General features: G+C 41.6%; 1 protein-coding gene across 1 annotated transcript; it reads left to right on the top strand.

Annotated features, from left to right (window-relative positions):
- The first annotated feature begins 8,129 nt into the window (after nt 1-8,129).
- Nucleotides 8,130-37,970, top strand: wnt4 (wingless-type MMTV integration site family, member 4). Its single transcript, XM_043675618.1, has 5 exons — nt 8,130-9,015; nt 11,834-12,069; nt 25,500-25,631; nt 28,598-28,740; nt 33,763-37,970. Exons 1-5 carry the CDS (start codon nt 8,939-8,941, stop codon nt 34,228-34,230), a joined length of 1,056 nt encoding a protein of 351 aa, XP_043531553.1. The 5' UTR covers nt 8,130-8,938; the 3' UTR covers nt 34,231-37,970.
- Nucleotides 37,971-54,441: the final 16,471 nt, after the last annotated feature.

The following is a 54,441-nucleotide window of genomic DNA, read 5'->3' on the forward strand; positions in this document are numbered from 1 at the left end:
CATGTTTCCACTGATGGGTGAGTGCCGAACCAGAGGACACAGCTTAAAAATATGGGGTAGACCATTTAGGACAGAGATGAGGAGAAACTTCTTCACCCAGAGAGTGGTGGCTGTGTGGAATGCTCTGCCACAGGGGACAGTGGAGGCCCACTCTCTGGATTCATTTAAGAAGGAGTTGGATAGAGCTCTCAAAGATAGTGGAATCAAAGGTTATGGAGATAAGGCAGGAACAGGATACTGATTAGGAATGATCAGCCATGACCATATTGAATGGTGGTGCAGGCTCGAAGGGCTGAATGGCCTACTCCTGCACCTATTGTCTATTGTCTATTGTCTAAAAACATATGGGACAATCATTGCACTTCATCTAGTGAATGGATTGAGTAAAAAAAATCATAATAGCTAGAACAATGCTGAAATGATCAGCAAAGATAAGATTCAAGAGTGTGTTGCTGGAAAAGCACAGCAGGTCAGGCAGCGCCTGAGGAGCAGGAGAATCCACAAATCGAGCAAAAGCCATTCATCAAGAATTTTTCACCTAGCAAAGTTTAGATGGCAAGGCAGTACCACAACAATAGCCTTCAGCAGCAAACTCCCTGTCCTCAGAAGGAAACCATTAGCTCCAGTTTCTTAAGGTGGCAACTGCTTCACAATACCAGCTGCCTCTTCTTTAGCAGCGCTCATTTCAAGAGATGGGCCATGAACAGTGAAGGAAGGAGATTTAACATTTAACATGGACTGAAGCTATGTCTGAATCTGACCTCTATATAGCAAATTTTCACATTCTTGTCTTATAGAATGGAATCATCAAATGCTTGTAATAATGAAGGCAGCCATTCAAACTCATTGTATGATATGTATTCTTGAGTCTTGCGTTGCAATGATAGTGTCCTTACCTCTGAGCCAAAGGACCTGGCTCAAGTCTTACCTGCCTGAAGTAGTTCATGTCTGAACAAGTTCATTAAAATAACTGTGATGTGTTGTTAGATCTCGACCACTCGTTGTGGAAAAGGATTGTGCCTCGTGTTTCATTTGCTAATTATTTTATTTCAGTATCCCACTTGTTCTTAAGACATCTGTCAGTGGGAACAGTTTCTCCTTATCTGTTTGTTCAGGCCCCTCAGGATTTTGAACACACCTCTCAGCCTTCAACAAAAAGCCTCAATACATTTTGTCAGGGAAGGGATTCAACATTACAACACCACAGCCCAGGTACGTCACCGTGAATCCACCTGGGAAATAACAATAAGCATGAAGAAAATCCCAATCAGGAAGCCAAGAATAAGTTAAAAATTACTTGCCAGCATTGATTTCTCCTGTTTCTTAGACATCCTGTTTGAAGTCATTTGTCAAAGGTTTATATTTATATGTGAATTTAGTTGGCGCAGACATTTTGAGTTTTGTTCAAATGAAAATATGTCAAGCTCTAACATGAATTTGGCAAGTTGTTGGGTCTTGTCTCTAGAGTTTAAGGTGAGCTACTGAAATATGGAATGAGGTTTCTTGCACCAGGGATGAAGGTGAGCAAGAAGATCCGACAAATAAGTTTTTGAAGTACTACAGAGTTCAGAAAATGGATATCATTATTGAAAGACTATTTATAATCAATACAGAATCTGCATACTCACACTTTCGGATTTAATGCCTTTTACTCAAATATTCTCAAAAGGTTTCAAGTAATTCGCCACTACTTCAAATGTGAAAGGTTATTGTGCCACTCAGCTTTCCTAATTTGCTTTCAAAGCTCTAACTATTCTATCGTTTATGCTATTGAAATTTCCTTAATCTTCTGTTCCTCTTGAAAATGGGTATTGAAATCTAATCAATAGCTTCTACATGATTGGCTGCCTTATTTGTAACTTCGCTGCAATCTGTGTCCTCCACCATCAACTAAAAATAATCTTCAACACTTTCTAAACTCATACAATTTTTCCCAGTTAAATATTAATCTGGCAAAATACAGGGATTCTCTTAATCCTTCCATCACATCTCTGTGAAGGTGATGATGCTTGCTATGTATGATTCCAAAAGTGCCAAATGACTTACTGACCTTATTGAGTTAAAAATCACACAACACCAGGTTTAATTGGAAGCACTAGCTTTCGGAGCACTGCTCCTTCATCAGGTGGTTGTGGAGTACACGATTTGTACTCCACAGCCACCTGATGAAGGAGCAGTGCTCCGAAAGCTAGTGCTTCCAATTTAATCTGTTGGACTATAACCTGGTCATGTGTGATTTTTAACTTTGTACACCCCAGTCCAACACCGGCATCTCCAAATAATGACTGTATTGAAGAGGCATTTTTTTATAGGTAGGCCGAGACAGTAAATGACAGTGCCTATCCTTTTGATATGTTAGGTCCCAAGAAAACAATTAAGACTGGGTGCATGCAGAAGCCACAAATTTCTTGATATTGCAAGTATCCTCTGATTTGACCTGACAGGAGCTAGCGACATAGGAGTCAATTCCTCTTGATCGACCTAAAACCCCAAGCCTTCAAGGGGCACTTACCCCATACATGTCAGATTCTGCAGTTCATGAATTGGACCTAAAAGCCATTTCAGAGTTCATCAAACCAGAGTGGAAGCAAATCACTTTTGATCCTGAAGGATTGCCTAAGGAGACGTTGTTGAATACCACAGTGGTTTTCATTGACATGAGGGGCGACGCAACAAGGTTTGATCTTGTCCTATCCAACGCCTCCAGTCGTCAGCAGCAGGAATTTTAGTCAATTTTTACCTATTTGACATGGAGCATAGGGTTAATTGAGGCAGCTCTTATTCTTGCACTGACCTCCTAAACAATTTACAAATTCTTTGGTCCTTGTGACTCAGTCACTCAATATATTAGCCATACAACAGAGCTATCTGGCATTCCAGGTTTGAGGTGTTTTGATGTTATGAATATCCTTGCATCCAATAAGATTCCACTGTAATATTTTCAAACACTATCTTCCAGGAGTACAAATATCCTTTTCCTATAATGGACTTACACGTCATTAAATATGAAACCTTCCTATTTGGAATAATCATCAATGCTGAATTCCCTAGAAAAGCAGAGTTAAATAGAACTTTGTGAAATGGAGCTAATCTACTTTATTGTTAATTTGACTGTTTAAAATATTTTCCCTCTTTACCACGTTGTGCTTGGCAAGTGGCCCAGTGCTTAGTAGTAAATCAGTCGCTTTTCAGTGTCTGTGGATTTGATTAATAGGGGTGCCAAGCCCATGCTTTATAAAGTGATAACAGGAGCCCTGCACTTCCTCAGATTGAGGAGTGGGAAAGGACAGCACAAAAGATTAAGACAAATGAAACTTGGAAAGTGGTTTCTCATAAAGAGCCAACCAGTTTCTCCTAGGAAATGTGTCATGTCTTACTAAACCCAAAAGGTCATAACTTGTCTATACTCCAACCTTGAGCCCAGGACAAAACAAGGTAAAGGTAGCCATGAGATATGTAACATTATCATTTGTACAAGTACTCAGATTTTTTTTAAAAGTCAGGCTTCTTGCTCTATAACATCTATCTCTATTGATTTCCAAGGCATCTCAAATAAGAAAAAAAAGGCTGTGTATTAGCTTGCAAACCATGCCACATTGCATCATCACCCCTCTGTTTTAATGAAAAGAATAATTTATTTTTGGTAGATTAATGTCTCCATTAGAACAGTGTGTAAAAACTAGCGCACTACATGGTATGTTGACATCATGCAAGCAAGCAAAGGAATATTTTACGAAGTCATTCCATAATAACAGATGAGGCAATGCCTGTGCTTAATTCCTTGACAACATTATGGCATTGATATTTCCCACCTTTTCTTTGCCTATTTTGTTTTCTTTGCTAGCTTGTTGAGGGTAAGAGTAGCATCATAAGGGTTAGCAAACAACAAATGACAAATTCTGTTCACAAAGTAGAACTTCAAATGCTGTAAAAGTTAAAGAGAAAATTCTGCAAATGCACAGCAGATTAATTAATGTATAAAGGAATATCTCTAATGCCTTGAAATAACCTTTCAACATTTAAACCAGTGATTAAGACAGAGATAAAATTATCAAATATGCTATTTACAAAGCATTGCAATCAGTTCTGCTACGTATGACAAAGAATAGCAAGAAAATTCAATTTTAAATAACCATGTCCTCATTGCAAACTGCTTCCCGAATATGGCTCAATGTCAGCAATGTCATTAGACCAATATCAAAAATATGACAGTAAGTTTAATTTTCTGCATGCTGTTTATTTTTAGCTTAATGATTAATGCATATGTATGGAATTCCTGTCTGCGCTATTTTAATGCAGTTCTAAACCTATTGAAAATAAACAGGCTTAAGTTGTTGTTAAAGTAGCTAAACATGTAACAGCAGGATATATTCACCCCCACTACATCTCACCCCATTGGCTTTTCCATATTAAAGCAGCTTAAAAGTTTCATCTCCCATTCTTGTGACCTTTCTTTATCTTGAGTATTTTTACTATTTTTGAAGTTGCATCACCTTTTTCATTGTCATAAATTCTCCCACATTACTTCCCATTGCTCCTACAACTTACAATGCTCTTTGCCCAGAATTCATCTGACAACTCAAGACTCATCTCACTGTAAAGTTAGTTGTGATGATCCTTTTTCATTGTTGAAAAATGTTACTGCAGAAAATAGGACATATTCTAACTTCAGGCACTGCAAGCTCAAGTAATGCATGATAGGTTGGAGCAAAATATTTCTTTGACTGTCTCATTATTACCTTCTGACACCTCGCATTATCATCCAGTTCATCAATTAATTGCTTTCCATCTTTTCACAGACTGTCTCTTTTATTCTATCCTCCACTTCCCAACTTCCCCTTTCTCCATACTTGATTAAAAGCTGTTACATCCCTATCTTTTTTTGGGTTCTGCCAAAAGGTCATCTACCTTAAATATTAACTTTGTTTCTCTTTCTACAGTTGCTATCTGACCTACTGAGTATTTCCAGCATGTTATGCTTTTACTTTAGATATTACGTGATATTATAACTGTGATTTGATGTCAAATTGGTAATACTTTTGTGAAGCTCCCTGGATGTGTTACAGTATTTTCTGTTGTAGCACAGTTAGTTGCAGAGTAAAATTCCCACCATACTCAATCCGGACAAAAGAAGTGTGTGTTGTAGCACTGTTGTGTGAAATGTTGCTTTTCCCAAACTAGCCATCCTGTTACGTCTCTCAGTGAGTTTTCCAAAAACATTGTTAAATGTGGACCACAATATGGGATTGAGTCTTTGACTCAGTGGTACTATTCTGAGTCAAAAAGGGGTTGGTTTAAACCACACTCCAGAAACTGCAAGCAGCAGTTCTGAATACCTGGTTGACATACAACATGGGTACTTGTATCTGAGAGATGCAGCTGTCCCAGACCCAATAGTAAAATGTCTTGGTTAATAAGCAAGAGAATGTCTAAAACTGTAAAAGAAACATAAGGAAGGCAACAACAAATCTCTTCAGCTATTCCTCCCTAGTAAGTAGTTCAAGAAGATTATGTGTGAGACTTGATTAAGACCTACCTTAAGACATTAGATCAATGGAGAGACTGGGATATGAAATAATCCTTACACAAGCTCTTTTCACATTGCTTCTTAAAGGCCAACGGACAAAAGCAACAACCTTTAACTGGCTTATCAATTTGGGCTTGATTTGAATATGGGCCCAGTTTGTTGTTTTTGATTCATATATTAAATAGCTCCAGTTTTCAAAAGGTCCAAACACTATTCCATTGAATAATCTGCTCCTTGAGGTCACATTCCTTCTATTTATTCTCAGGTATCAGTGCTTGAATCCAGTCCAATATAGCCTGATAGCGTCAGTTCAATATTTCCAAAGTACCAATTAACACGACAGTAATACTACATCCAACAAAGTGTTTTCAACTTGAAACCATCAAATGTTCATAAAAAAAAGGAGGCACACCTACATTTAAGGCCAAACAGGAACTGTCTCTTAACAGAGTTCAATCATTCACTTTCAGATGATTTACAGACAGAGCTCAGTTCCAGCCATAGACTGCTCTGTGAAACAATCATTGCAGAATTAAAGCTTCCAGGTCTAGGTATAGTGGTACGATTTTGTCAAAAATCTTCAGCAGTTTATTTCAAGTAAGAGAATGGAATATTTGCCCAATTTGGCCATCATTAACTTCCATGAGCCTATTCAGGTCAGATTTAGGGCGTGTTAGATTTACAGTAAAACTATCTCCATTGCAGGAATCTAATGCACCTTAAATGCAATTTCAGGAGAGCATCCTCTATTGAATCAGTGTGATATTACCATGGCAACTATCCTTATATCATTAACTTAATGAAAATGTATGTTGAAGGATGGGTACCGTACACGTAAACGTTAAAAAGAACTTAATTAGTATAGCACCTTACACATCCTCAAGACGTGCGAAAGCATTACATTTCTTTCATGCGAAGTTCTTAAACATTGTTAATGAATGGAGATTTGGCCAGCTCCGTGTCTGGCTTGGATTGGAACACAATGTCAGAGGTGAAACGACGGTCCTCTAGTGGAGTTCCTTTAATAGTTTAAATGTCAAAAACCAAGCGCAAATGGCTCTGGCACACTGATTGTGATGACATGGCATCGCCATGTAATTTATTTGTCACCCACAATGTTTACAAACAATGAAAAGCGAGTTGTCTTGCAAATGGGAAAAGCTCTTCCTTTCTCTCAGTCCACCCGCCCCCAGGAACTGTCTTTTCAAAGCTTCGTGGATCTGCTGCCTTTGTATTCTGTTATGATCGATCCTTTTATGTCAGAGATGAGAACATTTTTTATTGACCCCAGTCTGGACCAAAAACATACAGAAAGTGCGAGAGAAACTCAACAGGTCTGGCAGCATCGGTGGAGAGAGAAACGAGTTAACTCTTCCAGTCCAGTGAGCCTTTTTCAGAGTATGTGACCTAAGTCTCTGTGCAAAGGATCACTTATCCACTGTAAGGCATCCTGATGGATCACAGTGATCTATGATTCCTTCCTCAGTCTATTCTCAGCATTATTATCAACACTAACCTTGGGAGAAGATTCCTCCACCATTTGTAATTAAATCACAGATCTGATTGGAAAGAGCATGATTTTGTCCAGGCATGGGTTGCACCTGACCATTCCGTCTGCTTGTCTTTAAAGGGTTAAAAAGAACAACTTCCATAAATGAAGCTAACATTTACAATCTGCTGTCCCTCTAAATCCGAACTGGGGATATACTTTCGATTTGAAAAGTTGTGGGGTTTTTTTGCTTGTTTCAGGTACTGGTTATGCCAATATTGGAATGCTGCGTTCTATTCAGGTCTCCCTCCTATGGGAAGGATGTTGTGAAACTTGAAGGGGTTCAGAAAGGATTTACAAGAATGTTGCCAGGGTTGGAGAGTTTGAGCTACAGGGAAAGGCTGAATAGGCTGAGGCTATTTTCTCTGGAACGTTGGAGGCTGAGGGGTGACTTTACAGGAGTTGATAAATTATCAGGGGCATGGATAGGGTGAATAGACAAGATTTTTTCCCTGGTGTAGGGGAGTCCAAAACTAGAGGACATAGGTTTAAGGTGAGAGGGGATACATTTAAAAGGGACCTAAGGGGCAACTTCTTCACACAGAGGATGATACATGTATGGAATGAGCTGCCAGAGGAAGTGGTGGAGGCCGGTACAATTACAACATTAAAAAGGCATCTGGATGGGTATATGAATAGGAAAGGTTTAGAGGGATATGGGCCAAGTGCTGGCAAATGGGACCAAATTGGATTAGGGTATCCGGTCGGCATGGACGAGTTGGGCCGCAAGGTCTGTTTCCGTGCTGTGCATCTCCATGACTAACTGTGACAAATGACCTGAGTGTCCCCAAGAATTGGGAGACTGGCCTCCTCGCTGCTATATGGCCCATTCTGCCAAGGGCGAGAGCGTGGTGTGAGAACAGCTTAGGACTTGGCTTCGGATGCGCTTGTACACACCAGCCTGCCCAACACTGAACTTTCTAACCCTGCCCATGAAGTGCGTGGCTTAATTGGTTGATGTACCCGAGAGATGCTGGTAGAGAGACTGGCAGGGCGAAAAAAAAAACTAAATACACGAGGAGGGCACGTCGTTTTGATCAGAATGAAAAAGGGAAGGACTTGCTGGCAATTGGGGTGAGACATTTGGTGGCTGACGCTCTCTTTTGCTTCTCTCCCTCTGCCGGTTGTTTGTGGAGCTTTCCTGTCCAACTCGAGTGTATTCACTTTCAGATGGTGCTCCTGTCAGTATATCAGTGACTCATCAGCGCCTCTCTGTACACCACACACAACGGCGAATGGAAACTGCGTTTTGGGCTTGATTGACACGGCGGCCGGTCCAACCCTGAGCTACCTTCCCCCCACCCCCCCTCCGGAGGGTGGTTGGAGGGGGGAAATCTCTGCCTGATCGGGGATCCGAGCTAGGGGCTCGCCTCGGCTCCTCGCATTCTCCTGCTCACCCAGCCTCGGCGCAACATCCCACGAAGACAAGCCTCCGACACCGCACCGGGACTCGCAGAGCTTGTGCAACCCCAAGGAGACCTCGCCTGCACCCGGCTAACGCTCCGCCGAACCTCCGCTAAACTCACATCACATCCTTTCGACCGCGAAAGGCTTGTACTATTTCACCAGAAATCACTTATAACCACATTCTAACAGCACTTAAAGACTGTCCGTATATATTTACATAAATATATATTGGCGACATCCACCATCTATAACTTATTTTCTAATTGAGTGGAACTTCCTCTGGACGAAGACTGCTTTAACCTGTAACAGATCGCTTGGAAAACTAAAGAAAAAAAGACTTGTTGCACTTTATGTGATTTTTTTTGTGAGGGAAAAATTCTGAAACGCTAATTTCTCTAAAAAGAAAACATCATCTGCAATTAAGGAGATTCTAGGTTGCTGAAGTTGCCTTCGTGATGACTCCGGTCTCCTTCCTGCGTTCGCTTCTCGTCCTGATATTGGCTCTGTTTTCGGCGACCGCTAGTAACTGGCTGTAAGTGTCGATAATTATGACTTATTATAGTTGTAACATTATTGCAAAGAAGAGGGAACGTTCTAATTCTCTCCTCTGAGGGTGAGCTGGTGCCACAGGCTGAATGCATGAGGTGAGGGGTGCGTTCAAGTTTAATTCTCTTCCCCCAAAGAGGTCACTTTTTTTTTCCATGTTTTTTTTAAAAGTTAAGACTTTCAGATGCAATCGGATCAGCATTTTCTAACCCCGGATTCTCGTCCTATCCTGTCATTCAGCGTTGAAAGATTCCCCAATTAAACAGTGTCATCTTCTATTATCATTAAATACATTTGGCAATTTTAACTGACCTTTTGTTTTGTAATGTTATTGATAAGTATAAATGTAACTAATCACGGTTTTTTTCTTAAAATCTTGCATCACCGTGGGCGAAGGGTAGCAACTTTATTTATTTATCTCAATTTATTATTTTTGATTAGTTAGGTGGGGTGGTCCAAGAGGGTGAGGCTAAGAGAAGTGTCGACTTGTGCAGACCTGCTCCAGACTACAGTAGATACGTGCTTTCAATTAATCCTCATTTTTCATTCATACTGTGAGCGAAGGTACCGGCACATGACAGGCGTGTTGTTTAAACTGTGGGCTGCTTTATTCAGGTGGTTTTATTTTGTAAGAAAGAGACGAGTCAAAATATGTTGATTAAATTGAGGGTTAAAAGCTTGACGGTATCTGGACTGTAGCCTCTCCCTGTATTGTGATGATGTTCAGTCTGGAATGTCAGTCATTGTCCAATTATTGACTGCTCGTCATTTAAAATAAAGGTTTATAAGCAGACCACGTACAGTATAACAGAGGTAAGGAAAGGATTCTGAATTGTTTGCAAAGTAAAAAAAAATGCAGGCAAAATTACCGTGCATTGAAATTGTTAGCATGTGGAGAATTTTAATATAAATATATATACACACTCTGAAGTGGAAGACTTGTTCTATACAATTAACATTTCATGCGATCGGACAGAATTACGACAATTATTCCATCATTATCTGTTGCTGAAAAATGTATATCTTCAGTTCCAAAACCCATGAGCGAGAAAATCTGAGAACTAGTGAAACAGAGATTGGAGTGTGAGAGAAGTGGACTCCTCAATTTCCCATGTCTGATTAAAGAAAGTATTTGTTTTCCAAACGACGCTGGGCAAATCGGAGAAGGGGGAGCTGCTTAGGGGAGCTGAAGGTCAACTTTGCACAACAAGTCTCGTACACTGTCACAGGGCTGTGAACCGCCGAAACATCAGATACCTCGCCAATCTGATTGTACTTAGTGGAAACACCCTAACCTAACTGAGAGTAGGCAGGACAGTTTACAATTGATCAAATTATTCGAGGGGTGTACGTGTGAGAGGGAGAGAGAGAGGGGGGAGGGTTGTAAGGTTAAATTAAGGTACACCAAATACAGAACGGAAAATCCGAACCCCCTTAACCCTTTAATTCTGAAAAGTACGTGAATATTTGTTGCTCGGGTAAGGAAATGCGTTAATTTCCAATAACATTTTTTTAGAATTTGAGGAACCTGTGAAACACTGAGTGCTGTAGTTTACAGGAATCTGCATTGTTACTATGACCAGAAGTCTGTTGTCTGATCGAGCAGGCTTCACGCTGGTATATGGAGAGAGAACTCATTAACCGCAGGGCAAGTGGTGGGTGTCCCTAATTCATCACAGGTCATTTTTTTTTCTAAAGTGGAATTTAGAGAGATAATTCTCCATAAACTACAAATGCACAGGAAGTATATGATTTGTTTACAACTGTTTTTTGTTTAATGGATTCAAATTTTCGGGCTGAAGATCTGTCTTGTGAAGAATAAGTTAAGAATTTGGTTTGAAGTGTAAGTAGTTAACAAGAGCAGCTAAAATGTTGAGGCTTATTTATTAATAGACATCAATGCGAGGGAGGAACCCGTTCGGAAACAAATAACATTTCATCTTTTGGAGTTGTGCGAAATGTACAATATGTGACCAACAGGATTCACAAAATCCATGTTCTCATAACTTTTTTTTTCAGAAAATATTTTGCCCCCAACGTAAAAAGCATAATTGTTCCTACACCCCTCCCCCAAACACACGTACAATTTTGTATGCATCCGTTTTAAATACACTGAAGGGAATGCTGTAAACTGCTCAATACTGAATTCAAACGCTCCTCTTAACAAATATTTGCATCAAATATTACCGATTAATTCATAAAATATTACAAATATAATTAAAGAATGATGTTTTTTTTAAAAAGCCAGATCTTTCAGTCTAACTAGTTGCCGAATCTGTTTAATGTGCCTTCCTCCCCCGGGCTTCTTCCTCGAGCAATTGTCATGAGTTTTATCTCCAGCTCGCTCTGATTATTTAACTCCAATTTTACTGGAGTAAGGAGCGAATTTGGAAAATTGGGGTTTGCAAACAACTTTCGTCTCACGTGCTTATTTTTTTTTAAAAAATCGAATCTCCATCTCCTTGTGTGATTACAAACATTCGAGAACAAAACATTAAACATGAAGTGAAGTCAGACAAAACACACAGCTGAGCTATTTATTTTTAAGACACGGCCACAGCAAATGGCTTTCTGATATCTGGGTTGCGTTACAATACATTTTACACTGCGGTCGAATTCTTGTTTCCTATCCCGGTATACACCCACCCTGTTTTGCAAAGTGGCTGTGATCCGCTTTGTTGCACTTTTGTGGCGAGGTATCCAGTTTTATTTTGAACTGCCCCAGCACCCACCTTCCCCACTGGCAGCAGCACAACTGGCGGATTCTGCTAATTTGCCCGTTTGCCTTCTGGGTGTTCCAACAGGTATCTGGCGAAGCTGTCGTCGATGGCCAGCATTCAGGATGAGGAGACCTGCGAGAGGTTGAAGGGTTTGATAAACCGACAGATCCAGATCTGCAAGCGGAACGTGGAGGTGATGGACTCGGTGCGGAGGGGAGCGGAGCTAGCGATTGAAGAGTGTCAGCATCAGTTCAGAAACCGACGCTGGAACTGCTCCACTGTCGACACGCTGCCTGTTTTCGGCAAAGTGGTCACACAAGGTACACAGAGAGAGAAAGAGAGAAAAAATCCCGGGTTATTTCGTGCGAGGTAGACAGCTCAGAGGTAACAACCCCTGGGCAAGAAGGGGCAGTTCATCATTGCAACAGTGTCAGAGGAGGCTACATCACGCTTCACACAGCTTGGGATTCAAGAAACAATTGCATATCTGGAAGGAGAGACAGATAATTGTATCAAGAAGTGGGGGAAGGGGGAAGCAGGGGTTAGACAGAGAGGAAAAGGCTTGCTGTCTTTAATGATCTGTTTTTTTTAAAATTACATTGTCATAAATCCAGGAATGTGGCTGGAGGATTGAAGGATTGTTACCAAGTGAGCTAAAGATACACAAGGCATAGATAAGAAAGAAAAGGGTTTGCGTGCAGAAGAACTCTTACACCCTAACATACATCTGTCATTGCAGTCTTGGGATTTCATATACACAGATCAACAATTATAGTGCAGCAACAAGAATGCAAAATAAATTGAGAACAGCAGCAAATATTATTCATAAAGTAAATAGACTGATATAAAGATTGTGCTGACAGTCGCACATACAAAGTTGTGAAACAAATTCAGGTTGAATAATGGAAGGATCAGTATATTCTGCCTGGAAACAAAGAATTAATTTCTCAAAAACCAATAAGGACCTAACTGCGGTGATAGGCCTCTTTCCTTTTTTGTATTTATCAACGTTCCCAGGGCTTTCTTCTCTTCTTGTTACTGAGCTGCAAATATAGTGACCTGCTCTCTGTGTTGACGTCATGATTAATTACACTATCCACTGTGCTAACGCACTCTTTCCCAAAGTTTTTTAAACAGTAGAATGTCTTATTTCCCCTCCTCTGTCCTTTCTGGCTTTAAACCCAGGCTTCAAATCATTGCTCCTCCAAACAACCTGTCTTCTCATGTATGCTTGTCAACATTGGGGGATGTTTTGTGCTGTGAGCCTCTGCCCTTTACCTGAAATACAACACTAAACAATGTCCTGTGATAAAGTAGAAATAGATCACTGAAGGACCAAGATAACCAATAGTAAAACCCAAAGTGAAGGTTTTTGTTTTCAATCCACAACTAAAAAGTGCAGATCAGCAATTGCAATCAGGAGATATAATGTGAATCTAGAGTAGCAAGGTCAGATAAGGACTAGAATCCAGAGTGGTATGATACACTAATGTTGCTTTGAAATTACAATCTTCTTCTTAGGCTGTCCCTCAGGCTGAAGAACATGCAAACATATTTGTTTCCGCTCGGTTCGATGGGTTCTGAAATGATTGATTTGACCAGTGTGCAATCTAATGACAATATATGGGCACTGATTATAATCTAGAATAACACCAATTAGAGAACTTCTCTAATGGCTCAATGAGTTTACCCAGTGAATAGTTGAGCTTTACAGATGAAGAAGAGTTAAGCTTTGATCCCAGTTCATGGCCAGCAGTCATTATTTCAAGGAAGAACGACTGATCAGAGTTCACTTCCCATAACACTTCCAGCAGCCCTCACTGAAGACTGTGAACATTCAGTAAGGGCAAGCTCATTCCCTTTGAAAGGGTTGCCCCTTGTGGTTATTGGGACTGCTGATTATTAGAGCATACACATCAGTGATGACCGATGAGAGAATATCAAAAGTCTTTTTGGCCTAAGCTTTCAACAAATTCAGGGGAACTAAGGAGAAGACGAAAATCACGTATCAGTCATGCAAGAAATAAGATCAAAATTCTGTGCTGAATATTCAATTTCTATGGATGTGTAAACAAGCCAAAGCAGACTGGCATTTATTATACAGCCCACATGGTTTTCATTCCAATTCAGTCTTATGAAATGAATATTCAGATGCTGTATAACAGGTATAATCTGCTGCTAACTGGTTTATCCACCCCTGCTACAACTAAACATGGCACTTCCACACTCCCCCATCTTTATATTTAAAATCCCATCCATCTGTCATGTTTCCAGCATCTTCTGTGTTTAATCCACATTCCTCAGTATTTATTTTTATCAATAACAATTCACACATTGACAAATAAAATGTGCAGGATTAATGTAATTGAGATGTACCAATAGGACTACAAATAACATGCATACAGAGCAGACAGTAATCCCAGTGGTGCCACAAATGTATCAGTGATGATGATATCTGAACAGCTATGGTAATCTCGAAACAGTCAGATACCGAGTAGGAGCAGAATCCCGGGGCAACCATTTAAAGGGCAATGACTGTATTCTGTATTCTTGGAAACAAAAAGACATCCTCCCTCACAAAGACAGCTACCTCACCCTCTGTAATATCGCTTGTCTCTACCTCTGCCTGCTGTAGAACCTTCATCTAAACATTTGATGTCTTCCATCTTCCATAAGCTCGTCAAATAGTCTCATGCCTATATTTGAGCACACACTAAGTCCTGTTCATCAATCATTCCCTGTGCTTGATGATCCACAGCAGCTACAGAGTCCATCAATATCTCAATTTTAATGTTCCCATTCCCATGTTCATTTCACTCCTGGCCTCAGTATCCCTATTTCTGTAATCTCCTGCAGCCCTGTAACTCTCAAACAACTCCATATTCCTTCAATTCCAGATTCTTGCATCCTTAACAATCCCAGATATGCAATCCACCACTTAGACCCCAAGCACTGAAGTTCCTTTCTCTGCCCCCTTTGAGTTACCTCATAAACATGACTCACCTGTCCTTATAGCTCCTTCTTTGACAGTGTCAAAGTTTGTCTGTTATACACCTGCAAAGCATTTTGGGAAGTTTTGCTACAGTAGAGGGACTAAATGACTAAATAAGTGCAAGTTGTTGTCACACACAGTGCAGTTACAGACAGTGACAACAATCACAGTACAGAGGTGCACAGAGAACTTAGCAGCATTGTCAGAATAGTTGCAAATAGTCATGTGATGACAGGACTGCATATTGTTGATCAAATATTAATAAAATGAGATAATGATACTGGAACCAGAGGGAGGAGATCAAGATATCAAGTCCAACTTAAAGAAAGATTACATTCAGAGTTCTATTTATTTAGTTGTTCATTTAGTTTTTTCACAAGATATGAGTGTGTCTGATAAAAACCAGCATTTATCATCCATCAAGACATATAGTGTGCCACCTTCTTGAGCTTAGATTAGAGTGGTGCTGGAAAAGCACAGCAGTTCAGGCAGCATCCGAGGAGCAATAAAATCAATGTTTCAGGCAAAAGCTCTTCATCAGGAATACAGGCAGAGTGCCTGAAGGGTGGAGAGATACACCCTTCAGGCACTCTGCCTGTATTCCTGATGAAGGGCTTTTGCCCGAAACATCAATTTTACTGCTCCTTAGATGCTGCCTGAAATGCTGTGCTTTTCCAGCACCACTCCAATTTAAACTCTGGTTTCCAGCATCTGCAGTCATTGTTTTTACCCACCTTCTTGAGCTACCGAAGTCCAGCGTAGCAATTTTAAGACAACTGCTTGACTTGAGGGCTCGTAAGTAGCTATCACATTGCAGTGGATATGGAGACATATATAGGCCAGTCTGGGTCACAACACAGGTTTTCTTCTCAGCAGAACTTTAAGAGATCAATTATTTCATGGTCACTTGGAATTAAATCTGTCCTATAGTTTCACGTGTTGATCAGAGTAAGGATGGCAGAGTTCCCTTCCAAAAGGACATTAATAAACCGATTACCTACAGCTATGTAGTTTCATGACCATCAACACTGATACTAAGTTTCTACACCAGACTTAATTAATAGATGAATGTAAGTTTGCCAGCAACCATGGGAAATTAAACTCATATCTCTCAATTATTGGTCCAGAACTTTGGGCTACTAGTTTAGAGGCATGACCACCATTTCAAAGATTTACCAGAGTATTATGGACATTTCAAGGACAAGGCCGGAACTCAAAATCAGTCATAAATTAAAGAAATTACATTCAGATTACATTAATATTAATTTATTCATTGTGAGGATGTGGCTGTCACTTCCAAAAACCAGCATAATTTGCTGTTCAAAAGGTGCTGGTGACTCACATTTATTGATCTGTTGAAGTAAGAATCAGTGAGAGACCTCAAAGCATCTCAAGTAAAATCGACCATAAACCAATGACAGAAGTCATTGGAAGAACTGGGATCTGGAGAAAATTATAGGAATCCAAAGAAATGCTCAGGAAAGGATAACTACGTTGGAGTAACATTGCAATCAAATTTTCAGTAGAATCTTGAATTTTAAGGAGGCTAACTATCCCTGCAGAAATAGAAATATTCATAGATATATATGAAATGGGCAAGTAAATTATCAACTTATATAGGTGTTAGATTGTGAATGTCATGAATGTAACATGTTTAGGAAACCAAACAATGACCTGAGAACTGCTGGTTAATTCAGTTGGTGAGATGGCTAAAGAAAATTGGACCAGTAACGAAAGCCCTGTTCTGCCTGAGCTAATTCTTGGGGCCTGCCTTCGCATCTTGCCCTATTGTGATATCTTGACTTAAGCTGTGGTTAGCAACCCTCAGAGCATGAGGACGCAATGCAGCAAGAGGACACTGAGCCCTTGGACTGCAATATGTTTTCTTATATGAAGTTCAGGGTTGGCAAAGGGCTCAGCCTGAGCAGAAATGTTAGTTTAGATCAGAGTGGTGCTGGAAAAGCACAGCAGGTCAGACAGCATCTGAGGAGCAGGAGAATCGACATTTCGGGCAAAAGCCTTCATCTAAACTCTGGTTTCCAGCATCTGCAGTCCTCACTTTTGTCTGAGCAGAAATGTGCAGAATTAACTCCAGGGATAATACTACCAAAGCTACCCACCCACACATTGACACCACATAAAACTTTAATTATGTAAGTTGAAATTTCATTGGCAACGATTTGCAGTGATGATTTTGTATTTGTTTCTTTATGGATATTAAGTAGTAGGCAATTTAGGTCTCAGTTTCTGCATTGACATGTATAGCACTGGTTAACTGTGGTTTGAAATCCCAATTTCAGTGTAATCTGAATTTTAACATACACTTGAGGAGATAGTGTCTCACCACCTGGACTTCCTTCAACATATAATATAACTATAGCTCCTCTAAACCCATTCAGAGTTTAAAAAAGGTCCCAGGTATTCTCTGCATCTTCTTTACATTTTTAATATGAGTGCAGTTTATCTTAGGACAATCTATCTTTACCAATTCGGAACATTTCATTAGCTTCAGGCCCTGCTGGGTGGAATTGTTCTCGTATATGTAAGTGTGCATGTGCTGATCTGCCAGTACTGTCTGCTATAACAGCTAAACTGGCAGCCAGCCCAATTACATAAAGTTGCTATGGAATAGTTCACGATTCATTCGCCATTATGATATTGAAAACAGTGATCAGTGCAGGACTGAGAAATACAGACCAAGGTGCGGAGAGGTTTAAAAAACAGCTTCTGTGCGGTAGGTTTTTACTTTGGGAACTCAAATTCACGTGCGATGACATTACACTCCCAAACCACTTCGCATTGATACAAATGGAGACCTTTAAGTTCAGTGTTGAATTCAGTGTTGAAGTATTCCATCTGTCCTTGGCATAAGTGAATGTGAACATGTTTTGGGATTGGACAGTGATGTCCAATTAATCAGACTCAAATCCAGATTTTTCCAAAGTTCTCACGAAAGGCTATCGACCAGAAACATGTTTCTCTCTTCACAGGTGCCTACTGAATATTTTCACCACCCTCTTTTTAAAATCCCGTGATACAAGACGAACTTCACAAGGCACTAGCTCACCTATGGAATGATTCTGAGGTGCCAGGCAGTGGACACTGCTGGTGGAACTGTAACAAGAATCCTTTTTATAGCTTTTTTTTACAGAATGCAAACCCCTAAGAGGTTGTTTTTTCTACGTGGGGTCATTGAATGCAAACCAATCAAGCCTGGCACCAAAACAAGCCCAGAAATGACCCAAACAGAAATGGATTATGTAGTATTTAAAGGAATGTCCTCCTCTTTTAGCATTTTAATCTCAGGTAACCTGTGCTAAACGGTCCCCATTACTTTTTAATTTTTGTTCCTTGTCAATCTTGATCGGCTGAATTGGGAATGACAGTGTGGGACCTCACAGCCGGTGTTGGTGGAACTTTTTGTTTACTGTGCAAGCTAGCTGGTGAGCTCGAAGCAGATGTTGGGAAGAGTGGAATGTGTTTTTTTTGTGTGTGCGCGCAAGAGGGGATTCCATGGTGTAGAGCGACCTCCACTGTCACTGCGTAACCCTGCAAGATGAGCTCAGGCGGACAGCAAGGAAAAGCCCATCCCTGCGAACTTCTCTCTCTCTCTTTCAGCGTCATTTTCCCGATGTATAAATAGTTTAACGCTCGGACAGATAACAGGCGTTCGCTCTTTAGGAGAGGAGATATTTCCGCCTCTTGCACTCATCTCACCGAAAAATCAACTAATATTGAACATAATTAGACATTTCCCCATGTAACGTGGATGGCCATTAATATTTTATGCCTGATGCCAATACATTTGGGAAACTTGTTTTCTGTACATTTAATTTTCCCGGTATATAAAAATATATAATTTATTTTTCCCATTGTTCTCTGCTGAATGCTAATCACGCAATGGTGTGATTCCATGGCGTAAGATGTCTTGTTCTCTCCAGTAGATTTCACTCTTCATCAGCATTAACTGGTGTCAACTGTTTTGGTCAGAAGCGTATGAGCCAACTGTGGATCGATGTGGTTCTGTGGTAGTGTCCCGACCTCTGCAACAGGAGGTCCAGGTTCAAATCCCACCTTTTCCAGAAGTATGTTATAACATCTATGAACAAGTTGATTAAAAAATATCTAATATCCAAATGTATCACTGTTGAGCCAGTATTTTCCAGCAGGGTTGATGAAGAACCTAGGAACAGGGGGCCTTTGAGCCCGCTACTGTATTCACCTCACTTAAATCACAGCTGATCTATAACCTTCTTCCTTGATACCCTGAGCAGATGCCCCACTAGGAGCACAAAGTTAAAAATCACACACCACCAGGTTATAATCCAACAGGTTTATTTAGAAGCACTAGTTTTCAGAGCGTTGCTCACTCGGAGCAGATTTTTCACATTTTCTGGAGAGCATTGAATCAATTTTAACCCTTGTTCCTTAACCAAACGCTGACTAGGTTTATGGAATCATTGAATCTCTACAGTGTGGAAGTAGGCCACTTAGCCCATCAAGTCCACACCGACCCTCTGAACAGCATCCCACCCAGACCCCACCCCCTTACCCTATCCTTGTAACCCTGCATTTCCCATGGCCAATCCACTTAGCCTGCACATCCTCGAGCGCAATGCGAAATTTAGCGTGGCCAATCCACATAACATCTTTGGACTGTGGGAGGAAACTGGAGCGACCTGAGGAAACCCACGCAGACCAGGGAAGAATGTGCAAACTCCACGCAGACAGTCGCCTGAGGGTGGAATTAATCTTCCCAGCCTGCTGGGTGAATAACACATCAGGTGGATTTTGTGCTCATTAAGTTGGGATCAGGTCATATATGAATAACTCAGACACCACAGAATGAGGCCATTCAGCCCACTGTCCCCATACCAGCTTTTTGAATAAGTTACCACTTCTGCTGATTCACCATTGTCCTGTAAACAGTTTCTCTTCAAGTTTATATTGAATCGCCTTGTGAAAGATACAATTCTTTCTGCTTTCATCATCCTTTCAGGGAGCACATTCCAAAACATCAATACTCATGGTTCATCTATTTATTGAAACATGCAATCCAGGAAAACCTTTTTAACATTTTCAACTCTGTAATTAAATCTGCACATCCACCACTAATGTCGATTGTGTTCCGAGAGGTGAGACCACCCATCAAATTGAGATAAATGAAATCTGTTTTTCACAGATCAAATGGACATAGCACCCAACAATTTCACACACTCGTTTCTAAACTTTCAGTTGCAACACTTTTCCACTATTTGAGCACCAATTTCAGGGAAGGGGTTCAGCTCAGCAATGGGTCATTTTGACAACAGGCAGACCCTTTTATGCTACATCGAAATAAGTTCTGAACCTTTTGAGTTCATTACTACCATTCGTTCAGAGGTAGCACATTTCTTTTGATAAACTTTTTATTTTTTTTCCATTACTGTTTTTGGTCTCTCATCACAATGATGACTCAGATACTGGACAATTCCAAATATCAATTTAAAAAGTGCTTGCCCTGGACTCTCACCAGTCTGAATACTGAATTAAAATTACTTACGGTTGTATTTATATTTTGAATGGTACAAAAATACTACTTTCTCCCACTTTTTTCTCTAAGTTATCTTGTGTGACACTGTATCCATCCATTACAAAATCAACAAAAAACTTGTCATCTCACGTGAGTCTCACAGTCCACTGAAAAATTTGGCCAGTTTCACAAACAACTTGAGTCAATTCTATTTTAGCTCTTGTAAAATCAGATCACTGAAGTGCACATACTCCCCATTCATGACTATGCTAGAGCCTGAAAGATTGATGTAGTTATTCCCAAACTCCTGTTCCTTCCCCTTTCATTTTTCTTCCATCAAATAATGGTGAACTTGCCTTTTAAGAATGTAACTGAGCCCCATTTTATCATTGTAGAACATTCCATCAAAATTTTATTTTTTGGTAATTTTCTTAAAATGAAGTCATCCCAGTGTAGTTCAGAAGAATAAAAATGAGGCAGGGGCCAACATTTGAGGAGATGATTTCATTCTTTGTCCCCAGGAGCAGATAGATCACATGAGCAATTGGGAAAGCTTATAGGTAGCCCAGCTCAGCATTGGGACCATCAGTGTATTTAATCTGTAGATAGGTGTCAATTTTAAACACTTCAGTATAGGATCGCAGTCCAATTTTTATTAGTTTTCCTTTCTGATCAGGGATCAGGCCAGGACAGTGGCTCAGTGGTTAGTACTGCTGTCTCATAGCACCAGGCACCCGGGTTTGATTCCAGCCTTGGGCGACTGTCTGTGTGGAGTTTGTACATTCTCCCTGTGTCTGCGTGGGTTTCCTCCCACAATCCAAAGATGTGCAGATTAGGTGAGTTGGCCATGCTGAATTTCCCATAATGTTCAGGGATGTATAGGCTAGGTGCATTAATCAGGGGTAAATATAGAATAATAGGGGAGGGGAATGGATCTGGGTGGGTTACCCTTTGGAGGGTCGATGTGGTCTTGTTGGGCCGAAGGGCCTGTTTCCACGTTGTAGGGATTCTGAATAAAATTCCAAATGTGCAGTCATAATGAAAAAATCAGGAAAGTGCCTTTGTACTAACTTAAAGAGAAACAAAATTAAACGTTTGTGACTTGGCTTTCAGGTAGCCATCCACAATAGATTGCAGGCTGTATGGCACAAGCTAGATTGATTCATGCTGGATATCTATTGTATGGTTGTTCCTTTCATGCAGTTCCCACTGTTCGATTGCCAAGATGAGAAGCTTAACTAAATACATGTTCATGCTATTACTCTGGTGATTTATGTAAGATTGCTCTCTTTACTTCCTTCAGTTCTTTTTCTCCTCATCTTAGGCAGCGGTTGCAGGGTGGATTCTTTTCTTAGGGTGGGATTCTATGGTATCAGCAAATATCAATTGTTGAACAGTGGAGGAGGCACCATTGCTGAGTCCCACCTTGTCCCACCCCACACAAAGTCCAGTGGTTTTTGCTCATTAATAGTAACCATGAATGAGAGCCCACCATTGCCTGGGATGCTGAGGCCATTTGTAGCCCCTGTGCAGTTGTCTTGTCTTGGTTCAACTAATTTGATTCAGACTGGGCATTCAACATGAAATACTTAGTCTATTCTTCACCTCATGATGGATTTTTCATCAAACATAATTAAACAACAAATCGTAGACACAAGTTGTGCAGTTATCCACATCATACTTAAAAAGCAGATTCCTGGCTCCCTGTCTCAAATTTCAAAATGCTGATCTGTTAATTACTTGGAGAAGTCGGTCACTTTTACACTTCGTAATTCACTATTATAATTTGTGAACTATAATAAAATAGAAAAACATATTGTCATTTTAAAAAAATAAAACAACTTATTTGTATGGTAATGCATTTTATACATTTGCACTTGAAATTTATGCCCACTGTCAGGAAGATATTTTAAGTGTTACCCATAGGGGATTAGGTTCATTGGTTTTCATTTATTTATACCTAGTGAAGACAAATTGATGCTTTTGTCTATCTGTCATGGTTGCACATAACATCAATTTGTGCAGTTTGACTTTCAGTTCCTTGTGGTTGTAAGCCTTGTGATACTGACACTGTTAATATGATAATGATCTAGTGTTATAATTTTACTCAAGGTAGCATTAGGGTGAGTGTTGGACATGACAAATTATCGCACTGTTTGATTCTTTGACGTTGAGATGGAGCAACATTGAGGATAGTGTAAAGGCAATTTTGTTCTGCAGCCAACTGGCCTGAAACCTTTAGTGTTGACACTGAATGCCTCAAATGGGGAAGGAGTTCATCACCAAACATTAATGGCTTTATTAAATCATGAGGGGCATGGATAGGATAAATTGACAAGGCCTTTTCCCTGGAGTGGGGAAGTCAAGAACTTGAGGGCATGCATTTCGGATGGGGGGAAAGAGTTGAAAGTGACCGAAGGGGCAATTTTTTCACTCAAAAGGAGGTGCATGCAGAGGAAGTGGTGGAAGCTGGTACAATTACAACATTTAAAAGGATAGGTATATGCATAGGAAGAGTTTAGAGGGATAGGGGCCAATTGCTGGCAAATGGGACTAGATTAATTTCGGATATATTTGTCAGCATAGACAAATTGGACCAAAAAGTCTGTTTCTGTGTTGTACATCTCCATGACACTAAGATTAATACTCTCAATGAAATAAGTGTTTAAGAAAAGCTTAATTACAATTCGGTAAAGGTAAGTTTTATATAAAAATGGGTTGTTAGCATTTCACAACTTTTTTTTTAAATCTAAGAGAAGAACTGATACAGGTCTTTGGTATGGCTGGGTTCTTTGAGAATCTCCCGCATAAGTATCACCTAAAACAGAAACAGGCACAGATTTAACACAGTTAGATAGAAAAACTGAAAAAATAGTTGTTATTATCTTCCTTTCTGGCTGCTGTAGCTTGTCCAGGATCCAGGGAAAGTGTACACAGGTTAGAGAGGACAAACTACCTTTACAGGAAGGGTAGGGTGAGTGAGAAGTCAACATCATTGCTTCTGTCTCTCAAAGCAAAGTCTATGATTGTCACTGGGGAACTGTTACCTCCAGAGATGCCCATCAGCGCTGTTTGTTTTGGTGGGACTTAGAGCTTTGCGAAGTAGCAGAGACATCCTCTTTATGTGATTGATTTTCTGCTAGAGTTGGGTCTACTGTCGGTGCCGTTGTAATGGAGGAAATGCAGCTCAAGTTAGTGCAGCAGGGAACAGCTGCAACAGGACTGCACACCCAAAGGACCATGTGCAGTGCGAGTGAATGCTGTTTCTCCGCCCTTTGTACAGACATTGCGAGAGATTTCTCTCAAAGGAATGACATAGTGCAACAGTTGCGACCCTGCAATTGGCCTCACTGTCCTAGGGCTAGAACAGGGAAAAAAGTCATCAGGGGGGCTGCTTCTTGATCACTAACCAATGATTCAGATTAAAAGGTGTACATTGAGTTAGCAGAAAGGTGCTCCGTAAATATGTTCCTCGCTATTAAATGACCAGCTGATACTAAGTGGCTACACTCAAACAAGGTAATAAAAGACTGTCAGAGCCCAACAAAGCAGTATTCCCACAGTCTGCAACTTCAGGGCAGGAAGGGAAACAAGAGGAGGAAACTGGAGAAAACTATTGGTAACGAGGGGATGAATTGCACATTCTAGAGTGCTACACTCCATCATTGTAAGGGAAAGTTGCATCATATTCCTATAATATATAGTACAATTATTAATAGCATTGGTATATATATGTGTCAGCTGTCCAGTACAAGGTTTATTAACAGGAAATAGTTTTATTTGTAAATGCATTTTTAATATGGTAAAATTCACTCCAGTATTGACTGAGTGAGGCTGGGGATTAGTTTTAATAACGGACAAATTCCCTCTTGCAACAAATAATAGCATTGTGCGTTAGCAGATACTTAATTAAAATGGAGCAATCCAATTGGTACTGCCAATTGGTGCTAATTCCTGTCGGAAAGTCACAATTCAGAGAACACAATATTAGTATGAAATACTTTTAATGGGGCACCACATTATGAAAGGATAAGGAACCTACATAAAGCTTCAAGATTGAAAACTCTAACCTATTGATACAGGTCCACATTACTTACGCTACTCTTAACGCTGATGGTGGTATGACTGCTACAGTCTTCAGCAACCTTGAGTAAGGTAGAGGAAAATCAAACAGGATTTTGCAAGCTTGTAATTTTTTCGTGGGCTTTGGCGAACAATGTATTTGTGGATACTGGACATGGGCAGGCTGCTCTTAGCTCTAACACCCACACGATACAATACCCTTACCCTTCAATCACTTTCTAGCTTCACATATGAAGAGTGCTCATCATTCAGGGCAAAAGATGCTGTTTGAGCTTTAGCCCAACATACGTTTCACCGAGAGGGGGAGGAAATATGGGATTAGAATAAATCTATTTGAATGCTCAAAGCAGAAACACCGTCTTAAAGTTGGTAATAGGAAACCTCAGTTCTGTTTTAATAAGATTACTGTTCTCCATACCACCAGGGAAGTGCTTCGTTCTTGGCTATCATCTCATGGCTTAATCAGCTTCACATTCCTCCTCACCAGCCATTAAAGTAACATGATCTAAAACACCACTAATCTTTGTTGGCCCATCAGTTAATGCTCAGTCAGAGAGAGTAGTTGGCTTTATTTTAAGGGTTAGTTGCACTCCAGGTAATGGTCACAGAGCAAGTGGGAGGGGCCTGGACCAAAAGCTTCTGTCTGGTCAAAATAATTTTAGCATGTGTGCATCTGCCAATGAGGTTTAAATTATCCGAGTGAGGAAAAGACTTTTTAAAAGTTCAGTGGTTCTACTCTAGTTCATGGTGCTGGTCTTATGAATATGTCTTTCATGCAGTTGACAAACCGATCACCACTCTGTATCCCAAATTACGGTGCTAACATTTGTGCCAAAATGTAACTGTTCCTACTTTGTCACAATAGAGGAAAAGTAATTGGAATGGAAGTAAAATCAGAAAAGATTGTCAACATTTAACTGTTACAACGTAGCTCCCAGGTGGTCTTCTTAATACATCACTTTCCATACACTCACCAGCTTGCTCTTAATATTAAAATCTAACCCGTTGACATGTACAAGCACAGAACTTGGTTAGTGCTCGGCAAGCAATGTAGAAACTGGCAGCATAACTCAGGTCTGCTTATCCCCTTCCATGAAGGTGTTGTTACATGCCAGTTTGACCTTGATGTGATTGAGTAAACTTCCTTATTTCTTTACATGCAGGAACACGAGAAGCAGCTTTTGTCTATGCAATCTCATCGGCTGGAGTGGCCTTTGCTGTTACTCGTGCCTGCAGCAGCGGTGAGCTGGAGAAGTGTGGCTGTGACCGTACAGTCCATGGAGTGAGCCCTGATGGTGAGTCTAAAAATGTTGCTCCATCAAGGGAAGAGAATTAGCAATTACCCGTTCTCCTCTGAAATACATGTTCAAAATTAGCACAGAGCAACACGCTGGAAGTCTTAACAAAGCAAGGAACTGTGGATGCTGGAAATCTGAAACCAAAGCAGAAATTGCTGGGGAAACTCAGCAGGGTTAATAAGAACATAAGAAATAGGAGCAGGAGTAGGCCATCTGGCCCACTGAGCCTGCTCAGCCTTTCAAAACTTTTCATGGGCTCAGCTCCATTAACCCTCCCGCTCACCATAACCCTTAACTCCTTTACTGTTAAAAAACCTATCTTCCTTTAGAACATTCAACAAGGTAACCTCGAATGGGCAGGGAATTCCACAGATTTACAACCCTTTGGGTGAAGATGTTCCTCCTCAACTCAGTCCTAAATCTGCTCCCGCCTTATTTTGAGGCTATGCCCCCTAGTTCGAGTTTCACCCACCAGTGGAAACAACCTCCCTGCTTCTATCTTATCTGTTCCTTTCATAACTTTATATGCTTCTACAAGATTCCCCCCTCAATCTCCTAAATTCCAATAAGTATAGTCCCAGTCTTACTCAATCTCTCCACATAAACTGACCCTGTCAACTCTGGAATCTACGTAGTGAACCTAGTTCTGGCAGTATCTGTGGAGAGATAACAGAGTTAACATTCAGGTCCAGAACAGCTGTTCTCAAAATGAACAAAAATCACAAATGGTTCATTCTCGGTTTCGGTTTGTGACTCACTATTGAGGTCGAGTGCTCTGCATCTAGTGCTGTTACCTGGGAGTGTTTTGCCACAGAGTAGCCTGAGTATTTTGTTACATTTATGACACCTTTAAGGGCAGGGGCAATGATGCCAAATCCCCAACTGTCTCTTCTTACATTCCTGGCATGCTGGAACTACTTTCCAACTGTAAGGAAATTTAAAAAAAAAAACAGATTCCCTCACAAAATCATGGAAATAATTGTCAAACTCTTAAGTTGAGATTTCTCTGCCTGTCTGAAGGTGTAAGTGATTTAGTTCAATTATGTATATTTTTGAAATCTGTGGAAATGTGAGAATTGGCAATTGTTTTGAATTTAAATTAAATCGACATGATCATGGTCAAGGTTTTCAAAATGGTTTTAAACAATCACTTGTTCAAATCTGCCCGAATGAATTCAAACAGAGACAGTTAGGTCAGGTGCCTTTCCCAGTCAGTGAGAAAAAGAAACAAAGCATTCCATAATAACTTAGCATAATAATAAACTGTTTATTATTACCTAGTATTTGAAGAGTGAACTATGTTTAACAGATATTCTAAAAGCCAATGTTACTGCTGTTGTATGTTATTTTAATGTTTAACCTTTATGGAGAAAGTGAGGACTGCAGATGCTAGAGATCAGAGAAAATGTGTTGCTGGAAAAGCGCAGCAGGTCAGGCAGCATCCAAGGAGCAGGAGAATCGATGATTCGGGCATGAGCCCTTCTTCAGGATTCCTGAAGAAGGGCTCATGCCCGAAACGTCGATTCTCCTGCTCCTTGGATGCAGCGTGTTTAACCTTTATGTCAATCATGACCTAAATCAAGATCTGTCTTCCAAAATGAGGAACATCATAAAAGGCCATATGACAAAACCTCTGGCTGAAATAAACTTTATGTTTGTATACATTTACCTCATTATCTGAGTGAGCAAAACCATTTTTTCTACATCACTTAGAGTAAAGAGAATTAAATTAAATCAAAACTGCAGAGCAGTGATACCTGCCTTGGTGAAGTGCTGGGGTTGGTGTGTGAACACTGAATTTGATCAGTGATCTGATGGCCCATCACATTCAAAACTGGAAAGTAAAACTCAGTGGAGGTGTGAAAATCAAACTGCAAATCCCATTATGCAGTGTAGGTGTGATCTCCATAACCGGCAGAAAACCTCCCTTTCAGTTTACTATGTGCACCTCAGTAACTATGAAACAGTTAATACAAAAGCATAATACTGTAAGTGCTGAAAATATAAAATGGATAATGCTGAAAATAGTCAAATATCTGGTTGCATCTGTGGATAGACATAGAATTGATGCTATAGGTCAATGACCTTTCATCAGAATGAAGCAATTATTTTCAGGTTCTGATGGAAGCCCATCAACCTTAATTCTTAGTTCTTGTTCTTTTTCCACAGATGCTGCCTGACTACTGAATGTGTCCCTCATTTTCCATTTTCACAAACAGTTGACATAATTGTAGCAGCTTCGAATTAGGGAATATTTTTTGGGAATCCAAACTTAATGCTACTTGGAATGGTTCTATATTGAAGATCCATCATTAAATATTGGAACACTCATGTTGAATTGCTAGCCATCCATATGCTGAAGCAGAAGTCAGATTGTCTTCCAAAAACTGTTGATCTATATCTCTTCACTCAATTAAAACTCAGATTTGTTCTTCCCCCTGTGTAATCCACCCCCAATTACTTGGGGAAAACCTGTCCTTAAATGTGTGCTCTAATAGCTGCCTGCTACTCTGTCAAATCTCTCTCTTAAATGGGCCATCTTTTACAATGTTGTTAACTCAAAGGAATTGTGCAATCAATTTTAATCTTCCTCCACCCAACTAAAACATATGAATGTAGAATAAAGTCTTTTGGATCGGGTGAACTTGATGAACTTGCAGGTGTTTTCTCATATTTCTTTTTGCATGTTCACCTTTACACCAAAAAAGATTAATACTTTTAGGAGTGGAAATGTGGAAAGTATTGATTTTGTTTTTAAAGTAAGTAATATATAACCATTAATTACCTATCGGGTTACTATTTATGTGAAACAGTATACTGTAATTCCAAGATTTTAAATTGGGTTTAGTTCCTGGCTTGACCTAGGCTTGACTTGACTTTGGAAATAACTGGATTGTTCACTTCTGGATTAAAAAGGCTTTTTGTTCCAATTATTAATATTTCTTCATTACTGTTGGGTTTAGGTTTCCAGTGGTCAGGCTGTTCGGATAATATTGCGTATGGCGTTGCCTTTTCCCAGTCTTTTGTGGATGTAAGGGAACGAAGTAAAGGAGCTTCTTCGAGCAGGCCGCTAATGAATCTGCATAACAACGAGGCAGGAAGGAAGGTACATGGTTTGTAATCCTAAAACTCCAACTCCATTCTAAGTTTTTCCACTCATAAATTATACAACATCAAAGCAGATGTTAAAAAAGCTTCTCCAGTTAAAGAATAGAATCCCTGCAGTGTGGAAGGAGGCCACTGACCCTCAAAAGAGCATCCTACCCTATCGCCCTGCATTTCTCATGGTTAATCCCACCTAACCTGCACAATTTAGTATGGCCAATCCACCCATTGTACACATCGTAGGATTGTGGGAGGAAATCAAAGCACCTGAAGGAAATCCACTGAGATGCAGGTAAAATGCGCAAACTCCAAACAGACATTCACCTGGTGCTGAATTTGAACCTCAGTCCCTAGCACTGTGCGGCTACAGCACTAAACACTGAGCCACCGTGCCATCATCCCGTTATTGTATTGATGCTCCAGCTCTTTACTGATAACCTCCCATGTTCTACATTATGATTCTTGGGACAATAGATTACATCAAATGCATGTCTGCAAAGCTGACTAGCACTGACAGGTTGGTAACTAATGGAGCAACTAATTTGCCAACATTTGGTGACAAATGTATTGTTGAATCACAAAGCAATTATAAACGTGGAAGGCCATTTGACCCATATTAGATCATCCATCCTAAAGTTCACCCAACCATTGAAAACTTCTACAGTTTCAGGATTTTGCTTCTATTACTCTGCTTAGAAGTCCACTCCATATAAAAATCTGAGCATGAAGAACTTCCTAGCATCAGTTCTAAATTGTTCATGTATGCCTCTGTCTCTGTACTAAATTTTGTAATTTGAGGTAGTATCTGCATCTACTTTTTCCATGTTGCTTATTTACAATCTGCTTTATTTCCATGAATTCAACCGGCAATTACATCGTTTCTCAAAAAGGTCACATTTCTCCGATCATTCCTTATAATTCAGCTTTCCTCCAGATCAAGACAGCGTCATAGGAATCCATTATCCTGGAATTCCTCTCCATTTTCTTGATTGCAATAATTCCCTGCAGTTTTGTCATCTTCTCTCCTTTATTTTGCAACCTTCTCTCCTTTATTTTGCAACCAGGTCATATCCTGTTAATTATAATTTCATTTTCTCAATATGTACTTTTCTTAACAATGTTCTTCAATTTCTGTTTTGAACTTATATGGAATATAGCTGCAGAGGCACCGAGCAATCATAGCTTGCCCACATTGTTCCACAGTGAGTTTCAAGCTGTGTGTGCAGAGGGTATCACAGTGAAGCTTAAAACCCATGCATGTATCCTCGCAGTAGGCATAGCTGAATTAAAATCCATAGTAAGGACCATGCCTGATTTTTCCCCTTCTCAGACAAGGCCACACAGTCCAACTGTAGCAGCTGGACCACTACCCCAGCTAATACTGCAGCTTGAGGATTGAAATTGAGACATTTCTCATTGATCTAATGGGCACTCAGTTTTAGTGCTGAGCGTTCATTTTAGACATGATTGGAGGAATAATCCCTTACATTATGTTTCTTGTGGTTCCCATCAGTCAAGCAAGAGTAGTGGAAGAATTCCAATGATTACAGATGTATAGTTACAATTCTGAAATAATTTATTGGGATAGATTGTACATCTGAATTTTAAATAAAAATTGATTTTGAAATCCAATCCACATATATATATATATGAACGATCCAATGTTATTGAGTCTGCTTTTCGTATTTCCATTTCACAGAATTCAAATTGTCTGCTCACTTTAAGTCTTACATTTCTACTTTGTTGCTTTATTAATTGGTTTAGCCAACAACTTTAATAAAGCAATTATTAATGCAAGAAGCAATTGAATCATCAAAAGCTAACATTATCTGCTCATAAACAACATTTCTGGATTAATTTGGTGACTAGTTGCCATTATTTCAAAATACTGTGGAAATGGAGCAAGCAGATTACCCATTAGCAAATTTGTTCATCTGTATTATTAATTAGTTTTCAAACATCTGTTTTGTGAACATTATTGATTTGCTGCACATTTGACTCCAACAACACCATGGTAGATGTTTTTTAAGTTATTAACTAGACATGATTATGTTCTGACATCACTAAACTTCATGTCTTTTTCTTGTCACTACCTTACACCATGATTGGAAAGAAATCCTTTTTTTTAGCATCATGTGTCATTGAATAATGAAATGTAGAAGTCAATTTAATTGTAGTCTGATTCTAATACTGGCCCAAAATTCTGGAATTTACATATGAAAGAACTGAAACCAACATGCCCATTCTAAAGATGAGAGACTTAACAAACAATCCAGGTCTTTCTCAATATATAATTTCAGTTACATCACACTAAATTTTTGCAATAAATTCTGTATCCTGCAATCTTATACTCCACAACCATCTGACGAAGGAGCAGCACTCCTAAAGCTAGTGCTTCCAAATAAACCTGTTGGAATATAACCTGGTGTTGTGTGGTTTTTAACTTTGTACACCCCAGTCCAACACCGGCACCACCACATCATGGCCCAAAATGGGTCCATTTGGATCAGTTGCCTGTCAAATATAATATATGATATTTAAGTCTATTTACGACTCTGGAAATCAAATTAGGCATTGCACAAAACTGAAGGCAAATCCATTACTTCCTGCTTTGTGCCACCACTTTAGATCAATTTCAAACCCCCAGTTTGTCTACAACCTTCCAAGGAAGGCATTTCATTCTTTATAGAACCACATTATCTACAAAAGTGGCATAAATCAAATAATATTTGTTTTTTCCTGCATCTCCCTGTTCAGGTGAGTCTTGAACTTAGGCCTCCTGGCTCAGAGGCAAGGACGCTACCACTGTACTATCAAGTGTCCCCTACCAATTATATTTGCCCCAAATGAAGCACTAAGTTTCAATCGATTACAATGAAAAAAATCAGCTCCTTTAACATTAGATCAACCAATTGTCTTATTGGACTGTGTTGTGTGGGAAGGGGTGTTTTAGCAGGTTGTTAAACCATCTTTTATTCTAGGTCTCATGGCTCAAGCCAGTCAAGTTATCAATGACAATTAAGAATGTCTCACATTGACATCACTTGATTAGTAATGTTTCAGTCATCTGGAAGTTGTATGGAAATGGTAGAAGGGGTGGTAGTAAATCTGAGACAGATTATATTTATTCCTCTCTAGAATACTCCCCATCGTCTTCCAAAGCTACTTTTATACTCAAACTTCCCACTACATCTCTTTCCCAGTTTTTCCAACTCATCCTCCAACATATCCACCATATGTGCTAATTGCACCAGCTTAATTCTACTGACACATTACACTTCATAGAGTCAGAGAGTTGTACAGGACAGAAACAGACCCATTGGTCCAACTCATCCATGCTGTTCAGATATCCTGAATTAATCTAGTCCCATTTGCCAGCATTTGGACCATATCCTTCGAAACCTTTCCAATTTGTGTACTTATGCGGATGCCTTTTAAATGTTGTAATTGTACCAGCCTCCACCATTTCCTCTGGCAGCTCATTCCAAACGCACACCACCCTCTGCATGAAAAAGTTGCCCCTTAGGTCCCTTTTAAATCTTACCATAAGAGGCAAGATTTTTCTCCTTTCCTCAATGTTCTTCCAGTATTCTCCCTTTCCTTCTCAATTATATCATTTCTCCCTGTCTCATTTTGCTTTCCTCAGGTGGCACAGTGGTTAGCACTGCTGCCTCACAGCACCAGAGTCCCGGGTTCAATTCCTGCCTCAGGCGACTCTCTGTGTGGAGTTTGCACATTCTCCCTGTGTCTGCGTGGGTTTCCTCCGGGTGCTCCAGTTTCCTCCCACAGTCCAAAAGTGTGCAGGTTAGGTGAATTGGCCATGCTAAATTGCCTGTAGCGTTAGGTGAAGGGGTAAATGTAGGGGAATGGGTCTGGGTGGGTTGCGCTTCGGCAGGTCAGTGTAGAGTTGTTGGGCCGAAGGGCCTGTTTCCACACTATAAGTAATCTAATCTAATCAGATCTGCACACACCAATTTACCCAAGGTTCACTATGTTCTACCTTGATCACTATCACCTGTGCTGACTCAGCAATTTCTTCACCAGCAATCTCCACCAAATTTTCTCACTCCTCAAGTCAGTGCCAAAGCTGCTTCCAGTGCCTGAGATTTTTCATCATTTAAATATTGAATGGTTCAAACAAAGGAGTCAAGGATGATGTGATGCAGTTATGATGAGAACACAACCACAGCAGCTATGATCTTATTAAATAGTGGGGCATGTTCAAAGAGCCAGTGGTTTAATCCTAAATCCTATCCTCCCTGTCTCCCTGTGGCTATGTAACTAGGCACACTGTGCAGCATTTTGCAACCACTTTTACCACGTTGTTCATAGAATCCCAACAGTGTGGAAACAGGCCATTTGGCCCAACAAGTCCACACCGACCCTCCGAAGAGTATCCCACTCAGACACATTCCTCTACCCTATTACTTTACATTTCCCCCTGACTAATGCACCTAACCTACACATCCCTGAACACTATGGGAAACATAGCATGGCCAATTCACCTAACCTGCACATCTTTGGACTGTGGAAGGAAACCGGAGCACCTGGAGGAAACCCACATAGACACGGGGAGAATGTCCAAACTCTACACAGGCAGTCACCCGAAGTTAGAATTGAACTCAGGTTCCTGGCGCTGTGAGGCAGCAGTGCTAAACACTGAGACGCTGGGCTACCCATTGTTGGTTTAATTTCAATATGACAAAATCTGAGCTTCAAAACACATCACGAGGGGCAGCAAACAAGGCATCTGCTATCGTGTAAATGTTCCACGATAGCAGGATGTTCCAGGAACTCAGCAGCATTGTAAATTCCCCATCAAAGCGACACCACCCCTTGGAGGATGCAGCTGTTTCCAGAGTCAGTTGCTCTAATAAAACAAACACAGTTCAAAATGTGACCCGGACCTCCTCCAACATAACTGTGACCCATGAACAGCATTGTGTGCTGCATCACATGAAGTATGGAAACAGTTCAGCGTTGGTTTATTCCCACCGTGTCTGATTGTGCATTCTTTTTCCAGGCCATTCTGAACAACATGAGAGTGGAATGCAAGTGTCACGGGGTTTCGGGATCGTGTGAAGTGAAAACCTGCTGGAAGGCCATGCCTCCATTCAGGAAAGTCGGCAACGTGCTGAAGGAAAAATTCGACGGTGCCACGGAAGTTGAACAAAGGAAAGTCGGTTCCACAAAAGTCTTGGTGCCCAAGAACTCGCAGTTCAAGCCCCACACAGATGAGGACCTCGTGTACCTGGACTCGAGCCCGGATTTCTGTGACCATGACATTAGGAACGGGGTCCTGGGAACCTCTGGGAGGCAGTGCAATAAGACGTCCAAGGCCATTGATGGTTGCGAGCTCATGTGTTGTGGTCGCAGCTTCAACACGGAGGAGGTAGAGATTGTGGAGAGGTGCAGTTGTAAGTTCCACTGGTGCTGCTTCGTCAAGTGCAAGCAGTGTCGTAAAGTGGTGGAGATGCACACGTGCCGGTGATGAGAAGCATCGCTGGTCAGCCAAGGCAAACCCAAGTCATGCCCCATCACGACGGGGGACTAGAACACTCCAGCAATTCCAAGAAGACAGATAGAGAGAAAACACTATTTAAGATGTCCCAAAGGATCCTTGTTTTATTATTTTTTTAATTTATTGCTGACTAACAAAGATCTGGAGGTACTTCTCCATGGACTGTTACTGCTCCGGATGAACTTACCTCTCTGTTACTGATGCTGCTTAACAAGGAAACGAGAGGGTGGATCAAGGAGGCAGAAGATGGTCTGGTTTGACACTGGTATTGTTGCACAGACCTATTCTGGAATTGATACCTCTTCAGTTGTACACTGCTATCTCACAAACATATCTGGTTTTGAACTCACTTCAATATGTCTCCAATTCTCCATTAATTCCTGCTGTTCTCTGATCATGTTAAAGTTACCTCCAGCTGCCAGCAGACCCTGCCAATGATCATGCAGTCCAGGCGATCCAGCTTATGCCATAGCCTGTCCATCCATTCACTAGCCTTGCGATTGTCTCCCATTACGTAGCGATGCCTCTCGCAGAACTCCAGTGGTCTCCGGATGACTCAGTACATCAATGCTTCCAAACTGCGTACATTCCAAACCTGTCATTACAAGCCTTCACACAGCTCCCGACAGCTTGCAGTGACTGGCACATTGTGGTTTCCCCCACAGTTGTGTGTGCACGTGTGCGTGATTTTACTTTGTAACACAGAAGACAGCACTATACCATCAATAATTAAATTAGATGGTACCAATTGTAACATAATGTATAGAGTCAGTGAAACAGAAGCAGACCAAATACAGAGAAAACAGCCTTAATGGGCTGAAATGCACGCTGGACAGACTAACAGAATGTATTATAACAGTATTCTGAATATTTCAGTTACAAAGAGACTATGTCAAGATGAAATGAATCCTAGAAGATTCTATCTCAAACAATGCTTCTAGTACGATGTAATGCACAGTACAGTTTAGCCTGTTCAATGATCCTAGTGTTCATGTATTGTTGACCATGTTATTGGGACAGAGATTTGTGCTACAGATTTTAAAGATCTAGAATCCTAACTTTTGATCTTTTGCAGTTGTTCTTGTGCTGGAGTTACCTTTTTTCTTCTTTTTTCTGTATATACATGTGCACCACTTTAGACCAATTCGAAACTTAAACCAAAAGGGACTGAGTGCCTCAAGGAATTAGACCTTGAGCTGGGTCTAAATTCACTAAGTTAACTGCTGACTGTCATCGTGTTTGGGCACTTAACCAAGTTGCTAGTGAGTGTGGGCCCACAGCACTAAACTCCCCCATTTAGCACAAGCTTGCATCAAATTGGCAATATTCCACAGAAGGACCACAGGGTGGTTGATTTGGAAAGAGGAAGAAGTCTTGGTGCAGAGGTTGTTACTAAACCTGATTGTCTGACCAGGTGGGAAGCTTCACTCCTCATCTCATAGCTATTCCCTGAAAGAGCTGATGCTGACACCCGATAATTCAAATGTCCCTAACCTTGCAGATTTCTTAGCGGGTGACCAGGCTAGTTAAAAACTTTGATATGCTGACTTCAATGCTGCTATCTTGAACTGTGGTTTTCTTTTCTTCAAGATTCCAGTATGTTATTTCATAAAATATAGGCTGCTCTTTAATATTAATCATATATTAGCTTGTCTCATATTTCCAATGCTTTTTGTAACAAAATAAGAAATGTTCCTTAGAGTTATTTGTAGTTCTGTGTGTGTATTTTAAATGAACAGGCATTTTTATTTAACAATGGTGAACAAGAGTGGGATCATCCAGGCAAATGCAAAACACTGAGCATTGTAATAAAAGAAGGGACTCTTTTCAATAACTGTGGTTTAATACCAGTAGTAGTTGGATTCAGATTTAATGGCAGCACCTGTAATGATTGGCATTAGGCTATGAGTACTGCTATGGCGAATAATTGTAAGTCGGTTAGGTCCTGCCATTTCCAAAGAAGCTGGACTATAGTTCTCCCTGAGAAGGAACAAATTTCAAGGAGCCTTCATTTTAAAGTTTCAAGGCTCACACAGTGCTCAACTATCCTGCAGATTCTTGTCTATATAGTGGTAGAGGCCGGGCCCGTTTCTGTGCTATATGACTCTATAACTCTATATCAACCTGACAACAGGGGAATTTAAGTTTAAAATCAGGAATTTGTTGGTAAGAAGGAAGGCCAAGAAAACAAAAACTACAAGGCTAATGAAGTTGTAGATTAAATGATGAGGGAAGGCTGTTGCAAATAGGTCTTAGAAGGATTATGGTTGACTTGTCCTTTGTGGAGTCTAATGGTCTTTTCCCTGTTCTTCAAAATATTATTTACAACCTTCACCACACCCCACGCATCAGTTTTCTCTTCCATCTTTCCTTTCTTATGATTAAGTCTTTAGCAGGTTCAACTCTGGCAGGTTCCTTGCTTCATGTCACATAAGTATATGTGGAAATTTTGCATGAGACAGCTGCAGTCATACTGTGGGCTTTGAGCTCATGCTATAGCTGTGGCAGGCTGCTAAGGGTTATGGTGGCCTCATGAGATCTGATGCCACAAAGGTGCCATCTCAGTTTTAGAAAGACTTTGCTCTCATTTTTCATAGCATGACTTAGGACTCTTCACTTTTGAACTTACACTTTCCTCTGTTCAAAGTTCACGAACAGTGCATTTTAAGCTGTGATAAGTTGCAAAATTCAGAAGAAAAAATACCCCATCTTAAGAAATGGCAGTTGATTTCAGCTGGGCATTAACATTGGCCTCAATAGAAAAGGGAAGAGTCAAAATCAACTTGAGGTCCCTCCAGCTCCTGCTTCATGTAGTTAACCATGTGTGTGTGGTAGCAGTGAGTACACAAGATCACAGTCAACCCTTACTGAATCACCCACAAACTTTACTGTTGTCGTTCGAACACAGAAAATGCCGACTGAGGTCAGGATTCCGAGGGCAGCTAGCTCCCATATGACTATTGCAGCACAAGTCAACACCTCCACCAGAGATCGTAAGGCAATTGAGAAAAAAGCTATTCTCACTCTGAGCTGTGACTGTTGTCCAAGTTCATTGATTTGACGGTAGAGTTGTGAGGAGGTGGTGCTTGTGAGTGGAGGTGGGGTGGGACGGAGAGGAAAGAAATGACCCTCTTCAGCAAGATGGAGGAGGAAGACAACACAGTTCCCTCATCCAACACCAATACTGCCTTCTGCTGACTAACTATGCAGCAATGCCATTAGTGTTGGAACAGAACTAAAATCCTTCCATTTTCCTGACTAAATGAGGAAGCTTAAGAAAGAGCAGCCCCATGAGGAGGCTAGAGAGCAAACTGAGGGGAGACGGCAGTAGTAACAGTTCTATTCTAATAAGAATAGAATAATCAAACACTGGAAAAAGTTGTAAAATAGATTTGTATAGGAATGCCAGTGTAATCTAAATAATGTACAAATCCTAATATATTTGTTTAGACAGATTCTATGTGATTTTCAGTCTACGATATTCTTAATACAGAATTAATAAACATGATGTTTGCACTCCCAAATGAAATCAGCCTTATTCAGATGCACCTATATTATACACAGTGAATATAAGGTATTACCACCTCCTGGTATTATGAGGTCCCAGTGCTGAACAGACACAAAGCACTAAATGCATTTATGTTTAACAAACAAATATTTTCATTTTCAGGTATGTTACTTCCTTGTATCATTCAAATAAAATTAGTATAAGTGCAGTTTGAGTCATGTGGTGCAATGTTGCTAGTCAGAAAGTGAAAGTGAGCAATATTGTGAAATGAAGATGGATCCATCCCATACTAAAACAAACACAGAGAATGCCAGAGAAACTCAGCTGGTCTGGCGACATCTGTGGAAGGAGAAACGGAGTTAACATTTAGAGTCCACTGTGACTTCTCTTCAGAATAGAAGTCTGTTCCTGTATTTGAAACAAAAACAGAAATTGCTGGCAAAACTCAACAGGACCAGCAGCATCTGTAAGAAGATAGCAGAGTTAACATTTCAAGTCCACTGACTCTTCAGCAGAACTCAGTTCAGCTTTTGTTTCAGATCTCCAGCATCCCATAGATTCTTAGCTTTGTTTCTCTGTGCACTTTGTAGCTTTAGCAAAACATCCTTTTAAAATTGCTGTACTAAAGCAGGAACCCTTCAGTTTAATGAAAGGGTTTCTGCGTTGAGGAGGATACTGAGGTAGTCCTACTTCACAATCAGGCTTTCGCTTTCCACCAATTAAGGAGATAATGAATCCTGCAGTAAACTGGATCGGAGTGACCCCGGTATACAGTTGTTCCAGTCTGTAAAAAAAAAGTTCTCAATTCATTCTGAGTTACATTGTGACATTCAAAAGGATATTTTTTCTTCACCTGAAGGAAGGACATTTAATGACTTAACCCGCAACCAAACTGAGTTAGCAAAATCATTAAGAACACCAGTAAATTTATTCCATTTTGCCCATCATTAACTCCTCACTTTGCAGAATGAGGTAAGTGGATCACTTTGGGTTTGACGTAGCTGTACAGTTGGCAATGGAAGATCAGAACCCAAACATCCTGTGTGGTAATAAAAACAGAGAGTGTTGAATACACTCAGCCAATCTGGCAGCATCCATTAAGACACAGAGTTAGTTTTTTGAGACCAATATGTCTTCTCATCAAAACTGAAGATAGAAGTGGAAAAGTCGTGGGCTTTATACTCTGAAAAGAAGCTGGTGAGGGGTAAATGGAACTGGAGGGAAGGTCGGGGAAGATTTCAGGATGAAGGACATTTGAAGTCACAACAAAAGCTCCAGCTTTTTTCTTGGACATAAACAACTGTATAAGTGCTGCTTCCTGCTCTTGTCCAGAACTGGAACCATTTAACAATGTTGGTTGCAATTTCCACCCTTCTGAAGCCTTCACCTAGTCCATCTCTGACTCTTATCTTCTATTCCTTGACTTCTCCATTTTCATGAATAGACTGCCGACTTAATAGTCAGTGAAAACTCGCTCACTCGACAACTAATCCAACTACACTTCTTCACAACCTCATTTCTTTAAGGACACCATTCCACTTTCTTTGTTTCTCTATCTCTGTCAGGCATTTTCTAATAATGCTACTTCCCAGAACTGTACTTCTGACATGTCTTCCTTTTCCCTCAATTAAGGATTCTCCCACACTGTTTCTTGTACTTCTGCCCTCACTGCTATCCTTCCCTATCAGGACCTCCTTGTTCTCACCAAACACTTCATCAACATTCATATGCAAAGGGGTGGCATGGCGGCTCAATGGTTAGCATTGCTGTTGCGCAGCATCAGGGACCCAGGTTCAATTCCAGCCTCGGGCGACTGTCTGTCTGGAGTGTGAGGGTTTCCTCTGGGTGCTCCGATTTTCTCCCACAGTCCAAGGATGTGCAGGTCAGGTGGACTGACCATGCTAAAGTGTCCAGGGATGTGCAGGCTAGGTGGATTAGCCATAGAAAATGTAGGGTTACAGGGATGGGGGTGTATCAAGGTGGAATGCTCTTTGAAAGGTTGTTGTGATCTTGATGGGTCAAATGACCTGCTCTCTCACTGTAGGGATTCTATGATCATCCTCCATTTCATTCAACATTGTGACACAACCAGAACATCTCTTCCACTCCCCTGTCAGCACTTTCAGAGGAACAATTCCATTGTGATACCAGGCCCACTCCTCTGTCACCCCCAATAACTCATCCCCTTCCAATAACACTTTCTTCTGCCAGAGCCAGAGATGAAACCTTTACCCTTTCCCCTTTACTTCCTCACTCCTCACTGCTCAAGGTCCAAACATGCGTTCCAGGTAAAGTTGAGACTTATAATATTTCTTTCAATCAGGTTGATTCTATTTTCTATTCACAATATGGTCTCCCCTAGATTGGTGAAACCAAAGATTGAGTACTTACTTCTACACTGTTCATAAGAATGATCCTGACATTCCAGTTGCTCTCCATTTCAATTCCATTTCCTGCTCTCATCTCAGTCCGAGGCCTGCTATAGTGTTTCAGTGAAGGACAATACACACTGGAGGAAAAGCACGTCATTATTTGCTGAGGCATTTTACAGCCCGTTGAGCTTAACATTGAATTCAATAACTTCAGAGCATCAACCCTGTCCTCCATTTTGTTTTCTCCACCATTTAACTGACCCCCTCTCCTAGTGCTTCAGTTTTACTTTCAGCAAAGCTGACCTATGTTCTGCTTTGAACCTATTCATCTTCTCTACAATCATTATCAGTCCATTAGCCATTTATTCTGTGGCACCTCACCTTCTAACTGGTCCCTGTCCTCCCTTCTGTTCCACTAAAGCATCTCCACCCTAGAGTATAAAGCCCACCCCTTTTGCACCCCTTTAAGGGTTGTATCAGATTCGAAATGTTAACGGTGGGGTTTCTGGCTATACAGATGCTGTAAGACCTGTTAATTTTTCTCCAGCACTTCCTGTTTATTGCAGATTTCCAGCATCTGCAGATTTTTTTGTTTGTTTGGTTTAGCATCGTATGGAGTAAATCGTAATTCAGTGGCCAAACTAAACCTTCTGGCGTAACCTAGCCAGTTCAAAAACGGAAGACGGAAAAGTGAACATGGCACTGGGGCCAGGAATTATCTCCCATTTGGTTCCAGTTTGCAGACTGATGTCTTAACTGGGTGGGCGGCAGTAGATCTGTGCTGCCAAGTTTGAAGTTCATTGAAGTCTAGCAATATTCCTGCACACATTTGGAGTTTCAATGTCTTGAGGCTGCCAACCAGTGGCTATGTTCACTGTTGCTGAATAAGCAGGGCACCCCTATGGTGAAGAGAGCATGCCTTCCACATAAAGCAAGAAAAAGCTATAAACTTTGCAGCTTTGATAAAGTTGGCGTTGATTTCTGTCCATGGTTGACACTCATTTGACCACAACCCACGGGTCATCACAGAAGACCCACTACCCTAATCCTAACCCTATCCTCAGCAATAATAAGGGCATATATATGAGCATCTTTCAAGGTGACAACACATCATGTCATAAGATAAATGCGCCTGGATATGCTATTGCCTGTTAACACACACTGAAAGGATATTATTTAGAATACTGCATTTAAGGGATTTATCTCTGAAAATAATACTTAGGAACTGCTTTGAGAACTTAATTTTGATTTGCAAAAGTGGCTAAAAATTACCAATGTATTTGGAGTCCTCTGTCTTTCACTATCTTCACTGACAGTCACAGCACAAGTAATTACACTTCAGAATCATCAAGAGTCAGAATTCAGGATGAGAATAGAGAGTGTGAATTCTAGTCAACCAGAAGAAACCTTTTCATTCACTCATGGAACATGGGTGTCACTGAATGGGCCAGCATTTATTGGCTGTCCCTAATTGCCCTTGAGAAGATGGTGGTGAGCTGCCTTCTTGAACCGCTGCAGTCCACGTGCTGTAGGTTGACTCACAATGCTGTTAGTGAGGGAATTCCAGGATTTTGACTCAATCACAGTGAAGGAATGATATATTTCCAATTCAGGATGGTGAGTGGCTTGGAGGGGAATCTGTAGGTGGTGTTCCCATGTATCTGCTGTCCATGTCCTTCTAGAGGGAAATGGTTGTGGGTTTGGTGCTATTCTGTCCAGGTACCTTTGGTAAATTTCTGCAGCTCATCATGTAGGTAGTACAGACTGCTGTTACTGAGCGTCGGTGGTAGGAGTGAACGCTTGCAGATATGATCGCTATCCAGCTGATCCACTTGTCTTGGTTGGTGTCAAGTTTCTAGAGCATTAATGGAGCTGCACCCATCCAGGCAAGCAGGGACTATTTCATCACACTCTTTACTTGTGCCCAGTAGATGGTGGACAGGCTTTGGGAAGTCAGGATCTGGATCAGTGGTGCTGGAAGAGCACAGCAATTCAGGCAGCATCCGACGAGCAGCAAAATCGATGTTTCGGGCAAAAGCCCTTCATCAGGAATCATGAAGGGCTTTTGCCTGAAACGCCGATTTTGCTGCTCGTCGGATGCTGCCTGAATTGCTGTGCTCTTCCAGCACCACTGGTCCAGAATCTGGTTTCCAGCATCTGCAGTCATTGTTTTTACCCCTTTGGGAAGTCAGGAGGTGAGTTATTCACTGCAGTAAGTAACCTCTATAGTCACTGTGTTTATGTGGCAAGGCCAATTGTTTATGTGACAAGGCCTCGGGTGACTGTCTGTGTGGAGTTTGCACATTCTCCCTGTGTCTGTGTGGGTTTCCTCATGTGCAGGTTAGGTGAATTGGTCGTGCTAAATTGCCTGTAGAGTTAGGTGCATTAGTTAGGGGGAATGGGTTACACTTCGGAGGGTTGGTGTGGACTAGTTGGGCCAAAGGGCCTGTTTCCACACTGTAGGTAATCTAATCTAATTGAGTTTCTGGTCAATAGTAACCCCCAGGATGTTGATAGTTTGGCTTCAGTGATGATAACACCATAGAATGGTCATAGCCTGGCATTTGTGTGGTGTGAATGTTACTTGCTACTTGCCAGCCCAAGTCTGGATGTTGCCTGGACCTTGTTGAGTTTAAATATGGACTGCTTCAATATCTGAAGAGTCACAATTGGTGCTGAACATTGTGCAATCATCAGCGAACATCCCCACCTCTGACCTTATGATAGATGGAAGGCCATTGATGAAACAGCTGAAGATAGTTAGGCCAAAGACATTATCCTGAAAAAGTCCCGCAGCGATGTCCTGGAGCCATCAACCATAACCATTTTACTATGTGTCAGATATGACTTCAACCAGTAGAGAGTTTGCCCCCTCATTCCCATTGACTCCAGGTTTGCTCGGGCTCTTTGGTCGAATGTGGCCTTGATATCAAGGGCCATCACACTCAGCTCACCTCTGGAGTTCAACTCTTTTGTTCATGTTTGAACCGAGACTGTAATGAAGTCAGGAACTGAGTGGCCCTGGCAGAGCCCAAACTGGGTGTCACTTAGCAAGTTATTGCTGAGCAAGGGCTGCTTGATAGCTCTATTGGTGACACCTTCTATCACTTTACTGATGATCAAGAGTAGACTGATGGGGCAGTAATCGGCTGGGTTGAATTTGTCCTACGTTTTTTGGACTGAACATATCCAGGCAATTTTCCTCATTGATAGATGCCAGTGTTGTAACTGTACAGAAACAGCTTGGCTAGGGGAACGGCAAGTTCTGGAGAATAAACCTTCAGTGCTATTGCCAGGATGTTGTCAGGGCCTGTATCCATTGCAGTATCCAATGTCTCCAACCGTTTCTTGATATCTCGTGGAGTGAATTGAAATGGCTGTAGACTGGTGTGATGCTGGGGACCACTGGAGGAAACAAAATCATCCACACAGCATTTCTAGCTGAAAATCACTGTGAATGTTTCAGTCTTATCTTTTGCACTGATGTGCTGCACTCTTCCATCATTGAGGATGAGGATATTTGTGGAGTTCCCTCCTCTAGTGAGTTGTTTAATTGTCCACCACCATTCATGACTGGATGTGGCAGTTCTGCAGAGCTTAGGTCTGATCCATTGCTTGTAGAATCACTTAGCTCTATCACTTGCTGCTGACATTGTTTGGAATGCAAGTAGTCCTGTTTGGTAGCTTCACCAGGTGCTGCTGCTCCTGGCATGCCCTCCTGCACATTCCATTGAACCAGGGTTGATCCCCTGGCTTGATGGGAATGGGGTTGAGTGGGAGATATACCAGGCCATGAGGTTACAGATTGTGCTGGAGTACAATTCTGCTGCTGTTGCCTCATAGATGCCTAGTCTTGAGTTACTTTATCTGTTCAAAGTCTATCCCATTTTGCACTGTGATAGTGCCACACAACATGATGAGGATATTCTCAATCAAGGCAGGACCTGGTGTCCACAAGGACTGTGTGGTGGTCTCTCTTTCTGATACCATCATAGACAGATGTATCTGGAGCCAGCAGATTAATAAGGATGAGGTCATGTATGTTTTTTCCCTCTTATTGGTTTCCTCACCACCTACTCCAGACCCAAACTAGCACTATGCCCTTTAGGACCCAACCAGCTCGATCAGTGATTAGATTAGATTAGAGTCACTACACTGTGGAAACAAGCCCTTCGGCCCAACAAGTCCACACCAACCCTCCGAAGAGCAACCCACCCAGACCCATTCCCCTACATTCACCCCTGACATTACGGGCAATTTAGCATGGCCAATTCACTCGACCTGCACATCTTTGGACTGTGGGAAGAAACCGGAGCACCCAGGAGAAACCCACACAGACATGGGGAGAATGTGCAAACTCCACACACACAGTTGCCCAAAGCGAGAATTGAACCCGGGTCCCTAGCGCTGTGAGGCAGCAGTGCTAACTGCTGAGCCACCGTGCCGCCATGCTACTACAAGGCACTCAGTGAACATTGAAATCCCCTCCCCGTGTACAGTTTGTGCCCTTTCCACCCTCAGTGCTTCCTCTGTGTGTTGTTCCACATGGAGGAGTTTTGATTCTTCAGCCGAGGGAGGATGGTACATGATAATCAGCAGGAGGTTTCCCTTGTCCATGTTTGACCTGAAGGTATGAGACTTCATGGAGTTCAGTATGAATGTTGAGGACTCCCAGCGTAGTTCATTCCTGACTTGTCTCACTGTGCTGCCACCTCTGCTGGGTCTGACCTCCCAGTGGGACATGACATATCCAGGTGATGATGGTTATTGGGACATTGCCTGTAAAATATGATTCCATGAGTATGACTGTGTCAGGCTGTTGTTTATTTAGTCTCTAGAACAGCTCTCCTAACTTTGTCACTAATGCCTAGACGTTAGTAAAGAGTACTTTGCAGGGTCAACAGGGCTGTTTCTGCCATATTGTCTTTGCCTAGGTCAATGCCAGATGATCCATCCGCTTTCATTTCTTTGTAGAAACTTCGTAGTGATTGGTACAACTGAGTGGTTTGCTTGGCCATTTCAGAAGGCAGCTGACAGTCACCCACATTGCCGTGAGTCTGGAGTCACATGGAGGCCAGACCAGGTGAGAATGGAGGATTTCGCCTCCCTGATAGGCATGGATGAACCAGATGGATTTTTATGACAATACACAATGGTTTCACAGTCACCAATTGATTTTTAATTCCAGATATTTTTTACTGAATTCAAATTACACTATCTGTCATGTCAGGATTCAAACCTATGTCCCCAGATTATTAGCTGAATTTCTGGATTAATAGCGTCGTGATAATAACACTTGGCCACCACCTCCCCTGGTTTCAGACCAGAAATAATACACAATCAATACTAGGCAAGCTGACCCATTTTTAACCAGAACATCTTACCATGTGGTAGAGAAGGAGATAAGCAGGAGAAACCTTGAGGGTGAGACATATTTACACTGAAGTAGGCACTCTGATGAAACAGAAATTCATTCTACCATTTACAATTCTGACCCAAACTGCTACAAAACATCAGAGCGCCTGTCAATTAGTGACATTGTCCATGATTGCCAACACCACTGGTCCTCTCCTGTCTGGGGCTGAGCAGGTGCCTGGTCTTTGGCAGGCCTTTGAGAGCCAGAGGACTGAGATGTTCCTTCCTCAGCCAACTACAGAGCTGTTGTGGGGAGGTGATCGTCAGATTGTGTACCCTCACTCTTTTTGACTACGGCTCCTGTCAAGGTGCCAGTGTCTTGACTGGTGAGGGAAGTGCCAATGCTTCCTCTGAGACCTGGGTATTCTTCCCCTCAGGGATTCAGGAGGGCCTTGTCCTCCACAGTGGGTCATTTCTCCGCTGACGTCATTGGGAGGCCTGTGAAACCTGTAAGACAAATGAGAGAGAAGGTGCTATGGCTAGTGGCATGCAATGGTGGAGGGTCAATGGGAGAGTGGCAGGGGCATCCAGAGTCGTATTTACTCACTTGGTGGGACACTGATGTCTTGGCATTCTTCCGCGAGAGCCAGGATTCTCTGATCTTGTGGACAAAGATGTTGGGCACCAGCACCCACTCTACATATCTGTAAGGGGTCTCACTGCCCTGTTATGGGCTGTCTTCTCCTGTAATGAAATAAATGGAGGGAAATGAGGGAGATGACAGTGGATAGCATGGCTCTTCGTGCTGGTGCATGTGGGGTCAAGATGGTGAGGAAGACTGAGGAGGCAGCACAGAGGGCATGCTCGATTAGTGGTGTGGGAGGTTGAGGGGGAAGAGTGGGGAGAGAGAATGTGTTGCAATGAGGGTGTGTGGGGCACGAGCCTGAGTGAGATGTGTGTGCAGTGGGCTCGAATGGAGCAAGTGCAAGGTAGAAGAGACACAAACATTGCACTGTGTGTGATGGGACAGGAAAGGTCATGAGCCTTCTTTCTGCATTGCTGGCTGTCCAAGCACATCTTGGAGATGGCGCTGATGTGGGTGGTGGCCTCAGACCACATTGACAGGGTCAGGTGGCATGGCCTCCTCTAGCAGTTCCATGGGAAAAGGACATCTCTTGGTTGTACTTCCCTGTCAAACCAGAGCTTAACGCCCCTGTTGGAGGTCTGGGGTGCCACTTATCCCTTCTCCAACATCTCGTGGACATGCCCATCAATGAGCAGGATGGATTCACTACATCAATGCTTGTCTGGCAGAACTGTGGCATGTTAAAGATGGTGTAGGCGCAAGGGATGCCAGTCTTCAGGAACATTGCTGCTGAGTGGGGTGTTGTGGGATTGACAGGTGGTAAGATGGAACAGAAATCAAAGGTGAGAAACACTAAAGAAGCATTGTGGAGATTAATGAGGTGAGTTTGCAAACAGGAGATGAAGCCCATAAGGCTTTCTGGCAAGAAACCCTCCAAAGAAATTCAACCCACCTTCGACTAAGCCAAAAAGAAAGGATTCAGCCCAATGAGTATGCTCAGGGGTACCATCATATCATATCTGGACCAGATATCTATTTGAAGCCACCAGTACCTTTTTATGCTGTCTGCTGATGATTTAGACCATCATGTTGGGACAGCACGGTGGCTCAGTGGTTAGCTGAAACTTTATTGCTGGAACAGCACAGCAGGTCAGGCAGCATCTAGGGAACAGAAGATTCGACGTTTCGGGCACATGCCCTTCTTCAGGAATCTTTAAAGAGAGAGGCAGAGAGCTTCTTCAAGGAAGGCATCCTTGTAAGAGGATTCGCAGTAGGTTGAAATCTTCGAGGAGAAAGTGAGGTCTGCAGACGCTGGAGATCAAAGCTGAAACTTTATTGCTGGAACAGCACAGCAGGTCAGGCAGCATCTAGGGAACAGAAGATTCGACGTTTCGGGCACATGCCCTTCTTCAGAAAGGTTCTTCAGTGGTTAGCACTGCTGCCTCACAGCACCAGGGACCTGAATTTGACTCCGGCCTTGGGTGATGGTCTGTGAGGAGTTTGCACTTTCTCACTGTGTCTGTGCGGCTGTCCTCCGGGTACTCCGGTTTCCTCCCACAGTCCAAAGATGTACAGGTTAGGTGGATTGGCCATGATAAATTGCCCATAGTGTGCAGGCTAGGTAGGTTAGCCTGGATAGTAGAGGGTTGGGTCGAGGTGGGATGCTCTTTGGAGGATCAGTGGACTCAATGGGCTGAATGGCCTGCTTCCACGGTAGGGATTCTATGACATTCAAGAGAAAGGACTGTGGCTTACATATTGCATCCAGTTCCAATTACTAAATATTACATGTATTAAAAATGCAAGCAGGAGCCTTTGAATTTGCAGCACATTCGATATGTGCTGTGAATATTTTCTTTTAAAATGACATTAAAAGTTAGAGAACCTCTTGCGCTGTTGCTAAACCCCGAAATAATCTATAGGAAGTAGAGTTGCAATTAAAAGCTGTAGGTCCTGATTCACAGTAGAGTACTCCAATAATATACCTAATTCCAGGGATTTTAATACACTTTTCCAGGCCCAAATGCAAAAGGCTGTAGTCATAAAGCACCCTAAAGATTGATGTCACAAATAGTGGTGATATTCTTGACCAAAGTCAACTCACTTCAGTTTTGAAACATGTATAAAGTGATGTTTTAACAAGTGAATGTTTTAAGTAGCTGAGCGACAAAACATTAAAGTCCCCGAATGAATGCAGAGTGCGCACAGTTTTAATATCTGAAGTGGAAATAGCAGTTCTATGCTCAGCCTCAGAGCCCTTAGGTACTTGCCTGATTGGTACCCTGTAAACCCTAAGGCTAATCTCTGGGGTAATGCTACAAACAATTGAAGAGAAATGCCAGATGCGAAATTAGACAAAAGGTATTCTTTTCATTTCCTTTGAACACTTTATTAATGGATAAAAGTATTGGCTGCTCAGCTGACAGTCAGGAGTAGCCCAGTCAGGTGGGGAAAACTGTTTTCCAGTTTGCAGGAGAAGGTGTATCGCCATGAAGTTTGATGTATGAGGCGACCAATGCAGGAGTGTGCAGCCATGTGTTTGGGGGGACTAACATACCCTTAGGATCATAGTACACCATACAATGAATCCCTCAATAACACGTACAGCTAGAGTTGGCAGAGTTACCTTTCATAAAGTCCTTTGAGATGTTTCTGAGAAAGGTAATAAGACACTATGGAAACGCAATCCTCGCGCACATATACACATGTTCCAAAATAACGATGCTTGCTGTTGGACACAGGACTAAGAGTAATAACAAGGAAATGAGAGTTATTGAGTTCCTATAACTGGGCCTCTTGAGCTAAGCATTTTTCAAATTTCATTGAGTGTGTATGACTGACTGCCATTTAGCACTCTGTATATAAAATATAAAAGCTCAAAATGTTGTAAGCCAAATCTAATAGCCTCATAAAAGAGATATATAATGGAGAGCTTTATAATGAGGTACAAATCATTGACTTCAACCCTTTCCTCGGAGATTTCTGCTGTTTTTACCATTATTTCGCATGTAGTCAATAGCACAGCAAGCCAAAAATAGAGGTTTATTTGCCAAGGAAGACAAGATGGCTCAAGTACTGAACCTGGAAGCACAGATGTGGAGGGCTGCCAGTCACACTGTTGAACACAGGTCCTGCTGACAACATAGGGGCTGTTTGACAGTAGGAATCTCTATTACCTTGTCACCAAACCCCAGAGACTGTCACCAGGGCAATCCATCAAGAACTTGTTATGACAGGGTTCTAAATAGGAAGATAGTCACTTTCAGAGCAGCAGATGGAGGCTCAGATAGTGTTCGGTGGTCTATTGAAAGGCTATGACACAATATTTGTGAGGAAAAGGTAATCTGTGAGGATGTGAAGATAACATTTGTTTGAGCAAAAATATGTCTGTGATCAGGTTCATTGTGTAAAAGTTCCATAAAATACTTGTTAATGAGATCACTAAACTGAACAATCTCCCTGCTATATTGCACTTTCTATTCTGAAAGCGCAAACTTGTTGATTAGGATATCCCATAAAAGCTGACTGTTGTCATCCATGGGGAGTCAGCACTGCTAGAAAGGCTGACATTTATTGTCCATATTACATACAATTGAGTGAATTGCAAGGTCATTTCAGAGGGCAGCTGGAAAGAGGCAACCATTTTGCTTTGGGTATGGAGACACAGAGAGGATGACATTTGAGGGTAATAGATTTCTTTCCCTAAAGGACATCACTGAATCAGAGAAGCTTTTATAACAGTCTGATTGTTGAATGATCATCAATACTAAGATCATCATTTCATATCAAGATAATTTCATGAATTTAACTTCGCCATCTCCAACTGGTGGGATTTGTCTCTGTATCATTAATTCTGGCCCTGGATCACTTGTACATAACTCCCACCGCTGTCTCAATTGACTGATGCCTGACAATTTGCTCAATGGTTGTTCTTCCTTTATGAGGCCATCTTTCAGGAGTCAGTAGGCTATTCAGCTATGCAAGTCAACATTGCCAATTGTGACCTTTGCCTCATCCTGCATTCACACAAGTGCAAACAACAATCAGGAGAAACAACTACGGATAGTAAGGAAGGGACAATGAATGTGGGACAGATAGTGACGCCCACGTTTCATGAATGACTTCTTAAAAAATCATGGCAGCACCGCCATGCCACTGAATGGCAAAGGAGGCATTTCGAAAGGATTTGGACAGGTTGCAAGTTGGCATAGCTTTGTAACAAAGTAAACAAGAAAACTGCAGGGAAGGTGATGGAGTCGCACAATGGAAGAGGAAGGAATGGGGGGGGGTTGGAGTGACATCGGATACAGCCCAGAGGCTGTGACAACATCTGTCAATAATTAGGCATCAAGCCATTGCAGAAATCTATCACAAGGCAGGAAGGCTGCCACTGGAAATGGATGGAAGTCCAGCACACTGATGATCACAAGGCAGCAAGAGGATGGATCTGATGAATCGATGCCAAGGAGGACGACTCAAGAACATGCACAGCATGGGTACAACACAATAGGCAGACCTACTGAGTGCAGGAGGAGACTGTATCTGGAGAGCTGTCTGATAGACATCTGTGCCCTTCTTAATGACCACCTCTTGGAGCAGCACAGTGGCACACGGTAAATGTTGCATTATGGGGATAGGGTGGAGGTGGGGTGGAATGCTCTTCAGAGGGACTGTGCAGACATGATGGACCGAATGGACTTCTATCTTGTATTTGCCGTAGGATCACTTCAGAGCTCTGCTGCTGACCTCCATAGCATCAGAATTGTTAATGTGGTGTTTATATTATCACTCACACCCTCCTGACAGAGATCACAGATGTCATCAGCTTCCACATGGGTGAGGTTTTCATGAGGTCTGAGGGCAATGGGTTTTATCAGGTGGCCATGCCAGGCAGGGACATGTTGGGGGACCTTCTTGTGATTGCAGCTCTGCAAGTTGAGCCGTCGTCACTGGGGAAGCTGAGGGTGACGCGGCTCCTGCAAGCTACTATTCTGCTCTTGAACATCCTCAGCTGGCTTGGAGGATTCTGCTGCTGGGAGATGGCTGGCATGCCATTGTTGGGCCAGCTGTGCCAGCTTTCTGTTCAGCAAAGCCTTACCTCATTAAATCTTCAATGGACATCAGCACTCAGGATCTGAACTGACTGGCCCAGGTACACCTTGTGCAAGACGTTATGCAGTTTCTACACACACTCCAGCGACTGCCACATATGCCTTGTTATAAAATGGCCACAATTACAACCTGAAAATGATCCATTTGTGGCCTGCTCTCTGTAACCTTTTAAACTGTCAGTCTTCTATCCATGCCAATATGTTGCACACTGCCATAAACCTTTCATTTCCACGACAATTTTTGATGTGGTATCTTATCAAATGCCTTCTGGAAATCTAAGTACAGTACATCCCTTTATCCACAATACATGGCACTGTGCCTCTTCAAAAGACTCCAGTAAATTACTTAAACATGATTTCCCTTTCACAAAGCCATGTTGACTCTGCGTAACTGCCTTGAACTTCCCTAAGTATTCTGCAATTATGTTTTTAACAATAGCTTCTACCATTTTCCCTATGGCACATATTAAGCTAACTGGTTTGTAGTTCCCTGCCTTCTGTCTCCCTCCTTTTTTGAATGCAGGACCTTATTCTTTATTTTCAAATCTAATAGAACTTTCCACAGACCTCAGGAATTTTGGAAAATTAAACCCAACTATCTCACTAGTTTTTTTTAAGACTCTAAGATGAAGTTGATCAAGATCTGGGGGATTTGTTAGCACACAGCTTCCATCACTTTGCTCCTTACCACTTCCTTGGTGATTGCGATTTTCCTAGATTCCTCACTCATAGAGTCATAGAGATGTACAGCACAGAAACGGACCCTTCAGTCCAACTCATCCATGTTGACCAGATATCTCAACCCAATCTAGTCCCATTTGCCAACACCCAGCCCATATCCCTCCAAATCCTTCCTGTTCATATACCCATCCAGATGCCTTGTAAATGCTGTAATTTTACCACCCTCCACCACCTCTTCTGACAGCTCATTCCATACACATACCACCCTCTGCGTGAAACCGTTGCCCCTTAGGTCTCTTTTACATCTTTCCCCTCTAACCTTAAACCTATGCCCTCCTCTATAAGGTCACCCCTCAATCTCCAACGCTCCAGGGAAAACAGCCTCAGCCTATTCAACTTCTGCCAAAGCTCAAATCTTCCAATCATGGCAACATTTTGGGATATTATGTGAATGTAGTAGTGAAGACTATTGTAAAATACCTGTTCAACTAATCTATTATATTATTCTTTTCCATTATTAATTCCCCAGCTATATCCCTGACTGAATTCTTAGCTGAGGTCAGAGAAATCAGCATCAAACTCTGGAGCATCTGACCTGTAAGCCTTAGTAAGCTTTTACCTGGAGGGAGATTGAAGGTGGGTTTTATTTTATTGCTGTATATGCTTGTGGAGTGGTCAAGCTTATGTAAAGGCCAACTCCCAACATTCGGCCAAATAATCATTTATTTCTCATATACGTCATGCATAAGTTGAACCCCAAATTTTAGGCAAAAAAAATCCAAGCTCGTTATACTTACCAGTTGTTGCTAAAGCTAAACTTAGCCTGTTGCAACCCAAGTCACAGAATAGCAGCAAAGGTACCTGCTCAACTCGTGCTTCCACTTACGCCAACATGTGATACCAAGAAATTGCCAATGATCCCACACTCTAAAATGGCAACATCATATCAAGGCAGGACGATATACATATAGAGTCAGAGTCATAATGTCATAGAGCACGGAAACAGACCCTTTGGTCCAACCACACCATGCCGAACATAATCCCAAATTAGTTAGTTCCACCTGCCTGCTCCTGACCCATATCCCTCCAACCCTTTCCTATTCATGTACTTAGCAAATGTCTTTTAAACATTGTAATTGTACCCACATCTACCACTTCCTCAGGAAGTTCATTCTACATGCAAACCACCCTCTGTATAAAAAAAATTACCCCTCATACCTTTTTTAAAATATTTCTTCTCACACCTTAAAAAGGTGTCCTCTAACCTTGAAATTCCCCCATCCAAGGGAAAAGACAACTATCATTAATCTATCTATACCCCTCATGATTTTATAAACTTCTATGAGATCGCCTCCCAATAGAGTGGAAGAAGTCTCAGCCCATCCAGCTTTCCTTTATAACTCAAACCTTCCACACACGCGAAGTGTCCAGATTGATAAGGGCAGGGCGGTAGACATTGTCTACATAGACCTTAGTAAAGCCTTTGACAAGGTTCCTCATGGTAAACTGATTAGTAAAAGTAGATCACATAGGATTCAGGGAGAGCTTGCCAACTGGATACAAAATTGGCTTGATGGGAGGGAACAGAGGGTGGTGATAGAGGGTTGTTTTTCAGACTGGAGGCCTGTGATCATCTGTGTTTCACACGAATTCGTACTGGGTCCACTTTACCCTGTAATTTAAAGAAACAATTTGGATGAGAATTTAGGAGACACGGTTGGGAAGTTTGAGGATTACACCAAAATTGGTGGTAACGTCAACAGTGAAGAAGGTTATCTAAGATTACAAAGGAATCATTGATCAATTGGACCAATAGGCTGAGGAGTGGCTGATGGAGTTTAATTTGGATAAATGTGAGGTATTGCATTTTGGTAAAATGAACAATAGCAGGGCTTCTACAGTTAATGGTAGGGCCCTGGGGACTGTTGTCGAACAGAAAGACCTAGGAGCTCAGGTACATAGTTTTTTGAAAGTTGTGTCACAGGTAGACAGGGGGTTAAGAAGGCATTCAGTACGCTTGCCTTCATTCTTCACACCACGAACTATAGGAGTTGGGACATCATATTGAGGTTGTACAGGACTTTATTAGAGTCACTTTTGGAGTACAGTGTACAGTTCTAGTGACACTGCTATAAGAAGAATATTAAATTAGAAAGGATTCAGAAAAAATTTAGAGTCATAGAGTCATAGAGATGTACCACATGGAAACAGACCCTTCGGTCCAATCCGTCCATGCCGACCAGATATCCCAACCCAATCTAGTCCCACCTGACAGCACCAGGCCCAGATCCCTCCAAACAATTCTTATTCATATACCTATCCAAATGCCTCTTAAGTGTTGCAATTGTACCAGCCTCCACCACTTCCTCTGGCAGCTCATTCCATACACGTACCACCCTCTGCATGAAAAACTTGACCCTTAGGTCCTTTTATATCTTTCCCCTCTCACCCTAAACCTATGCCCTCTAGTTCTGGACTCCCCGACCCCAGGGAAAAGACTTTGCCTGTTTACCCTATCCATGCCCCTCATAATTTTGTAAACCTCTATAAGGTCACCCTTCAGCCTCC

Source organism: Chiloscyllium plagiosum, chromosome 34 (genome assembly GCF_004010195.1).
Source record: "Chiloscyllium plagiosum isolate BGI_BamShark_2017 chromosome 34, ASM401019v2, whole genome shotgun sequence".
In the NCBI taxonomy this organism is placed as follows: Eukaryota; Metazoa; Chordata; class Chondrichthyes; order Orectolobiformes; family Hemiscylliidae; genus Chiloscyllium; species Chiloscyllium plagiosum.

Bases quoted from the DNA above. Each gene is read 5' to 3' on its own strand.
- wnt4 (XM_043675618.1), top strand. From the start codon at position 8,939: ATGACTCCGGTCTCCTTCCTGCGTTCGCTTCTCGTCCTGATATTGGCT. The intron at 9,016-11,833 runs GTAAGTGTCGAT...GTGTTCCAACAG, and splicing joins GCGACCGCTAGTAACTGGCT to GTATCTGGCGAAGCTGTCGT. The intron at 12,070-25,499 runs GTACACAGAGAG...CTTTACATGCAG, and splicing joins CGGCAAAGTGGTCACACAAG to GAACACGAGAAGCAGCTTTT.